We start from the raw sequence: 71,754 nt of genomic DNA, 5'->3' as shown, positions 1-71,754 counted from the left end.
TCTGGTTTGAATCACATTCCTGCTTGACAGCAGGAATTTACTGCGCATGTGCCTGTAACTTCGTCCACCACTGCTTGCTTGCCTGAGTGACCAAAAAAAAAATTACAAATTAAACAAAAAAAATTATTGTAATTTTTTTTCTCCACAAGCCTGCAAAAACCATCTTACTGTATTATGATATTCAATCTGTGCTGTACAGTAGCTTTTGACTGCGACCCTATGCGTTTGACTGCACATGGTTGATTTGTGTGCTTTTTACGTACTGTATTTGGGGGTGTATTATTATGATGAACTGCCTTTTGAAATTAAATTATGTCTTTAGCTTTGAACTTCATGCGCATGTCTTTAATTTTTGGAATCTTGCCATTGTGTTTTGAATCCGTCCATAGCCGAGCTTGAAAGCCTCACTGCGCCTGCGTGTACTCTAAGCCTCTTTGAGATGGGAGCTAGCTGCTTACTGCGCATGAGTCACCCAACCCCCCCCTCTCCACTGAGTCATTCGACAGACACCTCCACAGTCATTCATTTTCTGAAGTTAGTCATTGTGTTTTTAATTCGTCCCTAGCCGAGCGTCAATCGCCTCACTGCGCCTGCGTGTACTCTAAGCCTCTTCGAGATGGGAGCTTGCTTCTTACTGCGCATGAGTCACCCAACCCCCCCCCCCCTCTCCACAGAGTCATTAATTTTCTGATTCTTGCCATTGTGTTCTTAATCCGTCCATAGCCGAGCTTCAAAGCCTCACTGTGCCTGCATGTGATCCTTTTTCAGATGGGAGCTATTTAGCTGCTTACTGCGCATGAGTCACCCAACCCCCCCCCCCTCTCCACAGAGTCGTTAATTTTCGAAATCTTGCCATTGTGTTCTTAATCCGTCCATAGCCGAGCTACAGTACAAAGCCTCACTGCGCCTGCGTGTAATTCTCTTTTAGACGGGAGCTTTGAGGCTTTGTTTACGGCAAAGTTTTGGAAAATCCCTTCTCGAATTTGATTTGCACAGAGCATCACCTTGATATTATAATAATATTAATAGCATGTTTTTGTATAGCGCTGTTACAGTATACGTAGCGGTTTGCAGAGACATTTTGCAGGCACAGGTCCCTCCCTGTCCGGTGGAGCTCACAATCTACTGTTTGTTTTTGGTGCCTGAGGCACAGGGAGTTAAAGTGACTTGCTTTTTATGTACTGTATTTGTGGGTTGTATTTGGGGGTTTATTGATCAAATTATTATGATGAACTGCCTTTTGAAATTACTGTACTGTACTCTACAGTATGTAATTTCTTTGAACTGCAGCACAACTAATCCTTCATCCCTCCCCCACGCACACACAAACTATTTTCGACAGACACCTCCACAGAGTCATTCATTTTCTGAAGTTAGTCATTGTGTTTTTAATCCGTCCCTAGCCGAGCGTCAATCACCTCACTGCGCCTGCGTGTACTCTAAGCCTCTTTGAGATGGGAGCAAGCTGATTACTGCACATGACTCACCCAACCCCCCAAACCCTTTGAGGCTTTGTTTATGGTAACGCTTTGGAAAATCCCTTCTCGAATTTGAAATGTAAATCTGATGTGCACAGCATTGTGAGAATTGGGAGTAAAAAAAAACATTAACTGATTCATGTTGTTTTGTCATTCATTCTTATACTGTAGGGTTGGGGGGGGAGGGGGTGTGGTTGTTGTCAATGATTATGATTACCAGGAATGTGAATAAATATTTATTTTATTTCATCAGGAACAAAAAAATACAAATATAAAAATAATCATGAATAATACATAATGCAATCTTTATTAAGTTCTTCTGGCAGATTGAAATTGGATAAACATTTACAAAACATTTGTAAAACATGGAGAAACATGAATTATGCACATTTATATGAATATTATTTAATAATATATAAACTGTAATGTATAATATATATATATTGTATATATATATATACAGTATACATAGTAATATTATTTTTTCCGCCTTTATCTTGTTCCTCATTCCGTGTACAGTACAGTAGTTCATTGAGAGAGGAGAGGTTTTGTGTACATCAATACTGCTGTTAATACACTGTACATTTTACTGTACAAAACAGATTAGACTGGACACAAAACCCCACCTCCCCCCAGGCCACCCTTTTTTCCTGAAACGACAAGAAAACAAAAAATTAGTGCAGTTACAGTATGTGCATACTGTATTATGGCATTGTGTGATGTGTAAGAAAAAAATTGAGCAGTTTGTAGGCAGTTACTGTAGTACTGTCAAACTAGTCTATATTGGAACTACTGTATACTCTGACTACTGTTAAATACTGTGTACTGTAACCTGATGGCTGGTGCTGCTCTCTCTGTAAAGAAAAAACTGTAACTACTGTATACTCTGACTATTGGGAAAGAAAAAATCTGTGCCATACTTACCTGTATCATACTGTACTTACAATACTACAGCACAGTACTACTTTCCTGATGCTTGCCCATTACGCGCGATGACAATGGGCAACACAGTGGCAATATGGTCTATATATTTATTGCAGCGTTCCATGGTGAGTACATCGTTCCAAAAACTCATTATGAAAACAGAAAAAACTTGCGCTCAATGTGGTCTGTGCTGAAAAATAGTGACTTATGAATAAATAATACAACCTGATGGGTGAAGTTTTATGCTGCTGATCAGTGGGAATGGTTCAAACACCAAGCTAGATAGAAACAGAAAAAGAACAGCGCAAAAAAACCATTGTGTAGTATATTTGAATAATTTTATAAAAGGTGAAGGTGAGTATTGCACGTACATCAAAAAAAAGGGTTACTAGCAAGACATGTTAGGGACATGTTACCACTCGGCAGGCACAATGGGATGCAGGCACCAGGAATTGGACGTCCTCCCAGCATCCTGAGGGAGGACGTCCAATTCCTGGTGCCTGCATCCCGTTGTGCCTGCCGAGTGGTAACATGTCCCTAACATGTCTTGCTATTAACCCTTTTTTTTGATGTACGTGCAATACTCACCTTCACCTTTTATAAAATTATTCAAATATACTACACAATGGTTTTTTTGCGCTGTTCTTTTTCTGTTTCAACCAAAAACTCATTATGCCTTTCAACAACTCGTCCTTTTTGCAGGGTTTCGCCACTTTCCGGATATGGTCCTTCAGCTGATGCCAGACTATTTCGATCGGATTGAAGTCTGGCGATCTGTCATTGGAAAAAAATGACAATTAGTTTAAGAGATACAGTACACAGTAAACACAGTGGGGGGAAAAATGAGACACGGTCTACTGCACTTACTCCGCTGGCATCTTCACCAAGTTGATACCGTGCTCAAGAATATGCGCTGTTGACGCGGTGTGCTTCGGATCGTTGTCCTGGTAGAAGCAGTGACTATTGGGGAACTTGCGTGTGATGTATTGCACTATCTTAGGGACAATGTTGTCTTGGAAGAAAGCTTTATTCATTATTCCTATAGCAAGAAAAGAAAAGTGCTCAAAAAACTGCACAATAGTACAGTACAGTGCATACAGTAAGGTTACACTAGTAAAGTACAGTGCATAAGGCTACATTATATTTGATAGTACTGCACCGACACACTTTATTCGAGCAAATACCCGGTATGTACCTGGCAGATACCTGGAATGCGCCGCTCCTCACCTCTGACAAGCCCTGTTGCATTTGCCTTCCCAGCCTGGGTTCATGCCTGGCTGACGGGCGGCTGATCTGTTAAATGATAATGATTAGGATTTAATAGGCTGCAATGCTTCGCGTGTCTACCAGATGGCATAAATTCATGAATTGTAATGCAGTATATATATGTACTGTGCAGTATTGCAGCCAGCGGGAATAAAATGCTTCAATCCCTGCCGGAAAATACCTCAATGCACTCGGGCAGAAAACAGTCACAAACCTCAATACACCCGGGTATATCCGAATTCGTGGGACTAGCCGAGCTCGAATAAAGTGTGTCGCCAGTGTAGCTGATATACCCGGCATTGCCCGGGCGTGGAAGGGCAGGGAGCATGGAGTGGAAGGGCGGGGGGGAGGGGCGTCGAAGGGTGGGGGGGGGAGGGGCGTCGAAGGGCGGGGGGGAGGAGTGTCGAAGGGCGGGGGGAGAGGGGCGTCGAAGGGCAGGGGGGAGGGGCGTCGAAGGGCAGGGGGGAGGGGTGTCGAAGGGCGGGGGGGCCAAAGGGCGTAGAAGGGTGGGGAGGGCAAAGGGCAGGGGGGCAAATGGCAGGGAGGGGCGGGGGGGCAAACGGCAGGGAGGGGCAGGGGGGGGCAAGGGGCAGGGAGGGGCGGGGGGGTAAAGGGCAGGGAGGGGAAGGGGGGGGCAAAGGGCAGGGGGGGGCAGGGGGGGCAAAGGGCAGGGAGGGGCGGGGGGGGGCAAAGGGCAGGGAGGGGCGGGGGGCACAGGGCTGGGGAGGGAGGGGAGGGCAGGGGAGGGAGGGGAGGGCAGGGGACAAAGGGAGGGGAGGGAGTGGAGGGCAGGGGGCAAAGGGCAGGGGGAGGGGGGAGGGGGAGGGAGGGCAGGGGGCAAAGGGCATGTGGGTAGGAGGGGCAGGGGGCAAAGGGCAGGGGGAGGGAGGGCAAAGGGCAGGGGGCAAAGGGCATGTGGGTAGAGGGGGCAGGGGGCAAAGGGCAGGGGGGGCAAAGGGCTGGGGGGGCAGGGGGCAAAGGGCTGGGGGGTCAAAGAGCAGGGGGAGGGAGGGCAGGGGGCAAAGGTCAGGGGGAGGGAGGGCAGGGGGAAAAGATCAGGGGGAGGGAGGGCAGGGGGCAAAGGGCAGGTGGGTAGGGGGGGCAGGAGGCAAAGGGCAGGGGGGGCAGGGGGCAAAGGGCTGGGGGAGGAAGGGCAGGGGGGCAGGGGGCAAAGGGCTGGGGGAGGGAGGGCAGGGGGCAAAGGCCAGGGGGCAAAGGGCAGGGGGAGGGAGGGCAGGGGGCAAAGGCCAGGGGGAGGGAGGGCAGGGGGCAAAGGGCAGGGTGAGGGAGGGCAGTGGGCAATGGGAAGGGAGGGCAAGGGGCAGGGGGGTAGGGAGGGTAGGGGGGTAGGGAGGGTAGGGGGGGGCAAAGGGCAGGGGGAGACAGGGACACGGTAAATAACCCATTCCCCTGCATGTACTCACCTTGTACACGGCTGCGCTCCTCTTCCTCCGGGTCACGGCCGCCCTCCTCCACCTCGGGCTCCTCCACAGCGAGGCTGACACGCTCCGGTGAGGAGATGCTGTGCCTCTCGCGGGGAGAGGTGGAGACAGCCGGAGGAGCGCCCTTGGGGATGGGGAGCGGCCTGTGTGAGGGGAGAGCCGCAGAGAGCGTGCTGAGTGTGTGTGTGGGGGGGGGGGTAAGCGAGGGGGGGGGGGGTTGAGCGGGGGGTGAGCGGGTGAGGGAGAGCGCCGGGTGAGGGAGTGGCCTATGGGTGGTGAGAGCCGTGGGGAGCGCTCTCGGGGATGGTCAGTTGGGGGAGCGGTCTATGTGAGGGGAGAGCCGCAGAGAGCGAGGGGGGGTGGTGTGTGTGTGTGTGTGTTTTGGGCCGTCACTCCGCCTCAGGCCAATGAGAGGTGTGGGGGCGGGCGGCCCAAGGGACCAATGAGATTTCCCCCAGACAAACATACAGTGCTTTCACAAATATATAGTAGATATTTTACCTTCGAAGATGACAATGCATCCTGGTCCACGCCTAGAGATGGCACCCCACACATGCAGCTTCACGGGGTGTTTTGGCCGTGGCTTCAAAGATATGCAGCCTTTTTTGTGGAATGCAAAGCTTGCAAATCTCTCCAGCGACACAGTAGACTCATCAGTGAAGATGCAATCCTGGAAAGTCTCCCCACTGTCGATCCGTGCCTGGGCCTGGACCACTCTTTTGATTTTGTTTGCGTCCCGTATCATGGGGTACGCTCTGTAATGACAAGGAATAAATAATTTTAGCGGTACAGTACAGTTTCCTAAACAACACTTTTACCTCCTGTACTTGCCAGTACTAACCTCACACGTCCATATTTCCATCCAATGCTGCGTCTCATCTTCTTTATGCTGCTCTCGGATACAGTCAGATTGTGCTTTTCCTGCAGAGTGTTTTTGACCCTTAATGCACTCCTCTCATCATTCTCCTCACTTATTTTGTCCACCAGAAGAGTTGTCTCCCTACAATGTAAAGAAAATATATTGTTTTATTAATATGCAGCAATATAAAATTTATATATAAATATACAAAATATATATACTGTACTGATATAAATATAAATATACAAAATATATATACTGTTGTAATATAAATATACAAAATATATATACTGTTGTAATATAAATATAAATATACAAAATATATATACTGTACTGATATAAATATAAATATACAAAATATATATACTGTTGTAATATAAATCAACAGAAATAACAAAATTATTAGATTTAAATTAAAATTAATTTTATTTTAAAGTTGTATAAAGATACTGTACTTACGCGTTAGTTACCCTTGGTACCCTTTTGCGTTCTCTGTTTTTTCCGTGTGTATGATAGCTCACGGTGGTTGCTGGCACAACGATGCCAGAAGTAGCTAACCAGCGTTGGATAGCAGCAATTCGGTGTCCGCTCGTGTACATGTCCTTCATTCGCATGCTGAGCTCCTTGGAAATCTTTTTAACAGGCATTGCTGCGAGTAGAAAGAAATACAAACTCAAGAATGTATATTCGATGTTTAGTCGATGTGTATTCAATGTGCAGTGAATCCACAAAATGGATGGTGTATTTATACGGTAATGACTCACATTAGAGTACGCCCACTTTCAACACCTGTACCTGGTCGCCATGCATAAAAGGTTGATGATCTGTATCTGAACTTGCCCTTGTCCAGATACTGCATTGTGCCACCTGCTTCCATGGAGCAACCCCGATTCTACGGACGCAGGAACCCACTCGCCTCTGCCGTGCCTGTCAAGCAGAAAAAGCTAAAGGCGGTTGCCGTTTCTACGCCAAGGCAAAAGCGACAGGCTAAGGCCAATAAAGAAAACCTTCTGCTGACCCCAAAGGCTAAGGGTTTTCATAGACATCAGCCTTATTATGTCAAGAAGATATACGGTGATGTACTCTCGACGCAAAACGATTGGCAGCCAACCCATCGAACCCGCAGACAACTTCCTCCCATATGCTTCGACGACTCTGCCGCCGCTGTCCCGGAAATCTTCAGCCCGTCTTCTCCTCCCCTCGTCCTTGACGCTGCCGCCGCCCTCACAGAAACCCACAGGCCGACTGCTTCTCGTCCGGAAATCCAAAGGTCACTTTCTCCATCCCTCTTCGATGACGCTGCCGCTTCTCCTCTACCGGATATCCACAGGTCACCTCCTCCACTCTTCTTTGATGTCGCTGCTGCTTCTCTCCATGGAACCCCCATCTCATCCTCCATTGCACCCATCCCCCCAGATGTTCACACGCCATGCACAAGAAGCAGCTCGTTAGACCGGATGCTGAATGGGATAACTGTGGATCTCCCCGGGAATTCTATTGTGCTAGCAAAGATAGATCTGCTTCTGGAGACAATGCTAAATGTGGAGCAACGGATGCTACAAATGGATCAACGTATGGATCGACGGATGGAGAAGATAGAGGCTGACATAGCGGGCATACATTATTTGCTCGGTGTTAATGCCCCTGTTTCCCCGACGCTGGAGCAGGGGGGTGACATGGATGTGATGAATGGGACCACAAAACCCCTTCCATCACCAAGCGCACCCCCTCCACCAGAAGATGCAATGTACATGTATGCCGTTGAGGAGGACATGACAACCCTGTCAAGACCACGCCAGGACACAACACGGCGACCAAGACTGGAGGAAAGCTTCCTCCCAGACAACCTACTATCGCCCGTCACCTCAAGCACACCCGCTCCCAAAAGACCTACAGTCGCTCGCATCGATACGGTGCCCGACATCACCCTGTGCGATCTGCCACCGGCACTCAGGGAGAAGTATAGGGTGAAGAGTGCTGGTGCACCCCACAAGGATGCCTTGTTTCTTTTTAAGCACCATGTTCCCTACTCGTTGTAGTGTGACTGGGCCTTCAAAGTGAACTACGACGGAAATCGCGTTAAAAAGGCGCTTCCTGCCAATTTAAGACGGAACATTCGGGATGAAATGCGGCGCTTTTATCCAATTACAGATCCTGTAATGAAAGGCGTTCGAGACTGCATTAATGGCGTTTTGCGCCATGCAAGGAATCGGCCATGGACGGACAATGCGGAGGACTTTCTGTAAGACCATACTGTTGTGCTGAAGTGTATTGTACTGTACATGATTTGACCTGCTGTACTTAAATAAAGGAGATGTTGTTGTGTGATTTTTTACTTGTATTTATACAGAAATGTTTTAATTTGCTGTCCACACACACAGGACATGCACAATTCCAGTCCCTGGGGGCCGCAAACAGGCACGGTTTTCAAGGTTGTCCTGAAAACCTGCCCTGTTTGCTGCTCTCGAGGACTGTAGTGGTGCAGGTCTGACTGACAGTTTTGTGCACCATCCCACTGTACTGTAAATGTTTCTTTAATAAAGGAGATGTTTCGTTTGTATACTGCATTTTATGAATACATTTTTTTTGTAATCACAGGTAAGACCATACTGTTGTGCTGAACTGTATTGTACTGTACATGCTTTGACCTGCTGTACTTAAATAAAGGAGATGTTGTTGTGTGTTTTTTAACTTGTATTTATACAGAAATGTTTTAACTTGCTGTCCACACACACAGGACATGCACAATTCCAGTCCCTGGGGGCCGCAAACAGACACGGTTTTCAAAGGTTACCCTGGAAACCCGCCCTGTTTGCTGCCCTCAAGGACTGTACTGGTGCCGACTGTTTTGCACACCATCCCACTGTACAGTATATGTTTTGACTTGCCGTTCTTTAATAAAGGAGATGTTGCGTTTTGCTTATTTTATAAATAAAGATTTTTTTTTAAAACATGTGACTGTAAACCATACTGACTGACATAAATGTTTCCACACATGCACTGTAGCAGTAAACCATACACCTGTTGATGTTTTGAATTGCTGTGCACTTAAAATGTTTCTACATTGCACAGTATTTGTAAATAAATGTTTTTGTACTTACTCCACCAATAAAAGAACATGTTGATTTGTCTTACATTGTTTCCATTTGCTCCTTTGCTACTGTAACAAAATACAGTGTTTCTAGAATGTCGAGGCATACTGCACTGTATACTGTAGGCATGCTCAGTATAAGAGTATTAAAAAAAAATAGAAGACACAAACTGTACTGTATGTACTGGCACTGTATACTGTAGAAGACACATAATGTATGTGATACATGTAGAGTAAATGCATAGTTTTTATTTTTTCGGGGTTATTACACAGTATACTGTACTGTATATAAAAAAGTATTGTACAGTATACTGTACAGCCGGAAAACATCAGCATACTGTTTCAGGTACAGTATTCTATCCTAATCAATAACAACGGCTACTAAACTGTAGACTCCGGTACGTGGGTTTTTAAATCCGATTCAGTAATGTGCAGGCATTGTTACACAAAGCGATATTATCCATCGAAATCCCTCCATTAGCCGTTTTCTTTTCTGAGGAAAAACAAAAAGAAAAGTTTTACTGTAATGGTCAGCCCCCTAAAGAAGTACCCAGCCAGTCCCACCAATAATTTTCTTGGGGGGGCGTCTCCTGTTCACATGCGCATGCGCCTACCGTTGATACGATGACACGCATATGCGTTTCAAGAAGGCTCCAATGCGCATGCACCTAGCGTTCCAGCAATTGTTCAGTATCTGCAGTACTGTAGAAGCCGCTCAGCCAATGATATTGCTTACAGGAGAATCGCTTGACTTTTGAATCGCACCGATATTGATACTGTATTGTCAAATTAAAAAAAACACAGAAAATAATACGGCAACAATACTCACCATAGTATTTCCCATTCAGCTGGCGTCGGCGCCGGTCCACTGCCAGTCCAGCGTTCTTGATCATCCACGTTGATAGTTTGCAGCGGGACTAGTCCACCTGTAGTCAGCTGATGAGGCTGGAAATTGCTTAGGTACATGCAAGCTTGATCGAAACTGCACACGAAATCCGGCTCAGGCTCAGGGTTGTCACTGACGGCGGGACCGTCTTTGGAAGCCGGTGCAGGTGCATTGCTTGGCAGCGACTGTCGTTTCTTAGTTGGTGTTAACACGACCCTTCGCCTTTTGATCATAGATACAGGAAAAAGCCGGTGATAAACACCAATACCCTCCAACAAATTGTGGCTCAATACGATAAAAACAGGGAGCGCTACATAACCTTTTCCTTATTGCACGCTTCCACGTATGAGGAGTTGGCGAAAATTTGTAAAAGTCATAGTTTTCGATAAAATACTGATAAATTTGAACAACTGTTGCCATCTTATCCTCTGTTGCATTAATCGGGGCCCATATCAAATACGCGTAACTTCTGTCGAGTTTTTGGAAAGCAGGCTGCACTTGAACACTCATGGCGGGCGGGTCTCTGGAGAATACTGTAACTGAAACTGGTCTTTGTCTTTCTTTAATATGAAAAGCCTAAATTGATACATTTTTGCAACCTCTTCCTTCAGTCTCAAGGCCAAGTTACAATAGCACACTGTGGTATCTTTTTTAAACAAAACACCTGCAAGTCGACACATTACTGAAGCGCATGCGCATTACAATTCATGAATATCTGCCATCTGGCGGACACGCGAAGAATTGCAACCTATTAAATCCGAACCATTCTCAATAAACGCATCAACCGCGCGTCAGCCGCGCATGACCCGTGGCTGGGAACGCAAAATGAACGCGGCATGTGCCAGGTGAAGAGCGTCGCATTCCAGGAAAAAGCCAGGGAAAAAACGGCGATTTGTTAGAATAAAAGCTGCCACAGCAGTATATATATATTTATATATATATACAGTGTTCGACAAATCACCCAAAAATCTACTCGCCCAGCCAAAAAATCTACTCGCCACCTAGCACCACCCCCAGCCTGCCATTAGTCCCACCCCTAGCCCCACCCCCACTTTTAAAAAAGGCGTAAATTGCTACTAAGAAGTGAGTGTGTGACTAGTTGGTGGGTGAGTGTGTGACTTGGTGGGTGGGTGAGTGTGTGACTAGTCGGGTGGGTGAGTGTGTGAGTAGGGTGGGTGAGTGTGTGAGTAGGGGGTGAGTGTGTGAGTAGGGGATGGGAGGGCGAGTAGGGGATGGGAGGGTGACTAGGTGGGTGGGAGACTAGGTGAGAGGGTGACTGGGTGAGAGGGTGACTGGGTGGGAGGGTGACTGGGTGGGAGGGTGACTGGGTGGGAGGGTGACTGGGTGAGAGGGTGGGAGGGAGGAAGGGTGACTGGGTGGAAGGGTGACTGGGTGGAAGGGTGACTGGGTGAGAGGGTAACTGGGTGGGAGGATGACTGAGTGGGAGGGTGGGAGGGTGATTGGGTGGGAGGGTGACTGGGTGGGAGTGTGGGATGGGTGACCGGGTGGAAGGGTGACTGGGTGGAAGGGTGACTGGGTGAGAGGGTGACTGGGTGGGAGGGTGACTGGGTGGGAGGTTGACTGGGTGGGAGGGTGATAGGGTGACTGGGTTTGAGGGTGACTCTGGGTGGGAGGGTGACTGGGTGAGAGGGTGGGAGGGTGGGAGGGTGTCTGAGTGAGAGGATGACTGGGTGAGTAGGTGGGAGGGTGAGTAGGTGGGAGGTTGAGTAGGTGGGAGGGTGAGTAGGTGAGTAGGTGGGAGGGTGAGTAGGTGTGAGCGTGAGTAAGTGGGAGGGTGAGTAGGTTGGAGAGTGAGTAGGTGAGTAGGTGGGGGGGTGAGTAGGTGAATAGGTGGGGGGGGTGAGTAGGTGGGAGGGAGTGGGGGGGGTGAGTGAGTGGGAGGCTGGGGTGATTGAGTGGGAGGGTGGGTAAGTTGTGGGTGGGTAACTGCAGCGTTACATCAGCGCAGCCCCCCGGGAACCCCCAAGCGAGGCCTCCCAACCCCCACACAGAGACAAGGACGTGGCTGCCCCAGGGACATCATGAGGCCTCTCAGCCCCCACACATGAGACAGGGCCGCCCTGAGCCTCACTGCACCCGGAAAGAGCACGAGCTGCGGCGATGTCCCGCCTCCCCCCCAGGGCACACCCGTTACCTGGCCTGGGCCCTCACCGTAGTGGGATCTGCGGACGCTCTGGCCCAACATGATAGGCCCGGCAGCGGATGGCCCGATGGGAGGGGGGGGCGGATGGGCCGATGGGAGGGGGGGCGGATGGGCCAATGGGAGGGAGGGCGGATGGCCCGATGGGAGGGGGGGCGGATGGCCCGATGGGAGGGGGGCACGGATGGCCCGATGGGAGGGGGGGCAGATGGCCCGATGGTAGGGGGGGGCGGATGGCCCGATGGGAGGAGGGGCGAATGGCCCGATGGTAGGGGAGGGTGACAGATGGCCCTGCAGGGGCCTGTGGCAGACAGAGGCATGGAAGGGGCTGGCTCCCGGAAGGGGGAGGAGTGAAAGCGCCAATGAGAGGAGGGAAAGTATTGCTGAGAGGCGGGGGAGGAGGGAGGGAAAGTATTGCTGAGAGGCGGGGGAGGAGGGAGGGCACTGCTCAGAGAGCCGGAGGCGGGTTAATCTCCCCCAACAAGATAAACCCGCCTCGGCTTTTTTTAAATTTTTTTGTCCAGCGCGAGTGGACAGCAGAGCGAGCATGTGAAATTTCAGCGTGAGCTGGGGAAATTTAAAAAAACATATATATATATACCTGTTACTGCAGCACTTATAAAATATTTGTTATTTAGTACATACTAACTCTGAGGGGATTGTCAAGGGTGGTCTCGTAGAGTTCTGGTCTTAGTTGGGTGTTTTCCTGTACTGTACTATTGTTTCACAAGTATCAGCGAAGGCTGCTGCAGCAGCTGCCACTACCCCCCATTCATATGGGGAAAGCTTGTGCTACTACTGCATCTAGTATAGTACTATAATAGGCCATTGGCCTCCGGTACCGTGTGTTTGCGTGAGTACTCCTGAGGCATGTCCATAGGCAAAATAATGGTGTCTGCGCTATTTGCGTCAGGGTGGGCAACATAGAGAGCTGTTACAGATAGACATTGAGCTGCAGCGTGTTTTGCAGCTTGCCCTGCTGTAGAATTGCTGATAGGGTCTTTATTATTTGTGTGAGCTGCTTTTAACCTTCACTCTTTTCAATGACTGTTGTTCAAAAATCAGACAGGACCAGTTAATTTAAGAAAACAATCCGTTAGTTTCCTATTATAAGTTTGAACAAAGAAACCTTGATAACTAAAAAAACAAAACCATCTCTGCAACCTTTCCTATAAAACAAAAATCTTATTGTTTTAATTACTATTTATTTCTAATTACTTATCTTCATATTTTATTTGTATCAATAGATCATTTACATATTGTAACACAGTATCTCCCAAGCCCAGGAATAACAAAACGTGTGCTACAGTAAAAACATGCTAATGAGCTATGGAATTACTATGTAAATAACAAATCTACACTTGAGTCAGGATGTAAAGAAATCTTTTTACAACTGCCAAATTTCACATTTTCTTTTAAAGCTTTACACTAACAAACAATGCTGCCTAGGTTTATTTTAACCCTTATTATTCTTCTAAATCATCAACTATCAGAGAGTGACACACAAACACTTCACTTCACAACATGTAATAGTTATGCCTTCAAGCTAGTTACTATGACCTTTCTAAAACAAAAACAAACAAACAAAATATATATATATATATATTTAAAGAGGGTGTCTCCTTTTTCTTGTTAAGTGCAAGACATAGAAATAAGATAATCAGAACTTATACTCTTCTGATTTTATTTTTTTTAGCCAAATAATTACATATGAGCCATTCTTTAAAACTACTTTAAAAAAAAAAAAGGTTTTATATTGAATCCTAGCAAATGTCTTTCTAGGTTAATGGTTAACTTGTATACTGTGAAGTGTACAAACTCCTGTGTATGTTTGTGTGAAGGGAGGGGTGGGGGCTGCTTCTGCAGCTGTGGGCTACAGACATGAGCTGAATTGATTTTTAGGTTCAGTCCCTCATTTTCTTTGCAATTCATTTATATTATATTCCTGATATAGTTATAGGAATTTTATTTACTAGTGATCCCTGTCCACTGTTCCAGAAATTTACATGCTGGGGGACCTTACAATTGTATCATACAAAATAGGGGCAACCCCCTGGGTGGGTCCCTTTCCAGTTCCACAGGGGATGAATTTCCCATTATAGTTACTGCAGTTTTACACTATATTTTTACAGACAATATTCCTTAGTTACACAGACAATCTTTATACTGTTTTTATAAATATTTCTGAATACTCACGGGATTCCGTCACTCGGGTAAGACCGTCAGGAGTTCAAAGTTTCACCAAGGCATTCAACAATTATTTCAAAGCCATTTTAGAAAAGGTGGCTTACCTTGTATTTGGTGGACCTGGAGAATGTCTTGGGATCTCCCGTTCCTCCTTTGGTCCCATTCCCGAAATGTAGGAATCACACTTCTTGACACCAACTGTGATTGCAGCCTTTTCTGGGGTACCCCCGGGGTACCAAAAACTGCAGGCAGGTTCGGTGAGTATCAAGGAATCTTTATTTACGAGTGCACAAGGAGATGACACATCAGCAAGCTGTTTCAGTGTGATCTGAGGTGGGATCACCCCAGTCTCCGTATTTATACATTACATATAACCCTTATCTTATATGCATATATTATCCCTTCACCCAATCCACAAGCTCCACATTGCAGCCATCCCATAATACTTGTTTCTCCCAAATTCCTAGGGAGTACATGATTTACCTTGGATAATCCCAGAGCAAACCTTGCCCAATCACACATTCCATCCTGTACACAGAATGACCAATAAACACTTACCAGACATACACACATACAATAGAGGAGACAAGATGAAAGACCAGTAACCCCAGACCCTTTGTCTTCTCCATAGCCCTCCTGTCAATAATTATTTCACAGTATGTATCCGCACTGTAACAGGGGACTTATCCCTGTTCACAAATGTGCCTCTAATCCAGCAGTGTGGTGGTTAACTGCTGGTAGCAAATTAACTAACACCACCTGCCTGATTACAGGTGGTAGAAAAAGCCTGCCTTTGAGACAGGAAGTGACTCCTTAGCTCACGTGTGAGCTGAACTTTGAAGACAGAGCAGAGGTTCTTGAGTCTCACAGGAGAGACTGACCAAGAGAACACAGATCTCTGGAGCTGACAAATAAGACTTCTAAACCTGGATGCTGACATTTTCTGTGCACACATGGGTGGGGTTCCAGGAGAGCAGAGAAGCTTCCCCATACAGCAGCCAGCTAACAGATAAGACTTTTATTAACAAGACTTTTTATATCTGTTCATTTCATGCTATGTGTTTGGGGCTGGGAGACATGCTTATCTAAGGGAGTTGTGAATTGCATAGTATTTCACTAGAAATACTCCCAAGTGAATAGAAGCTTTGTTTGGATGGTTTCCTGATGTTAAGGAAAAGGCACAATAAAGCCTTGTTATAATTTCACCTTACAAAAGTCTCCAATTTTGTACCTCTGTGAGCGTCCGTCTACACGCACACCCAGCAGGATTCATTTATCCCAGATTTGTTATATATGAATCTGCAAACATTTACAAACGTATTATCCTTCTCCCAAGGGGTTAAATATAATTCATGAGTTTTTCTTGTACTTAGGGGTTGGGAAATAACAGTACCATTACCTGTGAACACGATACCAGGAGAATAAACATATTCAGCTATAAAATAGATTATTGCGCCTAACAAAGCTGCAAAACCAAAGCACAAAAACTTATAATCATAGTTACATAGTTACATAATAGATGAGGTTGAAAAAAGACGTACGTCCATGAAGTTCAACCTATGCTAAATTTATACAACAGATAGTTTATCTTATATCTATACTTACTTATTGATCCAGAGCAGGGGTGTGGAACATCCATCCGGCAGGTTGTATAAGGCCCGTGAAATCATTTGGTCCACCCCCCGTGAGTCAGGGGGCCCAGCTGCACGTGCCCCCTGCCATTCGATAAATCCCATTGCCCGCTTACCGCGCTCGCGATGCACCTGCAAGAATGGAGGGAAAAAACAAAACCTCCCCTCTACTGATTGACTGCCGCGTGTTGGCACGCTGCCAAGATTTTTTTTTGTTTGGACCACAGCAAGCTCTAGACGAGCTTGCAAAGCGAGGCCCGCCTCTTCCTGCATGGAGCACGTGGTGAGTCTGCTCCATGCCTCCCTTGCTTCCCCCTTGCCCCAATTCCCAATTGCCTCCGCGCACGTCCAGAGCAGCAGCAGCAGCCGCCGGAGTAGGAGGGGAAGATGGCGGCCTTCGAGGAGGTGATGCAGGACCCGAGTATCACCAGGGCGGCTCGAGGGGGGGGGCTATAAGAGGAGTGGGGCTTGGGGCAGTGATTCCCAACCGGGCTCTCCCCATATCGCTCTCCTCCTCCCTCCTAGGAGCTCATGTGCAGTCCTCGCTGCCTCATGCCTGTGAGAGGGAAGAGTGGGGGGGAGGGGTCATCTGTGGTGTCGACTTCTTCTGTGAACTTTTCATGTGAGCTACCGGAGGTGTGGGGGGAGATGCTGCCGCTTCTGCTCAAAGTTGCTTTTGTGTGTGTGTGTGTGTCAGACTGTGTGTGTGTGTGTGTCAGACTGTGTGTGTGTGTGTGTGTGTGTGTGTGTGTGTGTGTGTGTGTGTGTGTGTGTGTGTGTCAGACTGAGTGTGTGTGTGTGTGTGTGTGTGTCAGACTGTGTGTGTGTCAGACTGAGTGTGTGTGTCAGACTGAGTGTGTGTGTGTCAGACTGAGTGTGTGTGTCAGACTGAGTGTGTGTGTGTCAGACTGAGTGTGTGTGTGTGTGTGTGTGTGTGTGTGTGTGTGTGTGTGTGTGTGTGTGTGTGTGTGTGTGTGTGTGTGTGTGTGTGTGTGTGTGTGTGTGTCAGAGAGGGAGAGAGGAGAGGAGAGGGGATAGAAGAGAGGGGAGAGATGTAGAGGGAGAAAGGAAGAGGAGAGGGGGAGGGGGGCGAGAATGAGCGAGAGGAGAGAGTGGGGAGGGGAGAGAGGGGACAGAGGAGGGAGAGAGGTAGAGGAGAGATGTAGAGGCAGATAGGAAGAGGAGAGGGGAAGGGGAGAGAGAATGAGAGAGAGGGGAGAGAGAGGGGGAGGGGAGAGAGGGGAAAGAGGTAGAGAGAAGGAGGGGGAGAGAGGAGGGGAGAGATGTAGAGGAGAGATGGAGAGGGGGAGAGGGGGAGAGGAGAGAGAATGAGGGAGAGAAGAGAGATAGAGGAGAGAGAGGTAGAGGGAGAAAGGAATAGGAGAGAGGGGAGGAGACAGAAGGAGGGAGGGAGGGAGGGGAGAGGAGAGGGGGGAGAGGAGAGAGATGTGGAGAGAGGTAGAGGAGAGAGATCTGGAGAGAAAATGAGAGAGAGGAGAGAGAGAGGGGTAGAGAGGAAGAGGAGGGAGAATGAGGGAGAGAAGAGAGATAGATGAGAGAGAGGTAGAGGGAGAAAGGAATAGGAGAGGAGAGGAGACAAAAGGAGGGAGGGAGGGGAGAGGAGAGGGGGGAGAGGAGAGAGATTTGGAGAGAGGTAGAGGAGAGAGATCTGGAGAGAAAATGAGAGAGAGGAGAGAGAGAGGGGTAGAGAGGAAGAGGAGAGAGAATGAGATAGAGGAGAGGGGAGAGTGGACAGAGGAGGGACAGGAGAGGGATGGAGAGGTAGAGAGAGAGAAAGAAGAAGGGGGATAGAAGAGAGAAGGATGGAGAGATGTAGAGGAGAGAGGTAGAATGGAAGAGGAGAGAGGAGGGAGAGGGGGAGAGGAGAGAGAATGAGAGAGAGGGGGAAAGAGGTAGAAAGGAAGAGGAGAGAGAGAAGGAGATGAAACAGAAGGAAGGAGAGGAGGGAGAAAGGTAGAGGAGAGAGGGGGAGAGATATCGATTGATCATTGGGGGATGATGTGAGATGCGGGGGGGGGGGGTGATGTGAGATGCAGGGAGGGGGGATGGTGTGAGATGCGGGAGGGTGATATTTAAACCAAAATCATTACAAAATATATACACATTGTTTATTCAAAAGTATGAGTTAATTACTATTTATTATCCCCACTGCTTTACACGTCTATTTTGTGATTTACCCCCTGTCAAACATGTCATCCAGATAGGGGTTCTCCAAAATGTTACAAAATACTTAAAGGGTTCCTCCAAACAAAAAAGGTTGTGAATCACTGGCTTGGGGGATGGAAGAGCGAGTCTGCGGAGGGAGAGACACCTCACTATGACTCTCCTCCTCCTCCCCACACCGTGCAGCAGCTGCGGAGGAGGGCACCTGCTCCGCAGTGGAGAGGGAACCATGCAGGGCCCTGACAGGGAGGGCAGGGGGGCCCTGGGACACCACCAGGCCTGTCACTCAGTCACTGAGTGACACCTAATCCCAGCATCATTGGTCTCCCTGACTTCAATACATGTTGTATGAATAACTTTTGCAGACACCTCCCCTCCCCCATGATCTGTGCCCCATAAAATGACTCTGTGTGATCTAAGCTGTCAGACTGTCCCTCATGCATCTCAAGTTGTCACTTCTTGCAGCTGATTGTCATTCTTGTTTAGCATCATTGGTGATGGATTTCGGTGCAGGTAGTATTTGGAGTATTTGTATTCAATTTGCAATTTTTTACTTCAGGAAGACTAAGTCGCACTCACTCAGTGCATTGAACTTGACTGCCGTGTCTGTGGTCCTGTCAAGTGTCACTCACTTCAACTGAGTGCCACTCAAGTTTAACACTTGTCTTTGGAGCCTTCAGTAGAATTTTGCTTGAGTGTGGGTCAGGGAGAGTGTGGGTCAGGGAGAGTGTGGGTCAGGGTGAGTGTGGGTCAGGGTGAGTGTGGGTCAGGGTGAGTGTGGGTCAGGGAGAGTCTGAGTGTGTGGGTCAGGGAGAGTCTGAGAGTGTAGGTCAGGGAGAGTGTGCGTCAGGGTGAGTGTGGGTCAGGGAGAGTCTGAGAGTGTGGGTCAGGGAGAGTCTGAGAGTGTGGGTCAGGGAGAGTCTGAGTGTCTGTCTGAGAGTGTCTGTCTGAGAGTGTCTGTCTGAGAGTGTGGGTCTGAGAGTGTGGGTCTGAGAGTGTGGGTCTGAGAGTGTGAGTCTGAGAGTGTGGGTCTGAGAGTCTGAGGGTCTGAGAGTCTGAGAGAGTGGGTCTGAGAGTCTGAGAGAGTGGGTCTGAGAGTCTGGGTCAGGGAGAGTCTGAGAGTGTCTGTCTGATAGTGTGAGTCTGAGAGTCTGAGGGTCTGAGAGTATGAGGGTCTGAGAGTCTGAGGGTCTGAGAGTCTGAGAGAGTGGGTCTGGGAGTGTGCGTCTGAGAGTCTGAGAGAGTGGGTCTGGGAGAGTGGGCCTGAGAGTCTGAGAGAGTAAGTCTGAGAGTCTGAGAGAGTGGGTCTGAGAGTCTGAGAGAGTGAGTCTGAGGGTCTGAGAGTCTGAAAGAGTGGGTCTGAGAGTCTGAGAGTCTGAGAGTGTGGGTCTGAGAGTCTGAGAGAATGGGTCTGAGAGTCTGAGAGAGTGGGCCTGAGAGTCTGAGAGAGTAAGTCTGAGAGTCTGAGAGAGTGGGTCTGAGAGTCTGAGAGAGTGAGTCTGAGAGTCTGAGAGTCTGGGATAGTGGGTCTGAGAGTCTGAGAGAGTGGGTCTAAGAGTCTGAGAGAGTGAGTCTGAGAGTCTGAGAGTCTGGGAGAGTGGGTCTGAGAGTCTGAGAGAGTGGGTCTGAGAGTCTGAGAGAGTGGGTCTGAGAGTCTGATTTCCCCCCCCCCCCCCTGCACATTTCTCAGTGTGTGTGTGTGTGTGTGTGTATATACAGACACCAACCCACAGTCAGTCATAGTCACCCACCACCCAAGTGTCATTCAGCCAGTCACCCAAAGAGAAGCATTTCCAGCCATCACATTAGGGGTGAGTTAATTAAATGTTTGATCAAATATAGCAGTCTAATTTTTAAGTTGATAATTTTGTATGGCCCTCGAATGATGTTATAAATATCCAAATGGCCCTTGGCAGAAAAAAGGTTTCCCACCCCTGCTCTAAATTAACTACCCAGTCATGACTTTCATCCCACCATGTTTCAGTAATGCCTATGATATCATACTGCTCCCTTGCAACTATTAATTCAAGCTCCCACATTTTATCTGTCAGGCTTCTTGCATTAGCAAGCATGCATTTAAGTTTTTTGTCAGCCTGGACTATTATCTTATCTGCTCCTTCCTTTCTGCGCCCACTTGGTTTAGTCCAGGGGTCTCAAACTCGGTCCTCAAGAGCCGCACACAGGCCAGCTTTTATGGATATCCCTGTTTAAGCACAGGTGGCTCAATCAGTGGCTCAGTGCTTGACTGGGCCACTGGTTGAGCCACCTGTGCTGAAACAAGGATATCCATAAAAGCTGGCCTCTGTACGGCTCTTGAGGACCGAGTTTGAGACCCCTGGTTTAGTCTTTAGAAGTTTGTCAAACTCGCACTTGCCCCCATTCTACCTCCATAACCCCTTGTATCCTCTTCTATTCTATTTAGTTTATCTGTTTCATTCCCCTCCCCCCTCCATCCTAGTTTCAAATCTCTTCGAACCTTTTTAACATTCTCCCCCTGTAAGGAATTCGTTGCTGGGTTTGGTGGAAACCCTTTCCTTACAGAACTGTGCTGTTTCCAGACAACCTCCCCTCACACCCACCTGTGCTGGCAATTACTGCAGTCCTGCCTCTGTGCTCTCTCATTGTAGGAATGCCCTCACACCTCTCTCCTGGGATTGGCCCACTGGCCTTCTTATACTGCTCTCTTACATTGCATCAGTGCCGAGCATAGTCCTTTCTACTAGGATGTAACTGTGTTTGCCACAAGCTACTTTGTCTTGGCCTTCTAGTTCCTGGGGCCTGCTGCATTTCTTCATTGCAAAGGCCGTGTCTTGGTTCCTGTGCTTAAGCGCTGGATCCCCAGTGCAAACCTTCAGCTTCCTGTTCCCTGAGGCCTGCTGCCTTCTCTCCCTGCAGAGGTCTGGTTCCTGGGGCCTATTGCCTTTTTCCATTGCAGAGGCCGTGTCCTGTTTCCTTTGCTGAAGCGCTGGATCCCCAGCGCAATCCTTCAGCTTCCTGTTTCCTGAGGCCTGCTGCATTCCTGCCTTGCAGAGGCCTTCGTTATGGGCTACTCCTCCCGCAGAGGCCATTCCCGTAGCGCAGCTGCTACTCTGAAGTGGAGTGTTCCTGATTCCTTGTTGCCAAACTCCTGCCTGGATTTTGATTACCCCGACGTCTCCAACCCTGACCCTGGCTTGTCTAAGGATTACTCTACATTCTCCAACCCTGACCCAACTACGAATGACTACAAACTGTGCAATCCAGAACCGGCTTTGTGATCTAAGGAGCGTGCGTTCCCTCAGCCCACGGAGGGCGTGCGCACACGCTCCTCCACTGCTCTCCCTGGCTCACCTGCTTCCTCCTCTCTGCCGCTGCATGCCATCTCGCGGTCGCATGTCACGCGCGGTCCCCTTCTTTGGGCTCCATGCTCCTCCTGCAGTCTTCCCATGCTCCATGCGGTCCCTCTCTGTGTTGCAACCTGTGCGCGCGCATCCCCAGCTTACAGGGGGCACGCGCACAGGCCCTTATCCTGTTCCCCATGTCTCCGCCTCCCAATCCCTACAGGCCATTCCCCTGACTGCCCCTTTTGTCTCCTCCTCTTCTCCCCCAGTCCTATCCCTGTCGTCTCCCACTTCTCTCTCTACTCCTCCCCTCTCTCCTATTGGTATGCCCTCCTTTATAACCCCTGTCTGTCCACTTCTTCCCCGCTCTGCATAGTTCCTATTCCCGTGTGTACCTGACCTATGCTGTGCTCCCTCTGTGTTCCTGTTGTTTCCTGCTCCTGTGTTATCTTGGATTACCCTGGCTTTGACCCCTGCTTGTCCTGGACTACTCTGCACTCTGGTATCCCTTTGAACCCTGCCACGCATACGACTTCGCTTACCTCTGGCTTCCTAGGACCTGGCTTATACTCTGACGATTCTAACCTCTGGACTCCTGAACATTGGCACACGGACACGACTATTCTTACGGACATCCCCAAGCATTGCAAGTATAAACTAACAACTCTTCCAACAGGCCCAGCAACACGATACCACACTCCGGGCTTGCTCCCACTGCTGTGGGTGTGTGGTATCATACCGTTCCCACCTCAGTTCTGGGGTCTAGCCAGGTCTTCGGGCATACAGGCGTGACATTATGCAGAGCCCAACAAACGCAGACCCCCCTGAGGTGGGTACAAGTATTACCATAGAGGCCTTACACTTTGTTAGCGATCAGCTGTCCACTGTCTCCCAGCAATTGGCAACCTTTACCCACCAGGAGGGTTCTACGGCCCCTGCGCCAACAATGGCCACTACCTATGCCAGCCCTGGCCCACGGATTCCCTCTCCGAATCGCTATGATGGGAACCCCCTCACCTGCTGCGGTTTCTTAAACCAATGCGAGGTGCAGTTTGAAATGTCTCCCTCTCTGTTTCCTACTGGCCGTGCTAAAATTGCTTATATTTATGCTCTGCTCACCGGAGACGCTCTTGCCTGGGCCTCTCCCCTATGGGAGCGTAGATGCGAAATAATGCAAGATTATTCTTTATTCAGACGTGAATTTCAACTTGTGTTTGATACCCCCGTACGGCACGAGACAGCCGCCTTCTCCCTCTTTCATGTTTCTCAGGGTCCAAATTCAGCTGCCAAATACACCATCGTGTTCCGTATGCTGGCCGTCAAAGTACAATGGATGATGAGGCCCTCCCCGCTGCGTTCTGGCACGGACTCTCAGATACGTTGAAAGACGATCTGGCTACTCACGCCTGGCCTACGTCCCTGGAGGAACTCATCACCCTGAGCGTACGCATGGATCAGCATACGCAGGAGCGACGACACGAGAAACACTGTTCCGGTTCTTCTCCCTCTGTTGTTTCTCACAGGTCAGTCGCTACTCCTCTCCTGGCCCTGGAGGCAGCAGAACCAACTCCAGGCAACTGAGAGAGCGTGGCGGCACCAGAACAGGCTGTGTTTCTACTGTGCTTCCTCGGAACATCGTCTCCAGAATTGTCCCTTGAAGCCGGGAAACGGGCACACCCACTAAAGGTAGAGGGGCTTCTACTGGGTACTGTCTCTCCTAACCCCTCTCCTTCCAAAGCTCTCCCAAAGAAGTTTATGCTACCAGCCACGCTGGAGGGTCCCAACCTTGTCGTAAAGGTCGAAGCGTTCATCGATTCTGGATCGGGCGGTAATTTCCTGGACCAGCAGTTCGCATAGGAGAATCAAATTCCCATGGTCAGAAGGAAGAGCCCAGTTGGCCTTGAGGCCATCGACGGACGACCACTCCAGCCGGCTTTCATCATCTGGGAGTCTATTCCTCTTACCTTGATCCTGGCTGATGGTCACAAGGAGGTAATTCTCTTTGACGTTTTCCAATCCCCTTCCGTACAAATTATATTAGGATTGCCTTGGCTTCAACTCCACAATCCGCGCATTGGTTGGTCCGGTACTCTGCCTATCCAATGGCCCTCGTCCGCAGAAACTACATCAGCGGATCCTCTCGTGGTTGTGCTTGCTGGTCTGGACTCAGTACCTGCCGATCGTTTGTCCCTGCCTGTCGTGTACCATGAGTACTTGGACGTGTTCAACAAGGTACAAGCAGAGGTCCTCCCTCCGCACCGCCCATACGATTGCCCGGTCGACCTCATCCCTGGGACCGTTCTGCCGAAGTCTAAGTCTTATCTACTCTCCATCCTGGAGACCAAGGCCATGACTACTTATATTCAAGAAAATCTGGAATAAGGATTCATCCGCAACTCCACCTCTCCTACCCGGGGCTGGCTTTTTCTTTGTGAAGGAGAAGGATGGATCACTGAGGCCATGCATCGACTTCCGCGGTCTCAATAAGATCACGGTGAAAAACCGGTATCCACTTCCGCTCATTTCTGAACTGTTCGATCGTCTCCAAGGGGCCTCTATCTTCTCAAAACTTGACTTAAGGGGTGCCTATAATCTCATTCGTTTAAGGGAGGGAGACAAGTGGAAAACAGCATTTAACACACGTTCTGGACACTATGAATATCTTGTTATGCCCTTTGGGCTGTGTAACGCCCCTGCCGTGTTTCAGGAATTTATGAACGACATCTTCCGTGACGTATTGGTAACTTTTGTCATTGTCTATCTAGACGACATTCTTATTTTTTCTAAAAATTTGGAGGAACACATTCAACATACCAAACTTGTGCTCTCCAGGCTTCGTTCCAACCGTCTTTACGCCAACATGGAGAAATGTCTGTTTCACCAGGCTTCCACGGCCTTCCTAGGCTATATCATCTCCAGCCAAGGTTTTTCCATGGACCCAGAGAAGCTGAAGGCAGTTCTCGACTGGCCACTCCCTAATTCGCTCAAGGCTGTGCAACGTTTTCTTGGCTTTGCCAATTATTACAGGAAGTTTATCAAAAAAAATTCTTCTTTTTTTTTTTTTGATAAACTTCCTGTAATAATTGGCACTTGAGCCACGATAACATCATTTGGCTATGAGCCACTAATATTTTGGGCTCATGATACTTATGCAGCTATGTGTCTTATGTTGCCCTAATTGTATGGTAATCACAACGTATTTGGTAAACTTTGGAACTGCTAGTTGTTGATCATAAGGACACATATTGTTAATCCACCATATACCTTCTATCCGTTTTGGACATTGTCTAATCCTACTAGCTAAGTATTTGCATATTAGCTTAATCACTTACCCGAGCCGTCTCTCCCACCGATGATTTTAATATCCTATGTATGTATTTGTTTCCCTACATGTTGATTCATGTTTGTCTGTGACAATTAGATTTAATAAAATTTTGTTATTTTGGTTTTAATTACATTTTGGGTCTTTTGCCAAGGGTTACAGGACCCTCCTATGGTCCTAGTTATTATACGTATTTTCCGCTCATACTATATACATGTCAGTATATGGTGACTCAGAGTGCAATTTCTAGGGCTTATAGTGACCCCTGGTGGTCACTTGTTCAAGTGTAATTTATTGTATATTTCCCTATGCACCAAGTTTTTTATTCTCATACTATTAGGCGAGCGACCAGTTACCATGTGTTTGTAAGAACGTTCCTGGGTACCTGCACACCACATCCACGCCCCAAGGCTGCTTTCTCAGTTTCACCAGAAATTCCCCCTTAAGCCGTGGTTGGATCACTCAGAGATTGATCCTCAAGGGGGGGATACTGTGACGACTCAGGAGATTCCTTCCCCTCCTTGTACCTCTCTCCCATCTCCTGTTGCCCCTTCTACGCCTTCCCACTCCTCTACTTTACCTTCTACCTCTCTCCCCTTGCCGCAGCGCGTTCCCCGCAGGTCTCGCATACCCACGCGCTCCCTGTGTCCCTGCTTTGATCCTCCCCGCTCCCTCTCTCCCGCAGTGGCCGCTTTACCTTCCCCTGTGGTGCCATCTGTCCCGTTGCCATCTCCGTGCGGGGTGCCCGCGGCGCGGCATTCTGCACGCCTGGTGACGCGTCCGATGCGTGCGTTCCCTCAGCCCACGGAGGGCGCGAGCACACGCTCCTCCACTGCTCTCCCTGGCTCACCTTCCTCCTCTCTGCCGCTGCATGCCATCTCGTGGTCGCATGTCATGCGCGCAGTCCCCTTCTTTGGGCTCCGTGCTCCTCCTGCAGTCTTCCCTTGCTCCATGCGGTCCCTCTCTGTGTTGCAACCTGTGCGCGTGCATCCCCAGCTTACAGGGGCGCGCTCACAGGCCCTTCTTATCCTGTTCCCCATGTCTCCGCCTCCCAATCCCTACAGGCCATTCCCCTGACTGCCCCTTCTGTCTCCTCCTCTTCTCTCCCTGTCCTATCCCTGTCATCTCCCACTTCTCTCTCTACTCCTCCCCTCTCTCCTATTGGTATGTCCTCCTTTATAACCCCTGTCTGTCCACTTCTTCCCTGCTCTGCATAGTTCCTGTTTCCCTGTGTGTACCTGACCTATGCTGTGCTCCCTCTGTGTTCCTGTTGTTTCCTGCTCCTGTTTTATCTTGGATTTCCCTGGCTTTGACCCCTGCTTGTCCTGGACTACTCTGCTCTCTGGTATCCCTTTGAACCCTGCTACGCATACGACTTCGCTTACCTCTGGCTTCCTAGGACCTGGCTTATACTCTGACGATTCTAACCTCTGGACTCCTGAACATTGGCACACGGACACGACTATTCTTACGGACATCCCCAAGCGTTGCAAGTATAAACTAACAACTCTTCCAACAGGCCCAGCAACGCCATACCACACTCCGGGCTTGCTCCCACTGCTGTGGGTGTGTGGTATTATACCATTCCCACCTCAGTTCTGAGGTCTAGCCAGGTCTGCGGCCATACAGGCGTGACATTATCGGCGATTTGTTCATCTCTTGTCTGGACTATTGCTTCTCCTCCACCCTCATCGGGTTATGCCGGGAAAGAAGTGAGTGAGTGCGGTACTTGGACCGTCAAAGACTTGGCACTGGTGGGGGATTTCTGACCTCTCGGACACTCTCTGGCGAAGTGACCTGGTTTCCCGCAATGGTAGCATGTGTTTTACCGTATTGTTGGGAGGTTCGGGGTGATCGAGGCGGGGACTCGCAGAGGGAGAAGTTCCCTTTTCCTTAGCAGCCCCCTTACCCTTCGCACTGGTCACCTCCTTGGTCTTCTCTACACGAGTCTTTGGTCTTCTTGGGAGTATGTAGACTAGTGTAGGCCTCATGACCCTTCACTTCATCCAGTAGATCTTCTAACGTAGGGGGTTCCCCTGTCAACAAAGAGCGTCGCATCATGACCACAATAGGAATTGAGTGCGTCGGTACTCATTCACTTCTGAGGCCTTAATGGCTTGATGGGAACGGAGATCCCACATGATCAATTGAATCCTTTGAATGAAATCGGATAGGTCTTCTCTCTCTTTTTGTTGGAGGGTGTGGTATTTGAACCACAGTGTACTCACATCGTCTTCCCGTCCGTAGGTCCGACGGAGGGAATCCATCAATTGTTGAGCTGTCACCTCAGCATGTTGATCCTTGTACATCTTCACCGGTGTAGAGGCGGGAGGCCTTAGACATTCCATGCTTATCTGCCTTTTTACAGAGTCAGGACAGTCCCATTCTTCTAGAACCTGTGACGTATATTATTTCCAGACTTCGAAAGCATCTTCCCCGTAGGCGTAGGTTTGACCCCGGAAAAAGTTCTTCGTTTACGATACTGCAGTGAGGGTGGGGCTTCATGTTTGGACCCACTCAAATTCTGTTTGGCCTTGGATTGCAGCTGTATATCTCCCATATGACTGGAACAGGGGCTGCCCGTACTTAAACACCAATTAGACCCTGATAAGGTGCCGATGTCATCCTCACAAAGGCTCCCTGGGGAAGGGGGCGACAATTGCATAGCAACCTCTTGTAAGTTCGTATGAGAGCTGCCAGGCTCTGATTTTATAGGCATTTCAGGATAGATGACGGGGTATCTGGAACTTAATTCTCCCGAGAGCCACAAGGTGGCTGGGCCTTCATCTTCAGTTATGTCGTGTCCCACATTCACTAACACGGAGCACCACACCTTGTCTGCGTTTTTGCGCCGGTCCAGAGTTTTTATTTTTATTGTACTCCATAGGTTTGGGTGTTGTCTCAAGGCTATTCGTATATCATAAGAGAAAGAGACGAATGGCGCACAGCCAGAGAGCCAGGTGTAGGATAAAACTGCTATTCTTTATTCGTGCATGCAGGAAGACAGATAACCCCCTTGGGGGACAAAAACAGGAGCCTCCTACGCGTTTCGGACCTGGGGGTCCTTTATCAAGGAGTATGGGATGTGTTTGGACAAGGCCCCTTATGTACCTGATTGATAATTGGTAAGTTTGAAAAATCTGTGCAGAATCGCCGCCGCCACTCAGTGCGCATGCGCGTGACGTCACCTGAGGCGCCGCACCACCAAGCCAAGGGATTGTGGGTAGGTACCGCCCCCTGTGCCTGTCTGCGCATGCTCACATCGGAGCGTGAGGCTGACAAGACTCTTCTAGTCAGTGTCTCCGCTTCTGCCAGTAGTGACGTCATCGCGGGTCTCCCATAGGTCGGTGCATATCGCTGACCTACCAATGGAGGTGGTGCACAGCCGATAATACACCAATAGGAACGGGCCCCCCCGCGCTCACACCACAGGCAACAACGGGACAATCAGGCTAGGTTTAACCAAGGACAACTACAATTTTATATATGACAGGGGTATGAAAACACGATCCAGTTATCAGGTTTACCTGTCATAGGTGATGGGCCTTGTCCATATTGATCCCATATAAAACAAAAACATACAATGTGGTACATACAACACTCTATTAAAAAGCAAACGAAACTACTAGTATCATGATACAATATGCACCTTGAAACTGAGTTCAAAACATGTATAGATTGAAAATATCAAGCATATGTTAAAAACAATAAAGACATTTCACAAGACTTGTTGGTATGTCTTGTCCTTAATGTCCCCAAGGCTGAGGAACAACAAATGTAATATGCTTTTATATATACAGATTCTTGTTATCCTACATAATTCATATAATGACAAAGAAACTGTATAATTACCTGTTGACAATAGGGTACTGTAATTTACAATTTAATTCAAACTATGTAATTAGTAGATTATAAAGGGCTCCCAAGATGTTGGAAGGTTGCGGACGAGACCTTTAGGGGGTGTCTCATACCAGAAGGACAATATAGTATTGGGGGGATGGTGCTGTTAATAATTAAATATACTCATGACAAGTATGAAGACAGTCACTGGTATATACTTCTAACCTATGCAGACTGTCGCTCCCAGCCTCTCACGCGCTCACTAGCAGCAGCAGCAGGCACCGGAAGTGCTGCACTGCTAGGCTGCGAGAGGTTGTGACGCGAGCCGGGGTTTCCGGGCGGGCGGAGAGCGAGCAGAGCTAGGGTTCCACTTCCGGGCGGGGAAGAGTGAGCGGAGCTGGGGTGCCGGGCGTGGGGAGAGCGAGCCCTCCTAGCTAGACTTAGAATGGAGATTTTACATTTTTAGCATTGGTGGGTAGGGTTGCCAGATGGCTTGTCAAAAAATACTGGACACAATGGTCAAAGTTGCGACGCCCCCAATACATATATAAAAAAACAAAACACACTCCCGAACACATATAAAATACCCCTACCACCCCCATATATATTAAATATCCCACCACCACCCCAATACATATAAAATATACCGCCAAAACATATAAAATATACCTCTATCACCCAAATACATATAAAATATACCCCCACCACCCCCATACAAATAAAATATACCCCCACCACCCCCATACAAATAAAGTATACCCCCACAACCCCAATACATTATAAAATATACCCCGCCACCCCAATACATATAAAATATACCCCCACCACCCCCATATATATATTAAATATACTCCTACCACCCCAATACATATAAAATATACCCCCACCTCCCCCCCACTTTGTGCCTTATCTTATCTCCTGCAGGACGCAGACAGCACAGGGACATGTCTCTGGCCCGCCGGTGGGTGGACTCCGCCCCCGCTGTCCTCTGGTTGGCTGTCCTCTCCTCCAATCAGGGACAGCACACCAGCCCTCCTTGCTCTGCCCAGCCTCCGCCAGGCCCGCCTTCTCACTGCCTCCCAGCACCAGCCCTCTCACTGCCTCCATCCGCCCTCTCAGCCCTCGCGCTGCCACTGCTGTAACAATGGTAATACCGGACACATAGGTGTCTGGTATTACCTCCAATTTTATACAGGAGGACAGGCAGCAGAATTACCGGCCTGTCCAGTGGGAAAACTGGATACCTGGCAACCCTATGGTGGGCAGGCATGGGCCGGGCACATGGGGCCCCCCTATGCTGTGGGGCCCCCGGGCAACTTCCAAGCGTGCCCATATAAGACGGCCCTGTGCTAGTGTCAATGGGGACTTGTCCCACAGCCAGCGTGTGGAGAGGCGGGACTTGCATCTCCAAGGCCCATCCATATACCTCCTGGCGTGACGGTAAGGATACTACTGAGCGTGACATGCTTTAACTGATTTCGGGCATCCCAGGTCTGAATCTCAGCAGTGCCTCCAAATGTAGCCCTGCTTCCCTTATAACACAGGAAACTACACAGTGCTGTGCTTCTACCTGTCGGCTCCAGGAGCCTGAGCCTTTGCTAAAGAGTAGCAAGTAGCAAGTCTGATTGAAGCTCTTATTAACCTGTAATCAGACTTAAAACTATGCAACAGCTTGCGTGTACTGATTGATCTGTGTGGTTGATTGAAGTGCTGGCTGGTTAAAGTGTGTGCAGTTAGAACCAGAAGCAGTTTGAACAAGGAAGCGGTTAAACAAGGTATAGTTTATTGAAGTACAGTTTACTGTTAGTACTTCTAAACTTCATAGTTGCTAGAATGAGCAGGATTGAAAATGCCACTCAATGCACATCTTGCCACATGTATGTGCACTTGGAGCAGCTGTTCCAAGGAGCATACCGCTGTGAGAAGTGTGAGCAGGTGGTCTCTTTAGAATCAGAGATTGCTGATCTGAAGAGGCAACTTGCAATATTGAGGGACATTGGAAATCTTGAAAGGGAATTAGAGCTCACTGAGCAGGCCCTTGCTTTGACTAGTGGTGCAGATGGTGGCGCTGTTAGTGAGGAGCAGATAGGTAGCCTAGTTGCTGTTAGTGAGGAGCAGGTAGGTAGCTGGGTGACAGTTAGAAGGGGAAGCAGGGGCAATAGGGAGAGGCAGGTCATTTCTGAGCTGACACATCCCAATAGATTTGCCATGTTGAGTGAAGATACTGGGAATGTTGGGGCAGAAATGGCAAGGCTGGGGGAGACTAATTCCTCTAGCAGCCAGGGGAATAGTTCCTCCAGCACAGTGGGGACTCAGGATGCTTAGATGCAAAGAAAGATTGTGGTGGTAGGGGACTCCATTATTAGGAAGGTAGATAGGGCAATCTGCTGCCGGGACCGCATGAACCGAACAGTTTGTTGTCTCCCGGGTGCTCGGGTTCGGCACATTGCGGATCGGGTAGACAGATTGTTGGGGGGGGGGCTGGGATTGACCCGGCGGTCTTGGTACATGTTGGCACCAATGACAAAGTTAGAGAAAGATGGAGGGTCCTAAAAAATGATTACAGGGATCTAGGCCAAAAGTTTAAGGCAAGGACCTCCAAGGTAGTATTTTCTGAAATACTACCAGTGCCATGCGCTACCGCAGGGAGACAGTCAGAGATCAGGGAGGGTAATGCATGGCTAAGAAAGTGGTGTAGGAAGGAGGGGTTTGGGTTTTTAGAGCACTGGGACTCCTTTTCTGAGAGGTGCCATCTATATTCTAGGGACGGATTGCACCTCAATGAAGAGGGATCTTCTGTGCTAGGGGGGAGAATGCTAAAAAGGTTGGAGGAGATTTTAAACTAGGATGGGAGGGGAATGAAACAGATAATGAACTAAATGGAATAGATGAGGTTTCAAGGTGGTATGGAGGTAGAATGGGGGCAAGTGCAAGTTTGACACGCAGTGAGATACCCATAGTAAATGGAGATAATACTAGAAAACTTCTAAAGACTAAACCAAGTGGGAGCAGAAAGGAAGGAGCAGATAAGATCATAGTACAGGCTGAAAAAAAACTTAAATGCATGCTTGCTAATGCAAGGAGCCTGACAGATAAAATGGGGGAGCTTGAATTAATAGCTACAAGGGAGCAGTATGATATCATAGGCATTACTGAAACATGGTGGGATGAAACTCATGACTGGACAGTTAATTTAGAGGGTTATTCTCTTTTTCGGAAGGATCGAACAAATAGAAGGGGAGGTGGAGTATGTCTATATGTTAAACCAGATCTAAAACCTATTATAAGGGATGATATCTATGAAGGGAATGATGAAAATGTAGAGACCTTGTGGATAGAAATTAGCAGTGGAGGTAAAAGTATAAAGAAAATGTTTGTGGGAATATGCTATAAACCACCAAATATCTGCGAGATTGAGGAAGCTAAAATACTTTTACAAATGGAGAAGGCATCAAAACTGGGTCATGTTTGCATAATGGGGGATTTTAATTATCCAGACATAGACTGGGGCAATGAGATTAGCGTTACAACAAAAGGAAACAGGTTTTTGGGGGTGCTTAAAGATAATTATATGACCCAAATTATTGAGGAACCAACCAGGAGAGGGGCAGTTCTGGATTTGGTCATATCAAACAATGTAGAAGTAATAACAAATATTCAAGTCCTGGAACATTTGGGTAACAGTGATCATAACATGGTCTCATTTGAAATAAATTATCAAAAAACAGATTACTTGGGTTCAACAAAGACTTTAAACTTTAGAAAGGCAGATTTTAATAAACTGAGGTCTAATCTAGTAGTAATACAATGGGATGATGTTTTTGCAGGGAAAAATGTAGAAGATAAATGGGCAGTCTTTAAAACATTGTTAGAAAAGCACACTTATCAGTGTATACCCTTGGGTAATAAGTATAAAAGAAATAAGTCAAAACCAATGTGGCTAAATAAACAGGTAGGGAGGAAATGGACAAGAAGAGGAAGGCGTTTAGATTCTTTAAGTCAGAACGGACAGAGACATCATATCAGAATTATAAGGAATGTAACAAAAATTGCAAAAGGGCAATTAAATTAGCAAAAATGGATAATGAAAAAAGGATTGCAATAGAAAGTAAGGTCAACCCTAAAAAGTTCTTTAAGTACCTTAATAACAAAAAAATGAGAAAAGAAAATATAGGACCCTTTCAGTGTGAGATGGGTAGGCAGATTATTGGAGATAAGGAAAAAGCAGAGGTATTAAACAAATTCTTTGCCTCTGTGTTTACCAGGGAAGAATCAAGTTCAATAGTAGCGCCACAGGAGGAAGCCACAACCTCCATATTAATGACCAATTGGTTAACTGAGGAAGAAGTTCATAAGCGACTTGAAAAAATTAAAGTAAATAAGGCACCTGGCCCCGGTGGCATACATCCAAGAGTTCTCAAAGAGTTAAGCTCAGTAATAGCAAAACCATTATATTTAATATTCAAGGACTCCATTTCCACAGGCTCAGCACCACAAGATTGGCGTAAAGCAGATGTGGTGCCTATATTTAAAAAGGGAGCTAGATCACACCCGGGGAATTACAGACCTGTAAGCCTGACTTCAATAGTAGGGAAACTACTTGAAGGTTTAATACGGGATAATATTCAGGAATACCTAATGGAAAACAAAATTATTAGTAATAGTCAGCATGGATTTATGAAGGATAGATCTTGCCAAACTAACCTTATTTGTTTCTTTGAGGAGGTAAGTAGGAATTTAGACAAGGGTAATGCTGTTGATGTGGTCTACTTAGATTTAGCAAAGGCTTTTGATACGGTTTCACACAAGAGGTTGGTGTACAAAATAAAGAAAATTGGACTCAGTAATAATGTATGCACCTGGATTGAAAACTGGTTAAAGGACAGACAACAGAGGGTTGTCATAAATGGAACTTTTTCAGGTTTGGGCTAGAGTAGTGAGTGGAGTACCTCAAGGATCGGTACTGGGACCCCTGCTTTTTAACTTGTTTATTAATGACCTTGAGGTTGGGATCGAGAGCAAAGTCTCCATCTTTGCTGATGATACTAAATTGTGTAAGGTAATAGAATCAGAGCAGGATGTAATTTCTCTTCAGAAGGACTTGGAGAGACTGGAAACGTGGGCAGGTAAATGGCAAATGAGGTTTAATACAGATAAATGTAAGGTTATGCATTTGGGATGCAAGAATAAAAAGGCGACTTACAAATTAAATGGAGATATATTGGGGGAATCCTTGATGGAGAAGGATTTAGGAGTGCTTGTAGACAGCAGGCTTAGCAATAGTGCCCAGTGTCATGCAGTAGCTGCAAAGGCAAACAAGATCTTATCTTGCATCAAACGGGCAATGGATGGAAGGGAAGTAAACATAATTATGCCCCTTTACAAAGCATTAGTAAGACCACACCTTGAATATGGAGTACAATTTTGAGCAACAATCCTAAGAAAAGACATTATGGAACTAGAGAGAGTGCAGAGAACAGCCACCAAATTAATAAAGGGGATGGACATTCTAACTTATGATGAGAGGCTAGCTAAATTAGATTTATTTACATTAGAAAAGAGGCGTCTAAGAGGGGATATGATAACTATATACAAATATATTCAGGGACAATACAAGGAGCTTTCAAAAGAACTATTCATCCCACGGGCAGTACAAAGGACTCGGGGCCATCCCTTAAGGTTGGAGAAAAGGAAATTTCACCAGCAACAAAGGAAAGGGTTCTTTACAGTAAGGGCAGTTAAAATGTGGAATTCATTACCCATGGAGACTGTGATGGCAGATACAATAGATTTGTTCAAAAAAAGGTTGGACATCTTTTTAGATGGGAAAGGTATACAGGGATATACCAAATAAGTATACATGGGAAGGATGTTGATCCAGGGATTAATCCGATTGCCAATTCTTGGAGTCAGGAAGGAATTAATTTTTCCCCTTAATGGGGTTTTTTGTTTGCCTTCCTCTGGATCAATACGTAAGTATAGATATAGAATAAAGTATCTGTTGTCTAAATTTAGCATAGGTTGAACTTGATGGACGTACGTCTTTTTTCAACCTCATCTACTATGCAACTATGTAACTAATTTTGACAGATTTATTATAAATCATTCTTCCTGGTAATGCACAGGTTATTAAGAATTTATATTAGTGTTAGGTACCCTTGAGATATGGTTTGCCGTGTAGGGGCTCAAGGGCTTACAACACTTTGGCCAAAGAGTTAAACTTATTCAAAAGATATCTATATATATATTTAGGCACTGTACCGTGTATAAGTTTCATTGGATGGGCACTGCGCTCTGTCTGTGTTTCATGTTCTATGTTCTGTCTCTGGTTTTAACTATATATTGCCATGCTCAGTAGCACTCCTCTGTGACACTTATACGCTTATATATATGTTGTGGTTATTTTGGGGGTTCAATATGAGCTTGTAGGTGTCCTGTATGTTTTACAATTCTTGTTCAGCTGGTCTTAGTTGACTGGAGGGTGGCTCCTCCTCCCTAGTTTGAAGCTCACCCCCTCCCACTTTTAAATGGTTAAAAGCTCACTCCATTGCATCTCCCACTCTCAGGGGAACGTGCTTGCTTGCAGTTTGATTGTGACAAATCTAATAGAGTGCTTTTCCTGGTAATGTACAGGTTAATAAGAGCTTCTTTTAGATCTAAAATTATTGTCTACCTTTTGACTTGCCCCTGTGGATTGCAATACATTGGGAAGACCATTAGACTATTACGCACCAAGGTCTTGGAGCATATAGGAAATATTAAAAAGAAGTTGGAGACACACAGTGTCTCTAAACATTTCCTTATGTTCCATGAGTCTGATCCTTCCGGATTAAGATATATGGGCATAGAATTAGTCTTACCACATTGGAGAGGTGGAGATCGCAATATAGATCTCATTAAGAGAGAATCATTTTGGATCCATTAATTAAACACCCTCAGTCCGGCTGGTTTGAACGCCGATTTTGATCTAACATTCTGTTTCCCTCTGTCCTTCCAGATTTCAAATATTACATTTTAATAATACTTCTAGTAGTGTGGTCATGTATGCATTTAACATTTTATTTTTATTTGTTTTATTTTGTAATGTTTAGTTATAATGTTTACCAATTTTTGGAATTCTCTGTTATACACTGAATTTTAATATATGTAATCACATTTGTGGCTCAATGTTTACATCTTTGATTCTGAGTCTCCATAGTAAGGTGAATGTCATACCTTCCCATTGGTCTATTATTAGCCAATTAACAGCATAGATAGGGTACTTATAGTGTGCTACCATCATGCAACACTCCTGATGAAACCTGCAAAGGTGAAACATGTAGAGTGTTAATCAGTATCGGCAAGCAGAGGGGCACATCAGCTGAGATCGGTCTGCACCTTGTTCCTGACTCCACGCTGTGAGAAGACGCCTCCTGGAGACATAAATATTTGGACTGATGTCAGAGGTGGGCGTATCCAGAGACATCTGTCCGTCTGAGTTGATTAGACAAACCCCTCCCTTAAGTGTTAGTCAAATGCATGTGAATAGGGTACTTAAGTCACTGTAGCACGGCTGTTTAGCCATAAGGCTGTGTAAAATCAAAAGCGTCACATCATAAGTGTACATCAAAAGTGTCTACAAGAGTTAATTTTGGAGTTGAATTTGGAGGTGAAGATTGGAGGAAGATCTGGACTCTGCATTACAACGTTGCCACTGTGAGACAGTAACTTTTAACATCTGTGATTTAGTTGTACACTTTTATCCTCCAGTACCTTGGAACTCTCTCCTCCTGCATCTCACTATGCCCTCCCTATTTCTTTTTCCGTTTACTGTTTCCTCACTCCTTTGTGAGCATTTCTGTTCTCTACAACATCTCCACTCAACACTGCACCATTATTTATACACCACTCTCCCAACAACTTCTTTACAACTCAATAAAAAAACACCCACACAAATCCTCTATTCACACCCTCTATCTACTCCTTCGTGCTGCTGGGGATCTTCCCTAAGCCTGAAGCCAGACATACACACCTGATCTCACTCATGCCTCCCTGCCACCTCTTCCCCTGTAAATGGTGTTAACCTTTTCATTTAACACTGACCTTCCTAAAATTTTACCCCACAAATCAAGCATCTCAATAGTCTGCCCTCATGGCTAATGTCCCACACTGTCACTCCTACCACCCATTGTGACCAAGCACTGCCATCTACAGCACTTACTCCCTCAACTGCTGTCCCTGTAAGTTTCCCATTAAACCTCTTAGATTGTAAGCTCTTCGGGGCAGGGATTTCCTTTCCTATTGTCTGATTTTGCTGCACTTATTGTATAATTATAATTCCCTGTACTGTATTCTTTGTGAAGCGCTGAGTACACTTTTTGCGCTATATAAATAAAGACATACAATACAATACAGCTTTTCTGCAGTCAGCCTGAAGGATTCCCTTCCAGACACGTGAGAGCAGGCGTCACACGCCACACAGACTGTGGAAGCAGTGTTCTGTTGGTGCGGATATTACATCCTAAATGCGTGAATTATTTTGCAAAATGTGAGTGCATTTTTAAACTTTGTATTTTAATATGATAAAATCTGAACAGTCTGCGCTCTGTCCTGTATTTCTGTTCTACTCCGATAAGGTTCCAGTGTATCTTTATACACATATATCTGAGTGAAAGCTGCTGTTTCGGGATAAAAGAAACCTTTATGCACAAGTGTATATTGGGAAATTTGTAAGTACAAATTTCTCTAGACTCTATTAAGAACTGATAAAACATCAAACATTGGAAAGACATATTTGCACTATTTTGCTTGTGTTTTTCTCTTCACATATATCTGCGCTCCCCACACAAATCTTGGATACCTGACACCTTTGAATTGAAGAAAAGCAATCTACATGAAGCGTTGAAGCTGCACTTTATTCAATTTGTTTCATTTATTTTATCACACATTCACTTTATAAGCATGAATTGTCACTAATATTGAATTTAAGCACTAACTATAAGTCAATTATTCATCATTTGAAATTAGATTTAAGCGCCATTATTTAACTACTGTTTTTGTTTGCATGTCTACGTGCAACCTGTGAAATAGATAGTCAGCCCTTGCTGCTCCCTAGAGATATTAAAGGAACATGACATATAGTATCAAAGGCGGCTGCATTAATGTCCCTCACTGGGGACGTTACTCTGTGTCTCTGTCCTCCACCTCAGTATTCACAGGATATTGTAGGACATTTGGTCGCGGCCGTTTCACAGCGACTCATCCCACCGACAGCCACTTCGCCGCTAAGGTAAGTGCCTAAACCCTCTACCTTAAAACCCCTATATCCTAAACCCTCCTTACCCTAGAAACCCCTACCTTAAACCCTTATCCTAAACCCCCCCCACTCTAACCGCTAAAACCACTTAAATTAACCCCATTAACAGTAATAACATTTACATTAGAAGCGGCTAGTGGTGGAGGATCCGCCTGCGGTGTAATAGTCGTGGCAAAACTATTCTGGTTCAAAACTATGTGAGTGTAAAGAGAGAAATAGGGGAGCGAGGAATTAATCATGTCATAATCACAGTGCACAAATACACATTAGCAATCCATTCTTCCAATGTTGACTCCACTTCAATCTCCAGTGTGGGTGGATATTTGAACCCCTTCGTCTTGCAGTGCGCCCCACAAATAGTTGCGAGGCCAGAAAGAGGTGTTATGTTAAAATATGTATGTTTTAATAAAAAATAAATCATCCGCACTCACATGCAATAAAAGTCCAAGACTGCTCCCGCGTCCGGTATACCACTCCGGGTCACAGCTGTTCTGTGATCTGGACAGACTGCTATGGTGGCCTCTCTGGGACAGAAAGCTGAGCAACACGTCTTCATCAGGCTCAAAGAATGTTGCTTGTCAGTGTATCCGTGGTATAAATAGGCGCTCATTGGCCATACCCCACACAGGCTGTGAATAAAGTTGAATTAATAGCGCCCTAATTGCGCTGGTGAGTAGTTTTTGCCATGCCTCTCGGCTGGCGTCAGGAATATCCTCCTGGTGTTCGCAGCACCATAATGTCCACAGCCTTGAAAAACTTCAAACATGACTTTGACACCGTCTCCCAACTGGTATATACTGTGGGCTTTTGTTCACCTTGTGCATATCCCCCCTTAGATGGAAACCGTTTCTCCTGTATTACAGAACATTTTACTCTTACGGAAAACGTAGTCCCTTAACTCCTTCCATCTCTCACATTACTGCTATACAATGTTGTTTCCCAGCTGTTGCTTAGATATACTATTACCAATTGACATTTTCCTGTCTCAGACATAAAGTCCTTAGATATGTCTAAATTATTCATTACTTACACTCCTGTAAAGGATTAAAGTGTACACACAGTTTCTTGCATACATATCATTAAAACAATTTGAACTACATTTTCAATATCAGAAACAGAACCAATATGTGTACAGATTATCAAAATAGTGCAAATCTGTTTGGTGGCAAGTAACAATATTTACTGGCTAGTTGCATAGAGAATTGCTTAGATTATTCATGCCTTCTATCGCCAGTGGTGTAATAAATAACATCACTTATACCCAAGTAATGACACCTGATTAAATCTCACAGAAACTACTGATTATTAAAATAAAAGATCTAAAACAAAAACAGGCTCAAAGATAAAAATACATGTCTTGCTGGTAAACAGTTTTTATTGTACATTCTTCATAATAAAATCGGATAGTTATATTCTGCCAGTCTTTTCTCCTATGTTCTTAATAAAATATTGCTCAGACTGATATAATAAACATCAAAAAAGTAAACAATTGGGACATCAATAGCAGGGACACGGAAGTGTCGCAACGGTTATGGACTACTCGGTCGCAGCCTTGGACTTTTATTGCATGTGAGTGCGGATGATTTATTTTTTATTAAAACATACATATTTTAACAGGTTTATACGTATGTTTACCCCCGCTTCAGCTTTACTATGGAACAATGAAACTGGTGCTGCAAAGGGCGTATAACTTAATACATAGTGGACAGACAGAGCCCCTGTAGATAGCACTCTGTTTCTGTATGAATTGGTGATTTATTTAATATAACTTTATTAATTGACAATATCGTTAAAATATTGGGGTTTAAAACAATGATTAAATGATGCCAAGTGTGGCTAACTCTATGGATAGGTGTATCCAGAGGAGTATACAATGGTGTATTAATGCCCAGTGTTAGGGTAATTCACTGGCCCTAGTGTTCCTCATATGGAGAGAATGGGCTAGAGTTCTTGTAATGAAAGTAGCGGCTGTGTGGACCACAGATGTAGTGCCCCAGTATTGAAATACTAGTAGGTGCACTAGTTGATTGGACCTGTACTTAGCTGCTTTTGGGCTGCAGCTAATGGTACATTATAGACTTGTGTATACAGATCTAGGTCTATGTGCACCTATTATGAGTTTTTAACACCAGCATGAGTGGGTGGTGGTATTTAAATACAAGTGTGTGATACTTAACACGTGTACATCCCAAGTGTGTAATAACAGGGCTAGAATAGACACTAGTATTAGTTTTGCAATACTGGTAAGTTAGTGGCACTGCTGTAAATTCTGTATATACATATACCTAATTAACAGCTGAGTACTGCTCCTTTTAGGGTATTAATATCGGTCTATTATGAAAGACCTTTCCCTAGTTGGTGTAGTGCTCTTCATATGTGGTAATGGTCTGGCACTCCAGAGGTTAATTGCTGGATTGGTTGCCGTTTTGCTCAATGTGTATGCCCCTTTAAGCTAAATGCTGTGTTTGGGGATTAGCATTCAGGCTTCCTGCATTTGTACTGTGATTTACTGCCAGATATTCTCTGTGCTTTACTGATGTGTGACTGCTAAGATCGTAGGATCTTTCAGCAGTCCATTACTGTGCACGGGCTGAGACACGCTGACTCTTTGAATCTCTCTGAGTCAGTGTACATGAACTCAGGCTCTGCTCGTGCACGTAGTCACGTGTTTGCCGACGCGCGCGTTTCGCGAGTGCTTTGTCAAGGCTAAGGTAATCAGAAGGTTTCCTATGTCTTTGAAGGTTATTTATAGCACTTGGATTAACCTGTAGTGACCCCATTCACTTTTTGCGCATGCTCACTGTGTGGCTGGTAATGGATAAGGATTCAGACCAGCACTATGTCTCCTTTGATGTACGAGACTGTGAATAGCTGTGGCATGTTGCTGTTAATTTATTATATATGTTGCAGTATGCTGTGTTAACTGTTTGTCATCTCAAATTTGCTACTGATAACTATCACTGTTGAGACACCATAATTCTGTTTCTTTATATTTCAATAATAAATGATTTTACTGATGTTTATCTTTGACTGGTTTATTACTTATTTTGCTTCTATTTTATTTTAGTAGTTTTCTGTGTATGTGTATTGAATGGCAGAGTGTGAGGCAGGTATGATTGTATCCAGATGTGTGTTATTCAGAATGCAGTTATATAGTTTTGAAATATATTGTGTTTATACTGCATTACTTACAGTCTCTTACATTTGAATGAACTGGATAGCTTAGATGAAGGGACTATAGACAAATCCTTCATTGGGGCCTTTTGGTGTGAGTGCCTTGAGATTGTAAATCCACCGTGCTTCCTTCTGTAGGAGAACAGTGTCTATATCACCTTTCCTCTGACCTAAGGAGAATTGGTCGATCCCTGTGAAAAGTATAGACTTGGTGTTTCCTTGTTGGCAAGAGTTTATATGTCTCGCTAGTGGGGTGTCCACATTGTTGCGTATAGTGCCAATGTGCTCCAGTACTCGTTGTTTAAATTGGCGTTTTGTCTTGCCTATGTAGATCTTCCCACATTTGCAGAGGCCTTGATATATTACGCCAAAGCTTTGACAGGTAATGAATTTCCTAATCTGATAATTCTGTGAGTTATTCCAGTTTTGGAATGTTTTCGTAGTTGTGATATTTTGGCACGCTTTACAATGATGGCATGAATAACTGCCAAACGGTTTAGGTGGTAGCCATGTTTTTATGGGAGTTTCTGTATAGTGGCTGTGGACTAAGATGTCTTTAAGGTTTTTCGCTCTTCTGCTCACCATTGATGGATGAGCAGGAATGACTTCCTTAATGTCCTCATCTGCCTCTAGGATGTGCCAGTGTTTGCGAAAAACCTCCCTGGCTAAATTCCACTGTTTGTTGTAAGTGCCTACAAAACGTATCACGTTGGTCTCATTAGTTGGTATTTTATCAGTTAGTAGATTGGAGCGTGGGGAGTATTTGGCTCTCTTGTATGCTGTCTTTATACTTTTGTTGCTATATCCTCTATTTTTGAAACGTTGGGTCATTGTTTTGGCCTGGATTTCATATTCTGCAGTCGTGCTACAGTTTCTCCTAAGTCGTAGGAATTGGCCTACTGGTATTCCCCTAATTAGAGTGTTAGGGTGATGGCTAGAGGCCTCCAAAAGGTTGTTTGTGGCCGTTGGTTTTCGATAGACAGTTGTTTCTATCAGATTGTCTTTCCCTCTTTTTAATTGTAAATCCAGAAAGCAAATGGATGCGTAGTCGTACTCTAAAGTGAGACGTAGGTTGAGTGTATTCTTATTGAGGATTCCAATGAATTCTTTTAACAACGTTGGTGTACCCTGCCATAACATGAACACGTCATCTATGAAGCGTGTCCAAAGTACGACGTGTGTCGTGTAGTGTTCCATTTCTTCAGTGAAAACGTGTTTTGCCTCCCACCACCCTAAGTAGAGGTTCGCATAGGATGGTGCACATTTCGTGCCCATCGCTGTCCCCTGTGTTTGATGATAGATTTTGGTATTAAATAGGAAATAATTTCTTGTTAAGACAAACCTCAGTAATTCTATCATAAAGTCGGAGTGGGCGGAGAAATGTCTACCTCTTGTTTGCAAGTAGTGATTCGTAGCTTCTAGGCCTATATGATGTAAGATGCTTGTATAAAGGCCTTCTACATCTAGGCTTACTAGAATGGTATCTGATGTGATTACTATGCCTTCAAGTCTCTGAAGGACATCCTTTGTGTCCTTCAGGTAGGAAGGTAATGATGCCACAAAGGGTCTCAGAATCTGATCTATATAGCTACTGGCATTTTCGGTGACATTTCCCAGTCCAGATACTATCGGACGGCCCGGTGGAGGTGTTTTACGTTTATGTATCTTGGGTACACTGTAAAATGTGGCTACTCTTGGGTTTTTGTTAAATATAAAGTCATACTCTCTTTGGGAAATGACTTTGTTTTGGAGTCCTTTGTCTAGAATGGTGCGAAGTTCTGTCAGATATTCTGAGGTGGGGTCCCTCATAAGGACTTCATAACAGGTGCTGTCTGACAAGAGTCTCAGATTTTCGGCCTTGTAATCTGTAGTGTTAAGTATAACTAAGTTCCCACCTTTATCTGCTGGTTTTATTATTATAGACGTATTGGATGTTAGTTCTTTTAAAGCTGTCTTTTCAGGGTTGCTCAGATTATCAGTCATCCTGAACTTGGGTAGTTTCTCAAGATCTCTGGTGACGAGATCACAGAATACGTCTATGTTAGCAAATCTGTCCCCAAACGGTAGGAACTTCGACTTTGGTCTTAATTGGGTGAATGGCCCCTCTCCTGGGTTCCTGTTTGACTCCTCTAAAAGGGAGTTCAGGTCATTGATGGCGTCACTTTCTTGGAGGTTGAGGGGAGGAATGTCTAGGGATTGACTTATCCTCTGGTCTCGTAGGCGATGGAATTTATGTAATTTTAGTTTTCTGCTAAATAGATTCGTGTCCTTCACCCATTCGAATGTGTCTATATTGGATGAAGGTGAGAACGACAACCCTCTATTGAGTAGGCTTATGTGGTCCTTAGTGAGTTCAAAATCTGAAAGGTTCACTATAATGGATTCATTTAGTTCTGTAGGGGTTGTTAGTATCTGTGTTGTTTCCCTCTCTTTTTGCCTTGTGCCTGTGGGTTGTTGCTCCGCAAAACTCTTCCTTTTTCCTCTTCGAGTCTTCCTCGGCCTTTTGTCCCTGTTAAGACCTCTCTCTGTTGGTCTAAAAAATGTGGAACCAGGGATGTGAGAAATGAGCCTGAGGTGCCTTCACCACTTTCTAATCTTGTCTCCTCTGTGTCAGATGTTTCCCACTCTGTGGAGGATTCTTGTATTTCTACAGCTCTAGTTCTGTATTTGTTCTTTTTGGCAAATTTATACTGTATCTAAATATTTTGCCGTCTTTGAAATCCTTCTTATCTCTCTCGTACTTCCTGCGTTTCCTCTCTTTCAATTCTGCTGTGAATTTGGATATATTCAGTTCTAGCTTTCTTTCCAGTTCATTGAATTTTGGATCTTCTTTCCACTTTTCTGCCTCTTTTAGTTTGATCTCCAGCTCTGAGCTAAATGTTTCTAGCCTCTCTTTTTGGTGTTCTATTAACAGTTGCATAAGCATGATGGAGCATTGTTTAAGTATCAGTTCCCATGACCTATGGAATTCAGGGTCAGTTATGTAGTGGGCTGGTGCTACATTGGCTCTAAGGCCCCTTGGTATAGTTTCTGCTTTGAGGTAGTTCTCAAAGCTACTGACCTCCCACCAGGTTTTGAGGCGAAGTTTAAGTGTTCTGTCTAGTTCGTTAAAGAAGTTGGAGATGTTGGGTTTTGAAGTGGTTTCTAATGGTTCATTCTCTGAGGAAAACAGTCTATCTGACTCAATTTGCCATTCCTGGTAGTTCGGTAAGGTTGATAGAAAACCAGACATAATATGTTGTGGTTAGCGAGCTTAGGGCTAGAATTTGGTAGACTAGACCCCTATTTCAACAGGTTTATACGTATGTTTACCCCCGCTTCAGCTTTACTATGGAACAATGAAACTGGTGCTGCAAAGGGCGTATAACTTAATACATAGTGGAAATGACTTTGTTTTGGAGTCCTTTGTCTAGAATGGTGCGAAGTTCTGTCAGATATTCTGAGGTGGGGTCCCTCATAAGGACTTCATAACAGGTGCTGTCTGACAAGAGTCTCAGATTTTCGGCCTTGTAATCTGTAGTGTTAAGTATAACTAAGTTCCCACCTTTATCTGCTGGTTTTATTATTATAGACGTATTGGATGTTAGTTCTTTTAAAGCTGTCTTTTCAGGGTTGCTCAGATTATCAGTCATCCTGAACTTGGGTAGTTTGTCAAGATCTCTGGTGACGAGATCACAGAATACGTCTATGTTAGCAAATCTGTCCCCAAACGGTAGGAACTTCGACTTTGGTCTTAATTGGGTGAATGGCCCCTCTCCTGGGTTCCTGTTTGACTCCTCTAAAAGGGAGTTCAGGTCATTGATGGCGTCACTTTCTTGGAGGTTGAGGGGAGGAATGTCTAGGGATTGACTTATCCTCTGGTCTCGTAGGCGATGGAATTTATGTAATTTTAGTTTTCTGCTAAATAGATTCGTGTCCTTCACCCATTCGAATGTGTCTATATTGGATGAAGGTGAGAACGACAACCCTCTATTGAGTAGGCTTATGTGGTCCTTAGTGAGTTCAAAATCTGAAAGGTTCACTATAATGGATTCATTTAGTTCTGTAGGGGTTGTTAGTATCTGTGTTGTTTCCCTCTCTTTTTGCCTTGTGCCTGTGGGTTGTTGCTCCGCAAAACTCTTCCTTTTTCCTCTTCGAGTCTTCCTCGGCCTTTTATCCCTGTTAAGACCTCTCTCTGTTGGTCTAAAAAATGTGGAACCAGGGATGTGAGAAATGAGCCTGAGGTGCCTTCACCACTTTCTAATCTTGTCTCCTCTGTGTCAGATGTTTCCCACTCTGTGGAGGATTCTTGTATTTCTACAGCTCTAGTTCTGTATTTGTTCTTTTTGGCAAGCCCTGTTATTACACACTTGGGATGTACACGTGTTAAGTATCACACACTTGTATTTAAATACCACCACCCACTCATGCTGGTGTTAAAAACTCATAATAGGTGCACATAGACCTAGATCTGTATACACAAGTCTATAATGTACCATTAGCTGCAGCCCAAAAGCAGCTAAGTACAGGTCCAATCAACTAGTGCACCTACTAGTATTTCAATACTGGGGCACTACATCTGTGGTCCACACAGCCGCTACTTTCATTACAAGAACTCTAGCCCATTCTCTCCATATGAGGAACACTAGGGCCAGTGAATTACCCTAACACTGGGCATTAATACACCATTGTATACTCCTCTGGATACACCTATCCATAGAGTTAGCCACACTTGGCATCATTTAATCATTGTTTAAAACCCCAATATTTTAACGATATTGTCAATTAATAAAGTTATATTAAATAAATCACCAATTCATACAGAAACAGAGTGCTATCTACAGGGGCTCTGTCTGTCCACTATGTATACATATTTTAACCTAACACCTCTTTCTGGCCTCGCAGCTATTTGTGGGGGTGCACTCCAAGACGAAGGGGTTTAAATACCTAACCCCACCGAAGATTGAAGTGGAGTCAACATAGGAAGAATGGACTGCTAAGGGGAGAAGGAGGAAAAGACACCACTGATGTGTGCTACACTCACACAGGGCTGTGAAAGTGGTTAGATATATATTTATATATTTCCACCTTATCCACTCTCCCCCCTTTGCAGCATACAGTAAGTGCATTGACTGTGGTGTCTAACCCTTGTGCTCTTCTGTGTGTGATAGGTGGGCAGGTTACAATTCAGCAGCCTTCCCACTATTGTGTTTATCTCTAAATGTGTATTTGTGCACTGTGATTATATGACACATGATTAATTCCTCGCTCCCCTATTTCTCTCTTTACACTTGCTTTCAAGGATCCTGGATTGATTCTAGTGAGGTTGAGCTATGTCAAAGCTATGTGAGACTACATACCGCTTCAGCATAATGGGAAACGCACATTTTATTAGAACGAACAGCATGGAAATATAAAACATAAAGAACAACATTTTTCTTTAAATAAAACAGCAAGAATTATAAAAATAACCTGCTCGTTTTATGCACCATAAATTAATTCACTTTTCATTGTGATTTAGCGTAACGCAGATACACATGTGCACTTATATGTGAGCATCTTAGTCAATGGTTCTCCCTAAAAATGCCTGGCTTTAGAGATAGGTCCAAACCCTGTGTCCCCCCCCCTCTTGTGTCTGATCAGGTGGGATAAATTACTAAATCCTTTCCCACATTCCGCACATACATGTGGTCACCCTCCTGTGTGTGTCTTCTTGTGTGTATTCAGGCTCGATAAGTAACTAAATCCCTTCCCACATTCCCCACATACATGCCATCTCTCCCCTGTGTGTGTCATCTTGTGTCTGTTTAGGTTGGAATAGGCACTAAATCCCTTCCCACATTCCCCACATAGATACGGTCTCTCCCCTGTGTGTCTCCTCTTGTGTTTTTTCAGGCTGGATAAGTCAATAAATCCCTTCCCACATTCCCCACATACATACGGTCTCTCCCCTGTGTGTGTCCTCTTATGTGTGTTCAGGCTGTATGAGTTACTAAATCCCTTCCCACATTCCCCACATATATACGGTCTCTCCCCTGTATGTGTCCTCTTGTGTGAATTCAGGTAGGATAACAGACTAAATCCCTTCCCACATTCCCCACATACATGCCGTCTCTCCCCTGTGTGTGTCATCTTGTGTCTGTTTAGGTTGGAATAGGCACTAAATCCCTTCCCACATTCCCCACATTGATACGGTCTCTCCCCTGTGTGTGTCCTCGTGTGTATATTCAGGCTGGATAAGTCAATAAATCCTTTCCCACATTCCCCACATACATACGGTCTCTCCCCTGTGTGTGTTCTCGTGTGTGTATTCAGGCTGGATGAGTTACTAAATCCCTTCCCACATTCCCCACATACATGCTGTCTCTCCCCTGTGTCTGTCCTCTTGTGTGTATTCAGGCTGGATAAGTCAATAAATCCCTTCCCACATTCCCCACATACATGCGGTCTCTCCCCTGTGTGTGTCCTCTTGTGTCTGATCAGCCTGGATAACACACTGAATCCTTTCCCACATTCCCCACATACATGTGGTTTCTCCCCTCTGTGTCCCCTCTTGTGTGTGTTCAGGTGGGATAACTGACTAAATCCCTTCCCACATTCCCCACATACATGCGGTCTCTCCTCGGTCTGTGTTCTCTTCTGTAGGTTCTGGTCTGATAACCAAGTCAGACTCTCTCCACTTTCTGCAAGATCTTTTCCTGTGGCAGCTGCAAATATATATTTTTTGGCATGAGAAGCAGTTACATTGTTTATTAATTGCCTTGACTGGTTGAAAGATGCATTTTCCGTCATATTTATTGGAATGTTGCAGGATTGTTCTGTCCTCATCTTTTCCATATTCTCATTTGGATGTTTGAACTTCAGATGTTTGAGGAGGTAATCCTGACTGTTAAAAGCAACCTTGCAGTATGGGCATCGGTGGATTATTGATGCTTAGCTTTGTACTAGACAAGACAAAAAAAATACATAATTAGAAAATTAGGTGAAATTAGGCATTACTTATCCAAAAACGTGTGTGTGTGCCAAGCACGTGCATTTTAAGTGAAACTTCTTTGTCGTTTGTCACTGTTTTGCCACAGAAATTGTATTTGTGATGGTGATGTTTTTATTTAAAATCCAAACACAATTTCAGTGAGAAAATACAAAGAAGTTTGACATAGAACGCGCATGCTTGACAACCCCGCTCCGTTTTAGCTATTTGCACGTCTACATTTATACTAACTGTGAATTGTGCGTGACTGTGTGTGTGGCTGTTTGTGGCTGTGTGTGTGTGTAACTGTGTGTGTGTCTCTGTTTTTGTGTGTAGCATTGGGAGTGGGCACACCCTTTGATGGTTTGGTGAGAGTTTGGTCTGGTACAGTCACCTGAGCATGGAAGTTGTGGCCGAGTTCTGTGTTCGATGTGGGCCAGGCCTTGGATGGGGTCCAGACGGCCCATTATGGAACTTGCGGACGACTTCTGGGCTCCAGCATTAGGGCCGGAAGAGTAGATGTAGTGGATCATACATTTAAAGTGGATCATAATATTTGACGATTTAAAGGGAAATCTCACTAGCTGCAAAACACCAATTAAAGTGGCAGAAATCTTTTCAAATCCTTAGCCACTGAGGTAATGAAAGAGGGTTATCAATTTATTGATTTATTTATTAAGGGTAAATGTGTATATATTTTGTGTTAATGTTTAAAACAACATAGTGATATTGGGCATTAGTCAACAAGGGAGGCAGAGGTAGGGGACGTGGGTGATGGTGGTAGCTGCCCTGGAGAGGGTGGTTAGGCTTCCCGTGAAAGTGGGGGGTATGGGTGCTGGTGAGAGGGGTTAACCCCTTAATTACCTTAGCGACTAGAATGGCACTGTTTTACTGGCCACTAACGGAGTTAACATGGTTAGGTAATGTTTTCTTTTACTAAAGTATTAACCCCTTTGGTGCCTGTGGTATACCTTGGTAACCACAGGCATGGAACGGGTTAATGTTATTTTGATCATAGGTTTCTGTAATAATACACATTACAGAATCCTACGATAGAAATATTAATCCAATGTGGTATGTAACATTTGAGAAAGTGATCAAGCAAACAACATCCTAGTCGCTAATAGGGGATACTACTGTCTATATGCGGATGGTAAGGCAGAGGACCTGCTGCACGCATCCGCACGGCCGCCTTGCTTGCCGGCGACGCATGCAAGTCACTACGCCGCGGTCTCCAGCTGACTTTTTTCAACGCAGGGGGACGTGGCCAAAATGGGTCTGGGGGGCGCGGCCATTGAGCCCGTGGAGATGGGTGGAGGAGGGGGGGTTGTGGGTCCAGGAGGAGAGGGATAGAGTGGGCCATCTACTTTGCACACACAGGCACACTTTCCTCCCAAGCCGCCTCCCTCCCGTAGCTCCCCTCCTTCCCTCCTCATTGGCTGACTCGTACACCATGTGACACGTCAGTGCTTCTGATCACCAAAAGCTTGCAGCTCCAACCGGCTGACACGTCACAGCACGCAGTCAACCACATCGGAAGTAGCCAGCGGGGACCTCCAGTCTGGAAGTAAGGGGCAGGTGGGCCGCGCGTGTCGCCGACCTTAGCGAGTCCTTAGCGTAAGACAGTGGTAAAGAGATTGATACAGGAATTTATTCCTAGGTATAGATTATCAGTAGTTCAAATGAACTAATGACCATGTTATTGGTAATAAAACAATTAGTAAGTATTGTATACAACTACTATTTTTTTGAGTCTCTCTATGCACAGGTCAAAGTTACAGGTCAAAGTTGAAAGTGCACCTACTCAAGACGGGGTAATGGTAAAGCATTTCCTACGCAAGAACGCTCTAAATCCAAGGTGGCGGGACCATTTCAAGTGCTCCTCACCACAAATGCTGCACACGTGAAAATCATGCCGCCACCAATACAGACAACATCTGACAAAGAGTCTTCAAGTTAGTGGATTTTGAGGGCAAAATAAATCCCGAAGCACTAACCCCCGAGGGTATAAGGCTCCAGGCAAGGCCGGTCATATCCGAACAATTTTCTTTTTTCTTTCAGGACGCAATATTATTTTTTATTTTTTAGAGTGTTTAAGTTAGAATTTAAGAAGTATGCACCATTGGGCCTTGGTGGGTGGATTGGTTTCCTGGGAGCGAGGCTTGTGAATGCTCTTGTATGTGTTGTGGCAGTACTAATCGCTCTTTATGTATGTATCATGTGCAGCAAAACTTTGATCCAGAAGTGTGTCTCACCCCCCACCGAGAGGAGGGGGGTCACCCAGGGGCGTGTGTCAGCCACAAGGAAAGGATCACAAGTCAGCCATTTTAACCATTACAGACATTTTGTCTGTTCTGATATTCTGAGTGAATGATGTATATGAGATGCGTGCAAGGGTGATGATCGTGCATTCGTTCCCACAGATACCAACCCCCCTCAATTCTCAGTAATAGAATGTTGTGCTGATTCTCAAAATATATGACGGTAGAGATAGGTGCCTTTTCCTATATCTAGCAACTGCATACCCAAGGCCGCAAAATGTTTACTGTGTATTCGGGAAACCACAAGGCCCGATATCAATAAGAAATACAGTATATAGAGTAATGGTCGCTTGCATAAAATAACGTTTTTAGCATTATGTGTATAATTTCTGTATTTTTCCATTTTTTAAGCCAGCCCCTTTAAAGGGCGTATTACACACTGGAACTGTGTAAAATATACTATCATTTATCTATTTGCCAGAGAGCTTTATCCAAACTGGTGAATGCCTTGCTGTGTGTGTTAGTGGTACTTGTTGTCATCTGTGTGTGTCATTTGCTGCAAAAGTATGATCCATAAATGTGCTACCCCTTCTTCTAGTCTGATGGCTCCTTCCTCAACTATATGCCAATGAGCACTATCAGATGGTGAAGAACACCAAAGTTTAACCTTATGTGTCACCCTATGTGTCTCTGGACTAACATCATACCAAAAATTCTCAAAAGGAGTGTTTTAAGAATAAAAAGGGGGGACTAAGAAAGTGACATAGGGGTCTCAAGTAAACAGTACTAGGATCTAAGCAGCCACTTTGTTTGTCAGCAACCATTTTGTCTGTTCTTGTCCCTGTCTGTCATCCATTTTGTCTTCTGTCTGCATGAAAGTATAGCAGCTCGGGTGAAAAGATGTTTTGCTTTCAGTAATTATTGTTGATACCAGCTTTGTTAGAAAAGGGTGAATAAACCGCTCATCCGTGTATGATGTTGGTGCTTAAATGCAATATGTAACAGGTGCTCTAAGGGAAAAAGGAATATATTTCAGAGTAGATCCCAAGAGGATCAAGAAAGGCTCCTTCATATAATAAGCACTCAATGTTAGGACACTATAGTGAGACTTACAATAGTCTATCGGTATCAATACCTTAGGTATTGATACCGATAGACTATTGTAAGTCTCACTATAGTGTCCTAACATTGAGTGCTTATTATATGAGGGAGCCTTTCTTGATCCTCTTGGGATCTACTCTGAAATATGATACCAGCTTTGGTCAGCTGCAAAGGAAAGACGCATGCAACCTTGAATTACTACCAGGCACAATTAGGTGAGATCACAGCAGAAACAATTTCTCACATTTGGGTAATATCCGAGTACAAGCCATTTTTCACATACACCCCCCTTAAAGAATGCACAAACATAGCAAGGCCCCATTGTATGTAGGAGAAAGGTTACTGAGCTTGCATAAGATTTTTAGCTGATTTTCATATTCATTTGTTTTTCATATATTGTTTTGTTATTTTCTATGACGTACAAGTCACCCCATAAAAGAGGCGTGATCTTTAGTATTAGGGTATAAATATGTTGTGTACTATATTTTTTGTCAGACAGCTTATGCCTACGCTGTTTCCATCCAAGTGTGCACCTGAATGCTTAATAAACTTATTTGGTATACTGAATCTTTGTTGTAATATTATTACAGCTTTAACACATTATTGACGGTCGCGTCAATTCCCATATCGCGAGATTGGCCCAAATATCGCACCCAGTAAATTATTACCACAATCTTGATATATACCACCTTAAAATTGTGGTAATAACAACCATTAGTTTATTATTTCATCGGGCAGGGCCACCAACAGGGGGTGTCTGCTGGAGTTTGCGTCCCAGCCCGGTGAGTCAGGGAGCATGGCCGCCCAGGACCCCTGCACGGCCGTCAGGGCCGCCAAGAGGGGGGGGGGACAAAGGATGATGACTACCGGTCGCGGTCGGGCCCCGGCTCTGCATCAGATGCAGGCCTTCCTGTTCCAGCCTCTGACGTGAGCGCGCTGGGCCCCTCTGACTTCAGCGTGCCTAAGCTTCCGATGCGAGGTGACTGGAAGCTCGGCGTTGAACACAGTGAGGACGCCTGCATCTGATGGGCGGTCGCAGCCAGGCCCCGACTCTCAGCTGGTCCCCGCAGCCACCGCCGGTTCCGACCATCCCCAACGTATGTCTACTTTTTTAAATATGTTTTGGGAGGGAGTGGGGATCGTTTTATATGTATTGGGGGGGGGGGAAGTCTTTTTATATGTATTGGGGGGAGTGGGTGTTGGTTTAGCTCATCTTGCCTATGTATATAATGGGCAGTATATTGGCCATTATATACATAGGAAAGACAGGGCTAACGCCAGCTTGAAGTAGGTGATAAAATATTTGCGGTATTTCTGCCGTTCATCCCGTTAAGATAAATATCGGAACTTGATGTATGGCAGTTTTTACTTTAAAATGTGATATTATGCCCGTTTTGTATCGGATCTGATGCTTTTAATGGGTTTGAAAAAAGTGCTTTCTTTTTGGCGCTGCAACGCTGATTCATTGCACGCTAATAATAAGGCGCTTTTTTATGGGCGGTTATATGGCATTTTTGGTTACCGCAGCTTGATGTATCCGGCCCTTTGACTCAAGTCAAGTTTAGTGATATTAAGTTCTAGTTGACCCGTAATGGTGTAATGGTCTAGTTGACACGTAATGGTGTATGCAGATCTATCACTATTTGCAATTTAACAATAGAGATGTAAAAACCACACAACACACATATTCCTGATTACCTTGTGCTGGCGCGTTACTTTTCCACAGCGCACCCCACTTGATACCAAGTTCTTTCCATATTCATCTCCATACCAGACCAGGAGCTCTGTGTGTGGGGGGAGGTCTGTGCAGGTTTTGTAGGAGATTTTCCTGTGGTACTGGAACGCCACAAGGTTCTGTTCTTCCTCGTTTCTCGCACAATTTACAAACCTAAAATTGGGACAGTTAGTGAGGTCTCAAAGTAATGTCTATTTTATAAAGGAAGAGCTGAAAAAAGATACAAGTTGATAATAATGTGACTTGTCTTTTCTTTCTTCTCTATAGCTTTTGAGGTGATTAGAAGTTAACGAAGAGCAATGTATATACTAGAGGTGCAAGAGAAAAAAAAGGGGGTGATGTAGATTAGCGCTAACGCAGATGATTGATAATAAGACCCTAATATGAGGGTGGCCCTAGTGGCAAGCTAGGCAGCCTGATGACAATCTGATGGTACAATCAGAACATAGAAGTATAACAATAAAGGGATACCGGCGCCTAATGTGTCCAATTGGGTTGATTTCTTTATCCAATGGAGATAGTTCGAATTTCGGAATGATCAACAAACTGTTGATCTTGTGATGACCAGATAACCTCATTCGTAGGAATTGGAACATGTAATGAAATAAAAATATATTTAGTGCAACACAGCTATAACATTACACAGACAAAGACTCACAGGACTTACCAACAATACAAACAGGACAGGCAAACACCAACAGGACTAACAACCACAAAAGCAAAGCTATAATTAAAATTAGTTTAATATAACTAGATTAAATAAAAAAATGTGGACAATAGCAGGAACGCCAATCCGGTTGGGTAAAACCCGAGTGACACTCACAGGACGTCAGAGAGTAAAAGGCAATGTGCATCCACTTGGCTGGTGAAATTCTTTCCTCCACGTGTAGAGTATTTGCAGGGCTTTCAATTCGCCGTTTATTCTCCCGTTTGCCTCTGTTCCTCAGACCTCGATGCAACGTCTCTGGTGCTTCTCCGTGTCCCAGATCAACTTGGCACTGGACGTTGCGTCACACGCGGACGGGAACAAGCAGTAATGGATGAAACGGCGATCACAACTCCTCCGATTTTTCTCACCATGTGAGGATAATGCGCACAGGGACTCCTTCGCTCTCAATGTCCTGTAATGTCCTGCAATGTCCAACTATAAATAAATGGCCCTACGCGTTTCGTGTGCGTAAAACACACTTCTTCAGGGGATTGAATTGATTGTGATTGTTAGTCCTGTTGGTGTTTGCCTGTCCTGTTTGTATTGTTGGTAAGTCCTGTGAGTCTTTGTCTGTGTAATGTTATAGCTGTGTTGCACTAAATATATTTTTATTTCATTACATGTTCCAATTCCTACGAATGAGGTTACATCTGGTCATCACAAGATCAACAGTTTGCTGATCATTCCGAAATTCGAACTATCTCCATTGGATAAAGAAATCAACCCAATTGGACACATTAGGCGCCGGTATCCCTTTATTGATATACTAGAGGTGCGCTAACTTTTCTGTTTTGGCCCCCCCTGTCAGCCCCCCCCACCCCCCCGCTCGCAGGCCCCTTCCCTTACCGGCTCGGAGCTTTGTGGCGTCATATGATACCATGACGTCACGTGACGCTGTGTTGTCATAGCGACGCATCGCCGAAGAGGCAGTTCATGGCCATGCCATGCCCCCCCCGCGCATCCCATCGCTCCACATAGACCACAGATCGCGGATTTGACCCGTGCAGTCAGAGGCGCGTGCAGCAGTGACCACTGGGGTCGTAGCCTAAGGCTAAGGCCCCGCTCCCAGAGTCAGCGCACCTGCGCTGCTGACAGGCGGTGCGCTGAGATACACAGACCGCGATCTGCGGTCTGTAGGGAGCGGGAGCCGGAGCGGGAGGTGGGCGGGAGGTGGGCGGTTTGACAGGGAGGGGGGCGTGGCTTGAGCGGAGGGACCCGCTACTCTTCCCCCCCCCTCCCTCCACGGACTCGGGCTGGAGCTGGAAAGTAAGTTTAAACACACACACGCAGGCACTCATTCATACACACACACACACACACGCAGACACTCATTCATACACACGCGCGCACACGCGCACACACACACACACACACACACACACAGGCAGGCACTCACGCACTCATACACACACACACACACACAGACAGAGGCAGGCACTCACGCACTCGGGCACACACATACACACACAGACAGGCACGCACGCACTCAGGCACACACACAGACACGCACTCACCTGCTTTCACTCCACACTCCTCCCCGCTCTCCGAAGCCTCTCCTCCCGAAGCCTCCCCTCCCCATTGGCTCACAGCCACACACGTCACGCGTCAAAGCTAGGAAACACCATTCTGTGGTGTCTCCTAGCGGCTGACGCGCTACAGCGTGTAATCAGCTGTGCAGCCAGTGGGGACCGGGACCGGCTTGCGAGGATTCCCCTGCTGGTGGGGAACTCGCGACCCGCCGCCCGCGCCAACGAGCGCAGCGGGACCGAGGCCTTAGGCTACATACGTGCAGCAATGGTGCTCAACAAGGCTGTGAGGAGAAGACAGGAGTGAGGGGAGAGGTGCAAAGAGCTGCTGTGATCACATGCTCATTGCCATTAACGTGAGTGGATGTTAAAGTGCAATTGAGGCTATTGCACTTTAGTGAATCTAGTGTTTGGTAAACAGAGGAGGCAAAGTGGATAAGGAAAAATAACCCCTGCAGATCAGTACCTGGGAGGCAAATAAAGGGTGTGGGAGGAAGGGGGATACAGAACACAAACAGCAATAGAAACACAGTAAGAGAAACCATACGAGACTGGTAACTCTTCTCTTGAGGGGATATAGGGGAAATAATTTGACAAGCTGTATGGGGGATAAATAAAATGAATATTTCTGTAACTTCAGTAGTTTCGAGAGATTTTGCAAGGATTTGGAAAGACAATAAGTGATGGTAATGGTCACAGAGTAATAGTCTGGAGAATATAGATTTGGCATTAGATGCCCAGTATACTACGTAAAGTAGTGTAGGTGACAGCAACCAAAGTTATCCATAATGTCAACAATTGCATCTGGTTAAATAAGGCTTTGAAAAGTGTGGCCCTGTGTTCCTAAGACGGGGAAAGACTTGTGTGGGGTGAGACGAAAAGGAGCGCTTAGGATAGCTAGCAAGGAGAAAAGGCTGATTGTACAAACTCTTATGGGTTTGTAATCTCAGGATTTATTTAAACTGAAGTAGAGTAGGAAAATGGTATTTAAAGGGGCAGTCCCTCCTAAGAAGAACGTGAACCAACAACAATAATGGCATATTTAGTAGGTTAAATGTAGCGAATTGTCAAGTTAAAAAACCCGTTTACCAAACAAAAAAACATAACACTTCCATAGAAAACAAAGTACCGTATTGCCTCGATTCAAAGACCCACCTTTTCTCCCATTTTCACATGTCTGGAATAGGGATGCGTCTTAGAATCGATAAAAAATTTAATCAGCTAGGGGCGCTGCTGCTGGAGATGCCCGCCGAGGATCTTCCAGTCTGCAGAAAGAGCATGGCTGCGATCACGCCCCCCTCCTCCCCTTCCATGAGGTGCAGAGATCGGAGATGCCTGCCAGGGATCTTCACATTGCCCAGAAGCCCCCCTCCCGAATCCCTGTGTGAACTGCAGGAGGTGCAGAGGCAGCTGTGTCTCTCTCTCTCTGTCTGTTGTCTGTGTGTCTCTCTCTCTGTCTCTCTGTGTGTCTTTCTTTGTGTCTGTGTGTGTCTTTCTTTGTGTCTGTGTGTGTCTCCCTCTCTCTGTGTGTGTGCCTCACTTTGTATGTGTGTGTGTCTCTCTGTGTCTGTCCCTCCCCCCTTCCCTCCATTCGCTCCCTTCCCTCCATTCGCTCCCTCCCCCCCTTCCCTCCATTCGCTCCCTCCCCCCCCTTCCCTCCATTCGCTCTCCCCTCCTTCCCTCCATTCGCTCTCCCCGCCTTTCCTCCATTCTCTCCCTCCCCTCCTCTCCCTCCACCCCCTCCTCTCCCTCTCCCCCATTCGCTCTCCCCCCTTCCCTCCATTCGCTCTCCCCCCCCTTTCCTCCATTCGCTCTCCCCCTTCCCTCCATTCGCTCTCCCCTCCTTCCCTCCATTCGCTCTCCCCCCCTTCCTCCATTCGCCCTCCCCCTTCCCTCCATTCGCTCTCCCCCCCTTCCTTCCATTCGCTCTCCCCCCCTTCCTCCATTCGCTCTCCCCCCTTCCCTCCATTCGCTCTCCCCCCCTTCCCTCCATTCGCTCTCCCCGCCTTTCCCCCTCCCCTCCCTCCTCTCCCTCCCCCCATTCCCTCCCTCCCCCCCTTCCCTCCATTCCCTCCCTCCCCCCCTTCCCTCCCTCCCCCCCTTCCCTCCCTCCTTTGCTCCATTCTTTCCCTATCCCTTCCCTCCATTCCCTCCCTCCCCCCTTTCCTCCATTCTGTGTCTGCCTGTCCCTCCCCATTGGCTATTGAAGGGTCATGTAACCCTGCTAGTTAAAAAAAATAAAAAATTGTGCACATTTAATATAGTGGGATTTCCCCCCCATTTTTTTTAATTTTTTTATTTATTAAATCAAGGGTGTGTCTTAGAATCAATGGCGTCTTACAATCGAGGAAATAGGGTAATTATAATGCCCTCATTAATCAAAACACATAAATGTTCCTGGAGAAATACAGAACAGGATTTCTTTCACAATACACAAATAAGTAAAACAGTTATTTTAACCCTTTGAGTGATGGAGGGGTCACGTGATCGCTCCCTCGCTGATGACAGATTGGACGGGGAGACCCCCTCCCTTCTATCCCACGTAGTGATAGATCCGTCTTGCACAGGAGCACAGAATGACAACTCCGCTAGGAAAACCAGCAGGATTATTATGACGTAGCTATTACATCATGGGGCCAGACATGGTGACATAGCAGCTACATCCAAAGGGTTAAATGATCATTTCATCCTTTTCATTGCAGCAGTTCAAGCTGCCCTTAAAAATAAATAAAAAAATTCGATATGCGCATGAATGCAATCCAAACACTGACAAGTAATTAGCTAAGTTGCCGATCGATCCGTTCTCCTGTGATCAATCAGTGAAGTTACGGCTCGAGAGGTCCCTAAATCACTGTGTCATGCAGTCAGTGGAACACATATTTATAATCATACTAGCTGATATACCCGGCGCTGCCCGGGATTTAATGTTCTGGCTCCCCCTCTCTCTCTCCCTTCCACTGTCTCCCCCGTTCACAGCAATACGCCCCCTCCCCTTCACAGCTCTGTCACCCCCCCTGTTCACAGCTGTGTGTCCCCCCCCAGTTCACATCTCTGAAGGGTGAGTGGGTTGGTGACTGGGTGGGTGGGATCATGACTGGGTCGGTGAGTGAGTGACTGACTGACTGGGTGACTGAGACTGACTGGTTGACTGAGACCGAGTGGGTGACAGTGAGTGGGTGACAGACTGAGACTGAGAGGGTGACTGAGACTGAGTGGGTGCATGTGGGCGCTTGCTCCCCCTTCCCCCACTGTTTGCCGGTCGTCTGTCGTCTCCCCCCCCCCGAAACCTTCCGTCTATTGTGGACGTCTGCAGACGGGGACGCGTGCATGCGTCGGCCGCTCCCTCACCCGTCCGCCCGCTCCCTCACCCGTCCGCCCGCTCCCACGTGGATCTGAGGCGGGAGGCAGCGTGTTGTGGCCGCTCCCCCAGCCGGCTGTCCGCTCCCCCGCTTTTTTCTGGGCGCTCGCTCCCGTGCGGCCGCTCCCCCACTGACTGTAGCGGACGGGGTGTGAGCTTGGATGCAATGCGGGAAGGGAGGGCAGAGGCGCAGGGGTTGGAGGGAGCGGGAGGAACAGGGGTTTTGCGCTGGGAGGGGAGGCGCAGGGGTTGGAGGCAGCGGGAGGCACAGGTGTTTGAGGCGGCGGCAGGAATGTGCGCTGGGAGGGGAGGCGGCGGTTTAGTTGCTTACCTGGGCGGGAGGTGGCGCCGGGGTGTGTATGTGTGACCACACCGGCCAATGAGAGGTGTGCGGAGGCGGGCGGGCCAAGGGAGCCATCTCATTGGCCTGAGGCGGAGTGACGGGTCAAAGGTCCAATTAGACACAGGACGGACAGACAAACACAAATACAACGGTTTGAGAAATATATATAAGAAGATAGAAGATTGATGCGTTCCACTGATGTGTGCTTGTTCCCGAGCCCTGGTCCTGTCACATGGGGGCTTTTCCAACAGCAGACATCATTTGGCACAGAGTCCTTGTAGGGGGGGGGGGGCCCAAGCTCAAGAAGTTTGCGCACCCCTGTTTTAAAGCTGCAGTTCAGTCTTTTTTTTTTTTTTTTTTTTTTTTTTTACTTCAATAGTTTCATGTGTGCAATCTCTAATGATCTAAAGAGCTGTATAGCTGTAGGTCAATTCGTTCTCCATGTATTGATAGGCAAAATTTGGTGACATAATTAGTGAAGGGATCTGTTTATATTCTGCTTCACTCCCTCAGTGGAAGCTCATGAATATTCATGAGCAATCCTGCACTGACATGCTAGAGGGAGGGCAGGGCTGACAAAGGGGTGTGCCAGGGCTTGTGACAGGCCATGAAGGGGCAGTGCCTTAGCAAATGGCTGTTAAAATAGAATACAAGAAAATTGGTCTTTCAAAGTTGTTTTTTTAAAAACAGAAAATGCTAAAAGTATTTTTTCTTACTATAGAACTGATTTATTAAAAAAAAAACACTCATGCAGGATATTGACTGAACTGCAGCTTTAATCTATATATCTCTAATGATATGTAGTTTGCCTTGTTATCTTATGCCCAGATAAATGTGTGTAATAATACTGCTTTTCACTGTAAGCTCATAACATTGAACCATCTTTTAACTTGCTCCTTTTCAGCTTTAACCTTCATTTTGGCAGATAAATCATTTAACAAAGAAAATATCAGCATGGTAGCTCCCAGCTCTTCAGACTGAATTATAGACATTGAATATCCTTTATGGCCCCAATATAGTGCGTACATGTTGCTTCAATTTACTGTTACTTAAGTGTAACTTAATTTGACTTCTCCACAGTTCAGTAAGTGTGCTGAGCTGTCCCTGAGTGACTGTTTTGTTATTGTTTTTCCTGGTTGCTTGGCGACGTGACGTCATAATGTGCTGCGATGAAGTCAGACAACAACCAGGAAGTACTGAGGCTGCAGTGTCTGCCCGGCTGTAAACACAGGTGCTGGGTATGAGGTGATTGTGTAACCCCTAGGGGTATATATACTTGTTAGTGTCACTGTTGCAGTATAAGGTGTATGGTCTGAGGAGAGGAGGTGTCTGTCCTGAAACGCCACGTGTTTGCATATACCTGCTCTGATGCTTTGAATACAAAGTAAGTTACTTACAGAAAAGGCTCCTGTGTGCTTCCTGCACCACTTTATTTCTTCATCTTCTCTTTCCCGGAAGTGGAGACACTGACTACATCCAGGTCACAGCTCTGTGTCCTACTGCGCATGCTCATACTAAGGGGATCATGGGAGTTGTAGTTTTTAGACTTCAAAACTGGTCACGTGTCACATACTGTGCAGATTAGAAACAAGACAGTAACATTTCCCAGGCACTGTACTAGGGAATATAGATGTATATACTGCTCTTGGTCCTTAATATATTCCAGTAAAGCTGCTTCAGTTCGTCCCTTTTGGCCAAAGTTGATATGAAGGAGGAACTGCGCATGCTCACACTGAGGGGCTTATGGGAATTGTAGTTTTTACACTTCAAAATGGATCACGTGTCACATACTGTGTAGATTAGAAAGATTACACAGAGCCCCCTGCCTTCTCCCTCACACAGAGCCAGGGTTGCCACCTTCAACTGATGGCCAACCTGGAGGGGGGAAAATCCCTTATATGGCGGCGTGCTGCGGGGTCTCATGACATCCTGCTGCAACTCCCCCTCCAACTGCAGTGAATGCTATGTGATGTTGTGACGCTACACGGTGTCACGTTGTCATGGCAAAGTGACGCCGCGTAGTGTCGACATCAAGTAGCGTCCAATTGACATGGCAACGTGCAGCCATGTTCTGTGCAGTTGGAGGGGAATTGGAGAAGAATGCCGATGACGTGGACGCCACAGCAAGCGGCCACCCTCCCCCGCAGCAGCACACCGCCACTGCCACCCGGAGATTGACGGGCTAACCTGTAGCCCGGAGGAAAGTACCTGAAACCCGGAGTCTCCAGGTCAAACCCGAAGAGGCGGCAACCCTGCACAGGCCCCCCCTCTGATCCCTCACCCAGAGCCCCACCCCCGCTCCCTCACCCAGAGCCCCACCCCCGCTCCCTCACCCAGAGCCCCACCCCCGCTCCCTCACCCAGAGCCCACCCCCGCTCCCTCACCCAGAGCCCCACCCCGCTCCCTCACCCAGAGCCCCACCCCCGCTCCCTCACCCAGAGCCCCACCCCCGCTCCCTCACCCAGAGCCCCACCCCCGCTCCCTCACCCAGAGCCCCCCCCCCCTGCTCCCTCACCCAGAGCCCCCCCCCTGCTCCCTCACACAGAGCCCCTCCCCTGCTCCCTCACACAGAGCCCCTCCCCTGCTCCCTCACACAGAGCCCCTCCCCTGCTCCCTCACACAGAGCCCCTCCCTGCTCCCTCACACAGAGCCCCTCCCCTGCTCCCTCACACAGAGCCCCTCCCCTGCTCCTGACACAGAGCGCTCCCTGACACAGAGCCCCCCCCTGCTCCCTGACACAGAGCCCCCCTGCTCCCTGACACAGAGCCCCCCCCCTGCTCCCTGACACAGAGCCCCCCCCTGCTCCCTGACACAGAGCCCCCCCCCTGCTCCCTGACAAAGAGCCCCCCCCTGCTCCCTGACACAGCCCCCCCTGCTCCCTGACACAGAGCCCCCCCTGCTCCCTGACACAGAGCCCCCCCTGCTCCCTGACACAGAGCCCCCCCCTGCTCCCTGACACAGAGCCCCCCCCTGCTCCCTGACACAGAGCCCCCCCCTGCTCCCTGACACAGAGCCCCCCCCCTGCTCCCTGACACAGAGCCCCCCCCCTGCTCCCTGACACAGAGCCCCCCCTGCTCCCTGACACAGAGCCCCCCCCTGCTCCCTGACACAGAGCCCCCCCTGCTCCCTGACACAGAGCCCCCCCCTGCTCCCTGACACAGAGCCCCCCCCTGCTCCCTGACACAGAGCCCCCCCCTGCTCCCTGACACAGAGCCCCCCCCTGCTCCCTGACACAGAGCCCCCCCCCTGCTCCCTGACACAGAGCCCCCCCCTGCTCCCTGACACAGAGCCCCCCCCTGCTCCCTGACACAGAGCCCCCCCCTGCTCCCTGACACAGAGCCCCCCCCTGCTCCCTGACACAGAGCCCCCCCCTGCTCCCTGACACAGAGCCCCCCCCTGCTCCCTGACACAGAGCCCCCCCCTGCTCCCTGACACAGAGCCCCCCCCCCTGCTCCTGACACAGAGCCCCCCCCTGCTCCCTGACACAGAGCCCCCCCCTGCTCCCTGACACAGAGCCCCCCCCTGCTCCCTGACACAGAGCCCCCCCTGCTCCCTCACACAGAGCCCCCCCCTGCTCCCTCACACAGAGCCCCCCCTGCTCCTCACAGAGAGCCCCCCCCTGCTCCCTCACACAGAGCCCCCCCCTGCTCCCTCACACAGAGCCCCCCCCTGCTCCCTCACACAGAGCCCCCCCTGCTCCTCACACAGAGCCCCCCCCTGCTCCCTCACACAGAGCCCCCCCCTGCTCCCTCACACAGAGCCCCCCCCCTGCTCCCTCACACAGAGCCCCCCCCTGCTCCCTCACACAGAGCCCCCCCTGCTCCCTCACACAGAGCCCCCCCCTGCTCCCTCACACAGAGCCCCCCCCTGCTCCCTCACACAGAGCCCCCCCCTGCTCCCTCACACAGAGCCCCCCCCTGCTCCCTCACACAGAGCCCCCCCCTGCTCCCTCACACAGAGCCCCCCCCTGCTCCCTCACACAGAGCCCCCCCCTGCTCCCTCACACAGAGCCCCCCCCTGCTCCCTCACACAGAGCCCCCCCCTGCTCCCTCACACAGAGCCCCCCCCTGCTCCCTCACACAGAGCCCCCCCCTGCTCCTCACACAGAGCCCCCCCCTGCTCCCTCACACAGAGCCCCCCCTGCTCCCTCACACAGAGCCCCCCCCTGCTCCCTCACACAGAGCCCCCCCCTGCTCCCTCACACAGAGCCCCCCCTGCTCCCTCACACAGAGCCCCCCCCTGCTCCCTCACACAGAGCCCCCCCCTGCTCCCTCACACAGAGCCCCCCCCTGCTCCCTCACACAGAGCCCCCCCCTGCTCCCTCACACAGAGCCCCCCCCTGCTCCCTCACACAGAGCCCCCCCCTGCTCCCTCACACAGAGCCCCCCCCTGCTCCCTCACACAGAGCCCCTCCCCTGCTCCCTCACACAGAGCGCTCCCTGACACAGAGCCCCCCCTGCTCCCTGACACAGAGCCCCCCTGCTCCCTGACACAGAGCCCCCCCTGGTCCCTGACACAGAGCCCCCCCTGCTCCCTGACACAGAGCCCCCCCTGCTCCCTGACACAGAGCCCCCCTGGTCCCTGACACAGAGCCCCCCCTGCTCCCTGACACAGAGCCCTCCCCTGCTCCCTCACACAGAGCCCCTCCCCTGCTCCCTGACACAGAGCCCCCCCTGCTCCCTGACACAGAGCCCCACCTGCTCCCTGACACAGAGCCCCACCTGCTCCCTGACACAGAGCCCCACCTGCTCCCTGACACAGAGCCCCCCCTGCTCCCTGACACAGAGCCCCCCCTGCTCCTGACACAGAGCCCCCCCTGCTCCCTGACACAGAGCCCCCCCTGCTCCCTGACACAGAGCCCCCCCTGCTCCCTCACACAGAGCCCCTCCCCTGCTCCCTCACACAGAGCCCCTCCCCTGCTCCCTGACACAGAGCGCTCCCTGACACAGAGCCCCCCCTGCTCCCTGACACAGAGCCCCCCCTGCTCCCTGACACAGAGCCCCCCCTGCTCCCTGACACAGAGCCCCCCTGCTCCCTGACACAGAGCCCCCCCTGCTCCCTGACACAGAGCCCCCCCTGCTCCCTGACACAGAGCCCCCCCCTGCTCCCTGACACAGAGCCCCCCCTGCTCCTGACACAGAGCCCCTCCCCTGCTCCTGACACAGAGCCCCTCCCCTGCTCCCTGACACAGAGCCCCTCCCCTGCTCCCTGACACAGAGCCCCTCCCTGCTCCCTGACACAGAGCCCCTCCCCTGCTCCCTCACACAGAGCCCCTCCCATGCTCCCTGACACAGAGCGCTCCCTGACACAGAGCCCCCCCTGCTCCCTGACACAGAGCCCCCCCTGCTCCCTGACACAGAGCCCCCCCAGCTCCCTGACACAGAGCCCCTCCCCTGCTCCCTGACACAGAGCCCCTCCCCTGCTCCCTCACACAGAGCCCCTCCCATGCTCCCTGACACAGAGCGCTCCTGACACAGAGCCCCCCTGCTCCTGACACAGAGCCCCCCCTGCTCCCTGACACAGAGCCCCCCCTGCTCCCTGACACAGAGCCCCCCTTGCTCCCTGACACAGAGCCCCCCTGCTCCTGACACAGAGCCCCTCCCCTGCTCCCTCACACAGAGCCCCTCCCCTGCTCCCTGACACAGAGCGCTCCCTGACACAGAGCCCCCCCTGCTCCCTGACACAGAGCCCCCCCTGCTCCCTGACACAGAGCCCCCCCCTGCTCCCTGACACAGAGCCCCTCCCATGCTCCCTGACACAGAGCGCTCCCTGACACAGAGCCCCCCCTGCTCCCTGACACAGAGCCCCCCCTGCTCCTGACACAGAGCCCCCCCTGCTCCCTGACACAGAGCCCCCCTGCTCCCTGACACAGAGCCCCTCCCCTGCTCCCTGACACAGAGCCCCTCCCCTGCTCCCTCACACAGAGCCCCTCCCCTGCTCCCTGACACAGAGCGCTCCCTGACACAGAGCCCCCCCTGCTCCCTGACACAGAGCCCCCCCTGCTCCCTGACACAGAGCCCCCCCTGCTCCCTGACACAGAGCCCCTCCCTGCTCCCTGACACAGAGCGCTCCCTGACACAGAGCCCCCCCTGCTCCCTGACACAGAGCCCCCCCCCTGCTCCCTGACGCAGAGCCCCCCCCCTGCTCCCTGACACAGAGCCCCTCCCTGCTCCCTGACACAGAGCGCTCCCTGACACAGAGCCCCCCCTGCTCCCTGACACAGAGCCCCCCCTGCTCCCTGACACAGAGCCCCCCCCCTGCTCCCTGACGCAGAGCCCCCCCCCCTGCTCCCTCACGCAGAGCCCCCCCCTGCTCCCTCACGCAGAGCCCCCCCCTGCTCCCTCACGCAGAGCCCCCCCCTGCTCCCTCACGCAGAGCCCCCCCCTGCTCCCTCACGCAGAGCCCCCCCCTGCTCCCTCACGCAGAGCCCCCCTGCTCCCTCACGCAGAGCCCCCCCCCTCCTGCTCCCTCACGCAGAGCCCCCCCCTGCTCCCTCACGCAGAGCCCCCCCCCTGCTCCCTCACGCAGAGCCCCCCCCTGCTCCCTCACGCAGAGCCCCCTCCTGCTCCCTCACGCAGAGCGCCCCACCCTGCTCCCTCACGCAGAGCGCCCCACCCTGCTCCCTCACGCAGAGCGCCCCACCCCTGCTCCCTCACGCAGAGCGCCCACCCCTGCTCCCTCACGCAGAGCGCCCCACCCCTGCTCCCTCACGCAGAGCGCCCCACCCTGCTCCCTCACAGCAGAGCGCCCCACCCCTGCTCCCTCACGCAGAGCGCCCCACCCCTGCTCCCTCACGCAGAGCGCCCCACCCCTGCTCCCTCACGCAGAGCGCCCCACCCCTGCTCCCTCACGCAGAGCGCCCCACCCCTGCTCCCTCACGCAGAGCGCCCCACCCCTGCTCCCTCACGCAGAGCGCCCCACCCCTGCTCCCTCACGCAGAGCGCCCCACCCCTGCTCCCTCACGCAGAGCGCCCCACCCCTGCTCCCTCACGCAGAGCGCCCCACCCCTGCTCCCTCACGCAGAGCGCCCCACCCCTGCTCCCTCACGCAGAGCGCCCCACCCCTGCTCCCTCACGCAGAGCGCCCCACCCCTGCTCCCTCACGCAGAGCGCCCCGCCCCTGCTCCCTCACGCAGAGCGCCCCGCCCCTGCTCCCTCACGCAGAGCGCCCCGCCCCTGCTCCCTCACGCAGAGCGCCCCCGCCCCTGCTCCCTCGCGCAGAGCGCCCCGCCCCTGCTCCCTCGCGCAGAGCGCCCCGCCCCTGCTGCCTCGCGCAGAGCGCCCCGCCCCTGCTGCCTCGCGCAGAGACCCCGCCCCTGCTGCCTCGCGCAGAGACCCCGCCCCTGCTGCCTCGCGCAGAGACCCCGCCCCTGCTGCCTCGCGCAGAGACCCCGCCCCTGCTGCCTCGCGCAGAGACCCCGCCCCTGCTGCCTCGCGCAGAGACCCCGCCCCTGCTGCCTCGCGCAGAGACCCCGCCCCTGCTGCCTCGCGCAGAGACCCCCCCCTGCTGCCTCGCGCAGAGACCCCCCCCTGCTGCCTCGCGCAGAGACCCCCCCCTGCTGCCTCGCGCAGAGACCCCCCCTGCTGCCTCGCGCAGAGACCCCCCCTGCTGCCTCGCGCAGAGACCCCCCCTGCTGCCTCGCGCAGAGACCCCCCCTGCTGCCTCGCGCAGAGACACCCCCCCTGCTGCCTCGCGCAGAGACCCCCCCTGCTGCCTCGCGCAGAGACCCCCCCTGCTGCCTCGCGCAGAGACCCCCCCTGCTGCCTCGCGCAGAGACCCCCCTGCTGCCTCGCGCAGAGACCCCCCCTGCTGCCTCGCGCAGAGACCCCCCCTGCTGCCTCGCGCAGAGACCCCCCCTGCTGCCTCGCGCAGAGACCCCCCTGCTGCCTCGCGCAGAGGACCCCCCCTGCTGCCTCGCGCAGAGACCCCCCTGCTGCCTCGCGCAGAGACCCCCCTGCTGCCTCGCGCAGAGACCCCCCCTGCTGCCTCGCGCAGAGACCCCCCTGCTGCCTCGCGCAGAGACCCCCCCTGCTGCCTCGCGCAGAGACCCCCCCTGCTGCCTCGCGCAGAGACCCCCCCTGCTGCCTCGCGCAGAGACCCCCCCCTGCTGCCTCGCGCAGAGACCCCCCCTGCTGCCTCGCGCAGAGACCCCCCCTGCTGCCTCGCGCAGAGACCCCCCCCTGCTGCCTCGCGCAGAGACCCCCCTGCTGCCTCGCGCAGAGACCCCCCTGCTGCCTCGCGCAGAGACCCCCCCTGCTGCCTCGCGCAGAGACCCCCCCTGCTGCCTCGCGCAGAGACCCCCCCTGCTGCCTCGCGCAGAGACCCCCCCTGCTGCCTCGCGCAGAGACCCCCCCTGCTGCCTCGCGCAGAGACCCCCCTGCTGCCTCGCGCAGAGACCCCCCCTGCTGCCTCGCGCAGAGACCCCCCCTGCTGCCTCGCGCAGAGACCCCCCCCTGCTGCCTCGCGCAGAGACCCCCCCTGCTGCCTCGCGCAGAGACCCCCCCTGCTGCCTCGCGCAGAGACCCCCCCTGCTGCCTCGCGCAGAGACCCCCCCCTGCTGCCTCGCGCAGAGACCCCCCCTGCTGCCTCGCGCAGAGACCCCCCCTGCTGCCTCGCGCAGAGACCCCCCCTGCTGCCTCGCGCAGAGACCCCCCCTGCTGCCTCGCGCAGAGACCCCCCCCTGCTGCCTCGCGCAGAGACCCCCCCTGCTGCCTCGCGCAGAGACCCCCCCCTGCTGCCTCGCGCAGAGACCCCCCCCTGCTGCCTCGCGCAGAGACCCCCCCCTGCTGCCTCGCGCAGAGACCCCCCCTGCTGCCTCGCGCAGAGACCCCCCCTGCTGCCTCGCGCAGAGACCCCCCCCTGCTGCCTCGCGCAGAGACCCCCCCCTGCTGCCTCGCGCAGAGACCCCCCCCCTGCTGCCTCGCGCAGAGACCCCCCCTGCTGCCTCGCGCAGAGACCCCCCCCTGCTGCCTCGCGCAGAGACCCCCCCCTGCTGCCTCGCGCAGAGACCCCCCCCTGCTGCCTCGCGCAGAGACCCCCCCTGCTGCCTCGCGCAGAGACCCCCCCCTGCTGCCTCGCGCAGAGACCCCCCCCTGCTGCCTCGCGCAGAGACCCCCCCTGCTGCCTCGCGCAGAGACCCCCCCTGCTGCCTCGCGCAGAGACCCCCCCTGCTGCCTCGCGCAGAGACCCCCCCTGCTGCCTCGCGCAGAGACCCCCCCCTGCTGCCTCGCGCAGAGACCCCCCCTGCTGCCTCGCGCAGAGACCCCCCCCTGCTGCCTCGCGCAGAGACCCCCCCCTGCTGCCTCGCGCAGAGACCCCCCCCTGCTGCCTCGCGCAGAGACCCCCCCTGCTGCCTCGCGCAGAGACCCCCCCCTGCTGCCTCGCGCAGAGACCCCCCCTGCTGCCTCGCGCAGAGACCCCCCCCTGCTGCCTCGCGCAGAGACCCCCCCTGCTGCCTCGCGCAGAGACCCCCCTGCTGCCTCGCGCAGAGACCCCCCCCTGCTGCCTCGCGCAGAGACCCCCCCCTGCTGCCTCGCGCAGAGACCCCCCCCTGCTGCCTCGCGCAGAGACCCCCCCTGCTGCCTCGCGCAGAGACCCCCCCCTGCTGCCCTCGCGCAGAGACCCCCCCCTGCTGCTCGCGCAGAGACCCCCCCCCTGCTGCCTCGCGCAGAGACCCCCCCCTGCTGCCTCGCGCAGAGACCCCCCCCTGCTGCCTCGCGCAGAGACCCCCCCTCTGCTGCCTCGCGCAGAGACCCCCCCCTGCTGCCTCGCGCAGAGACCCCCCCCTGCTGCCTCGCGCAGAGACCCCCCCCTGCTGCCTCGCGCAGAGACCCCCCCCTGCTGCCTCGCGCAGAGACCCCCCCCTGCTGCCTCGCGCAGAGACCCCCCCCTGCTGCCTCGCGCAGAGACCCCCCCCTGCTGCCTCGCGCAGAGACCCCCCCCTGCTGCCTCGCGCAGAGACCCCCCCTGCTGCCTCGCGCAGAGACCCCCCCCTGCTGCCTCGCGCAGAGACCCCCCCCTGCTGCCTCGCGCAGAGACCCCCCCCCTGCTGCCTCGCGCAGAGACCCCCCCCTGCTGCCTCGCGCAGAGACCCCCCCCTGCTGCCTCGCGCAGAGACCCCCCCCTGCTGCCTCGCGCAGAGACCCCCCCCTGCTGCCTCGCGCAGAGACCCCCCCCTGCTGCCTCGCGCAGAGACCCCCCCCTGCTGCCTCGCGCAGAGACCCCCCCCTGCTGCCTCGCGCAGAGACCCCCCCCTGCTGCCTCGCGCAGAGACCCCCCCCTGCTGCCTCGCGCAGAGACCCCCCCCTGCTGCCTCGCGCAGAGACCCCCCCTGCTGCCTCGCGCAGAGACCCCCCCCTGCTGCCTCGCGCAGAGACCCCCCCCTGCTGCCTCGCGCAGAGACCCCCCCCTGCTGCCTCGCGCAGAGACCCCCCCTGCTGCCTCGCGCAGAGACCCCCCCCTGCTGCCTCGCGCAGAGACCCCCCCCTGCTGCCTCGCGCAGAGACCCCCCCCTGCTGCCTCGCGCAGAGACCCCCCCCTGCTGCCTCGCGCAGAGACCCCCCCCTGCTGCCTCGCGCAGAGACCCCCCCCTGCTGCCTCGCGCAGAGACCCCCCCCTGCTGCCTCGCGCAGAGACCCCCCCCTGCTGCCTCGCGCAGAGACCCCCCCCTGCTGCCTCGCGCAGAGACCCCCCCCTGCTGCCTCGCGCAGAGACCCCCCCTGCTGCCTCGCGCAGAGACCCCCCCCTGCTGCCTCGCGCAGAGACCCCCCCCTGCTGCCTCGCGCAGAGACCCCCCCCCTGCTGCCTCGCGCAGAGACCCCCCCCTGCTGCCTCGCGCAGAGACCCCCCCCTGCTGCCTCGCGCAGAGACCCCCCCCTGCTGCCTCGCGCAGAGACCCCCCCCCTGCTGCCTCGCGCAGAGACCCCCCCTGCTGCCTCGCGCAGAGACCCCCCCCTGCTGCCTCGCGCAGAGACCCCCCCCTGCTGCCTCGCGCAGAGACCCCCCCCTGCTGCCTCGCGCAGAGACCCCCCCCTGCTGCCTCGCGCAGAGACCCCCCCCTGCTGCCTCGCGCAGAGACCCCCCCCCTGCTGCCTCGCGCAGAGACCCCCCCCTGCTGCCTCGAGCAGAGACCCCCCCTGCTGCCTCGCGCAGAGACCCCCCCCTGCTGCCTCGCGCAGAGACCCCCCCCTGCTGCCTCGCGCAGAGACCCCCCCCTGCTGCCTCGCGCAGAGACCCCCCCCTGCTGCCTCGCGCAGAGACCCCCCCCTGCTGCCTCGCGCAGAGACCCCCCCCTGCTGCCTCGCGCAGAGACCCCCCCTGCTGCCTCGCGCAGAGACCCCCCCCTGCTGCCTCGCGCAGAGACCCCCCCCTGCTGCCTCGCGCAGAGACCCCCCCCTGCTGCCTCGCGCAGAGACCCCCCCCTGCTGCCTCGCGCAGAGACCCCCCCCTGCTGCCTCGCGCAGAGACCCCCCCCTGCTGCCTCGCGCAGAGACCCCCCCCTGCTGCCTCGCGCAGAGACCCCCCCCTGCTGCCTCGCGCAGAGACCCCCCCCTGCTGCCTCGCGCAGAGACCCCCCCCTGCTGCCTCGCGCAGAGACCCCCCCCTGCTGCCTCGCGCAGAGACCCCCCCCTGCTGCCTCGCGCAGAGACCCCCCCCTGCTGCCTCGCGCAGAGACCCCCCCCTGCTGCCTCGCGCAGAGACCCCCCCCTGCTGCCTCGCGCAGAGACCCCCCCCTGCTGCCTCGCGCAGAGACCCCCCCCTGCTGCCTCGCGCAGAGACCCCCCCCTGCTGCCTCGCGCAGAGACCCCCCCTGCTGCCTCGCGCAGAGACCCCCCCCTGCTGCCTCGCGCAGAGACCCCCCCCTGCTGCCTCGCGCAGAGACCCCCCCCTGCTGCCTCGCGCAGAGACCCCCCCTCCTGCTGCCTCGCGCAGAGACCCCCCCTGCTGCCTCGCGCAGAGACCCCCCCCTGCTGCCTCGCGCAGAGACCCCCCCCTGCTGCCTCGCGCAGAGACCCCCCCCTGCTGCCTCGCGCAGAGACCCCCCCCTGCTGCCTCGCGCAGAGACCCCCCCTGCTGCCTCGCGCAGAGACCCCCCCCTGCTGCCTCGCGCAGAGACCCCCCCCTGCTGCCTCGCGCAGAGACCCCCCCTGCTGCCTCGCGCAGAGACCCCCCCCTGCTGCCTCGCGCAGAGACCCCCCCCTGCTGCCTCGCGCAGAGACCCCCCCCCTGCTGCCTCGCGCAGAGACCCCCCCCTGCTGCCTCGCGCAGAGACCCCCCCCTGCTGCCTCGCGCAGAGACCCCCCCCTGCTGCCTCGCGCAGAGACCCCCCCCTGCTGCCTCGCGCAGAGACCCCCCCCTGCTGCCTCGCGCAGAGACCCCCCCCTGCTGCCTCGCGCAGAGACCCCCCCCTGCTGCCTCGCGCAGAGACCCCCCCCTGCTGCCTCGCGCAGAGACCCCCCCCTGCTGCCTCGCGCAGAGACCCCCCCTGCTGCCTCGCGCAGAGACCCCCCCCCTGCTGCCTCGCGCAGAGACCCCCCCCTGCTGCCTCGCGCAGAGACCCCCCCTGCTGCCTCGCGCAGAGACCCCCCCTGCTGCCTCGCGCAGAGACCCCCCCCTGCTGCCTCGCGCAGAGACCCCCCCCTGCTGCCTCGCGCAGAGACCCCCCCCTGCTGCCTCGCGCAGAGACCCCCCCTGCTGCCTCGCGCAGAGACCC

General features: G+C 50.2%; 1 protein-coding gene across 4 annotated transcripts; it reads right to left on the bottom strand.

Moving 5' to 3' along the window:
• Positions 1-45,916: 45,916 nt before the first annotated feature.
• On the bottom strand, positions 45,917-60,530 carry LOC142466785 (uncharacterized). Of its 4 annotated transcripts, none has more exons than XM_075572198.1 (4): positions 60,440-60,530; positions 53,070-53,259; positions 49,460-49,620; positions 45,917-47,983 (listed from the first exon to the last, which is right to left on the bottom strand). In XM_075572198.1, the coding sequence occupies exon 4, from the start codon at positions 47,874-47,876 to the stop codon at positions 46,731-46,733; it is 1,146 nt and encodes a 381-aa protein (XP_075428313.1). In that variant the 5' UTR covers positions 47,877-47,983; positions 49,460-49,620; positions 53,070-53,259; positions 60,440-60,530; the 3' UTR covers positions 45,917-46,730. The 4 variants fall into 4 exon arrangements, with proteins under 4 accessions (XP_075428313.1, XP_075428312.1, XP_075428311.1 ...); XM_075572197.1 differs by lacking the exon at positions 49,460-49,620 and adding an exon at positions 59,031-59,126 and having other exon boundaries at positions 60,440-60,494; XM_075572196.1 differs by lacking the exon at positions 49,460-49,620.
• Between the last annotated feature and the right edge of the window lie 11,224 nt (positions 60,531-71,754).

The sequence above is a fragment of the Ascaphus truei genome, chromosome 15, assembly GCF_040206685.1.
Source record: "Ascaphus truei isolate aAscTru1 chromosome 15, aAscTru1.hap1, whole genome shotgun sequence".
Taxonomy (NCBI): Eukaryota; Metazoa; Chordata; class Amphibia; order Anura; family Ascaphidae; genus Ascaphus; species Ascaphus truei.
The sequence above is the reverse complement of the archived record's forward strand: the minus strand, read 5'-3'. Positions and strand labels throughout refer to the sequence as shown.

What these genes read in the sequence shown, in the direction of transcription:
- LOC142466785 (XM_075572198.1), bottom strand. Translation starts at nt 47,876, where the DNA reads ATGGAAAAGATGAGGACAGAACAATCCTGCAACATTCCAATAAATATG.